Source organism: Arabidopsis lyrata (genome assembly GCF_000004255.2).
Source record: "Arabidopsis lyrata subsp. lyrata unplaced genomic scaffold ARALYscaffold_4, whole genome shotgun sequence".
Lineage (NCBI taxonomy): Eukaryota > Viridiplantae > Streptophyta > Magnoliopsida > Brassicales > Brassicaceae > Arabidopsis > Arabidopsis lyrata.
In genome coordinates, this window is record NW_003302552.1 from 11,149,957 (window position 1) to 11,220,205 (window position 70,249).

The 70,249-nt window shown below is 39.9% G+C and overlaps 7 protein-coding genes, 1 long non-coding RNA gene and 2 pseudogenes across 10 annotated transcripts; 8 read left to right on the forward strand and 2 right to left on the reverse strand.

The window, feature by feature from the left end:
- Positions 1 to 749: 749 nt before the first annotated feature.
- On the forward strand, positions 750 to 2,020 carry LOC110228881. The gene is made up of 3 exons (XR_002332347.1): positions 750 to 1,311; positions 1,462 to 1,540; positions 1,812 to 2,020. It is a non-coding gene; the product is annotated as an uncharacterized LOC110228881 (long non-coding RNA).
- A 5,012-nt stretch (positions 2,021 to 7,032) lies between these two features.
- On the forward strand, positions 7,033 to 10,101 carry LOC110229258. The gene is given in 7 exon segments (XM_021029011.1): positions 7,033 to 7,310; positions 7,404 to 7,642; positions 7,744 to 7,871; positions 7,951 to 8,100; positions 8,103 to 8,485; positions 9,533 to 9,644; positions 9,715 to 10,101. Coding segments are annotated over 7 exon segments (1,677 nt in total).
- Positions 10,102 to 10,163: 62 nt separating this feature from the next.
- LOC110229259 lies at positions 10,164 to 10,827 on the forward strand (annotated as a pseudogene).
- An 8,932-nt stretch (positions 10,828 to 19,759) lies between these two features.
- LOC110229158 lies at positions 19,760 to 22,052 on the forward strand. Of its 2 annotated transcripts, XM_021028463.1 has the most exons (3): positions 19,760 to 20,045; positions 20,130 to 20,231; positions 20,343 to 22,052. In XM_021028463.1, exon 3 carries the CDS (start codon positions 20,349 to 20,351, stop codon positions 21,258 to 21,260), a length of 912 nt encoding a protein of 303 aa, XP_020884122.1. In that variant the 5' UTR covers positions 19,760 to 20,045; positions 20,130 to 20,231; positions 20,343 to 20,348; the 3' UTR covers positions 21,261 to 22,052. The 2 variants fall into 2 exon arrangements, with proteins under 2 accessions (XP_020884122.1, XP_020884121.1); XM_021028462.1 differs by lacking the exon at positions 19,760 to 20,045 and having other exon boundaries at positions 20,068 to 20,231.
- A 24-nt stretch (positions 22,053 to 22,076) lies between these two features.
- Positions 22,077 to 23,735, forward strand: LOC110229159. Of its 2 annotated transcripts, none has more exons than XM_021028464.1 (2): positions 22,077 to 23,509; positions 23,586 to 23,735. In XM_021028464.1, exons 1-2 carry the CDS (start codon positions 22,931 to 22,933, stop codon positions 23,673 to 23,675), a joined length of 669 nt encoding a protein of 222 aa, XP_020884123.1. In that variant the 5' UTR covers positions 22,077 to 22,930; the 3' UTR covers positions 23,676 to 23,735. Both variants share the same exon structure in this region; 1 of them encodes a protein (XP_020884123.1).
- Positions 23,736 to 25,645: 1,910 nt separating this feature from the next.
- On the reverse strand, positions 25,646 to 26,653 carry LOC110229160. The gene is made up of 2 exons (XM_021028465.1): positions 26,421 to 26,653; positions 25,646 to 26,336 (listed from the first exon to the last, which is right to left on the reverse strand). Exons 1-2 carry the CDS (start codon positions 26,451 to 26,453, stop codon positions 25,692 to 25,694), a joined length of 678 nt encoding a protein of 225 aa, XP_020884124.1. The 5' UTR covers positions 26,454 to 26,653; the 3' UTR covers positions 25,646 to 25,691.
- A 1,463-nt stretch (positions 26,654 to 28,116) lies between these two features.
- On the forward strand, positions 28,117 to 35,272 carry LOC9316953 (uncharacterized Rho GTPase-activating protein At5g61530). The gene is made up of 7 exons (XM_021029012.1): positions 28,117 to 28,242; positions 33,972 to 34,127; positions 34,220 to 34,282; positions 34,361 to 34,379; positions 34,585 to 34,683; positions 34,774 to 34,851; positions 34,935 to 35,272. Exons 1-7 carry the CDS (start codon positions 28,117 to 28,119, stop codon positions 35,033 to 35,035), a joined length of 642 nt encoding a protein of 213 aa, XP_020884671.1. The 3' UTR covers positions 35,036 to 35,272.
- Positions 35,273 to 38,482: 3,210 nt separating this feature from the next.
- On the reverse strand, positions 38,483 to 41,568 carry LOC9315138 (fe(3+)-Zn(2+) purple acid phosphatase 12). The gene is made up of 7 exons (XM_002880840.2): positions 41,112 to 41,568; positions 39,971 to 40,082; positions 39,639 to 39,868; positions 39,423 to 39,561; positions 39,119 to 39,339; positions 38,912 to 39,033; positions 38,483 to 38,778 (listed from the first exon to the last, which is right to left on the reverse strand). Exons 1-7 carry the CDS (start codon positions 41,496 to 41,498, stop codon positions 38,580 to 38,582), a joined length of 1,410 nt encoding a protein of 469 aa, XP_002880886.1. The 5' UTR covers positions 41,499 to 41,568; the 3' UTR covers positions 38,483 to 38,579.
- A 127-nt stretch (positions 41,569 to 41,695) lies between these two features.
- Positions 41,696 to 43,068, forward strand: LOC110229260. Its single transcript, XM_021029013.1, has 2 exons — positions 41,696 to 42,428; positions 42,714 to 43,068. Exons 1-2 carry the CDS (start codon positions 42,136 to 42,138, stop codon positions 43,066 to 43,068), a joined length of 648 nt encoding a protein of 215 aa, XP_020884672.1. The 5' UTR covers positions 41,696 to 42,135.
- A 22,921-nt stretch (positions 43,069 to 65,989) lies between these two features.
- Positions 65,990 to 68,171, forward strand: LOC110229163 (annotated as a pseudogene).
- Positions 68,172 to 70,249: the final 2,078 nt, after the last annotated feature.

Consider the following 70,249-nt stretch of genomic DNA (forward strand, 5'->3'; position numbering starts at 1 on the left):
ATATATATAATTTATAATAGCGTAATATTTACTTTTTAGTTATTTTATTACTTTTTAAAAAAAAAATTGATGGAAAATACTTCGTGTAGTTGACAAAAAAAAGAAATACTTCGTCTAGTTAACAAGACATTTATATTATCTGAAAATGATGGTTATGGTGTTGCACACATAACCGATGATAGTTCGGGGATGTCCGTATATAATACCAGTACTTCGTGTAGTTAGCGAGACATTAAAATAGTCTGCATGTGCAGTGATAGATGTGTTGGCGTATAGTTCGTGTAGCTAGCAATGATTTTTCCTTTTATAATGTTTTAAGCATCTTTCCGCATTTTTTATAACTTCATGAACTAGCTCGTTACCGTAGGTTAGTTGAACGGTTGATATATCTCTCGCTTACTCGACCTGCTATTCATATCTTGACTCACTTCATGAAACAACCAAATATATTTCATTGGGAAGCTGCACTTCGGGTGGTCAGATTTCTTAAATAAAAGTCATCCCAGCCAAGGGATTTTGCTTCGGGCTGATTCTCCGTTAACGCTAACAGCATGGTGCTACTCTGACTGGTCTAGGTGTCTTCTCACACTACAAGAATATTGAGTTTTAATAGCATTATAAGATAGCGTTTATGTGTGTTTTGCTATTGTTGACTTATTCGTAATTTTTCTATAGCGTTTATAAATAGACAAACGCTATAATATATTGGGTTTGTGAAAATATTGTGCTTCCGCTTATTTTTTTTTAATTCTTTAGGTTTTTAACATCGTCTGTATTGTAATAGTATATACAATTTTTAAAACGTTATCATAGAGTTAACCCTAAAAATTATTTAGTACCCGCATCTATTTTTCATGGCCGCCAATTTTTTGTTGTAAAACTTTTTGACTTATTTTATCTGTGAACTAAAAAAATTTCGGTGGCTGCTCCTTAACTAGGTGAAAAAGAGAGAATCAACTGAGAGAGCGTATGAAAAATTGATTATCTTCTACTTGAGTGAAAATCAATTGAGTGAATCAATTTCTCGTTTGCCCATCCATTGAAAAAATCAGCTAATCAGTCGAGGGAAACTTCCGGTTCATCTACCACTTCCCCATCTTTTTCTTTCACCAAATCCTCAAACCCTAGTTCCAGATTTGCCTATTTAGGATCCACCATTTCAGATCCTGCATCGTCCGCAACTTCACTAGCCTCTAAACCTGCGCTTCAATCGACTGTTACAGCATCATCTCTGTTCGGAGCCTCTTCTTCCTCAAATCCACCTTCATCTCCCTTCGGAGCAGCGCCAACGAGTGCTTTCAAGTCTTCGATGTAAGTTTCTCCTTTCATTCCCTCTCGTCGTCTCTCTCTTTTCCTCTCCTCTTTCGATCTTCCTCTCACTCTCAGATCTGGTTGTTAATGAAGAAACAGTTCAGATGAGAGTTCTTAAGGTTGCTCCTTCTTCTCATATGGTTTATGCAGATTCAATTTTGGGCGCTATAGATGGCGGTGGTTGTTAGTCTCAGTTTTGGAGAATCATTTCAACTAGAGAATTGATTAGGTTTCTTCCTCATACTCAGTTCCTCAAGGTTTAATTTTTTCAGTTTTGTTATAAGCTATGTTGATTTATTGAATTGAGCTGATGTGATTTTTTCACTCAATAGATCCGTTCTACTCATGCCGACAAAGCTATGATTTTAAAGCAATTTGTGTTTGTGTTTTTGGATTTGAATATGGACTTTGTTTTCTCTATGAAATTGCCACTTCCTAGATTCTTTTCACACAAAGTTTGAGTTTTTACATTTCTTTATTGGTCTTGTTTTGTTGCTTAGCTCTTGGCAAAGGAGGAAGCTAATATTGTTGATGATTACGGAGAAGAAGTTTCAAAGATGGAGGTCCAAGAGGTCCAAGGTGTGAAGAATTCACAAGTTAAAAACAAGAGTTGTATGAAATTTATTTTTTATTTTGTCCTTTTACTTTGTAATATAGGTCTTTTGTATATGGTTTTCATATAAATGTAATAAAATATGACATTTTTCTTTTTTAATTTGTCAAATAATCCAAAAAATCAAAATAGAAAACCTAGAGAACATTTACAAAAATGGTTACATATATAAAGTGCTATGAATATAACAATTCGTAACAAAGTATAATTGCTTTTGTAAAATATACAATTACATAAAAGAAAACGTTATATTTGACTAAGATACGATAGCAGTGCTAAAAAACGTTATCGAAAGTGGCATACCTATTATGACGGGCGCAGATATAGCGCTTGTCAAAACGCTATAGAATAGTTAGATAGCGTTATTCGGATGCTACGAAAAGCCATTTTTCTTGTAGTGTCACACTGTACTGTTTTTAACTTTGAACTTCTTAAGAAATTTAAGTTTGATTGGTTCAATTTCACTGGTTCTTTCAGTGTATAGTAGAAATTCTAGGAGTTACAACCAAAAAACTAAGTAAAATTGTTTTAGACTTTGAACTTTTTAAGAAATTTAAAGTTTTACTTTTTGAAACAAAAACAATTTTTTGTTTTGTTTTGTTGTAGAATGTAAATTACAACAAAAAAAAGTATTTCAAATTTTCAATGATAGACATGGAAACGAGAAACACATTCTTGTTCAAAAGTGTGGTGAATCTCATCACCTCAAATAATTGAAGAAAACTTATAAAGACGAATGAGTTCGTCGAGTTCTTAAGATTGTTTCTCAACGGCACTAGCAATTCCATGATTTAATTTGTGTGTGATACCAGTAAAAAGTAAAAACATAACGTTTAGAGAGCCACACAACAGTTTCACTTTGATTTTCTACTCAGGCTTAACCGGTAAGGTTTTGGAGGATAAAGTTTTTCTCAAAATTTCTCAAGAATGATGCAACAGTTTACATTCATTAAAGAAAAGAAAAAAAAATCTTGTTATTTCGCTTTAGTTTAGAAACAACAAAAATTTGCCAATTCTACGGTATATCTTGAATATAATTTGAAAAAAAAAGATTCAGGTATATCTTGAATATAATCCCTTTAAGATAAATTTTACATTAATTAAGAAAAAAAAATTTCTACCGATTCATATAAAAACTAAATTAAAGCGAAATCACAAGATTTTGAATATATATATATATATATATATATATATATATATATATATATATATATATATATAATTATTCTTTTTTTTCTTAATGAATGTAAAATTTATCTTAAAGGGATTATATTCAAGATATACCTGAATCTTTAGGAAATATGAGTATAGTATTAAAGTTCAAAAGAGTCATTACTGAAGAATGTTGTTTACATATGTGATATGAAGCGGTTCTGTACTAATAATCTTTATCATAATAAATGTAGATTTATCTCTAATAATTTGCAAGACAAATCTTCTCCCGCTCTCTTGTAGATATATATATATATATATATATATATATATAACCTTCGGACTTACAACAAAGCTTTGGATGTAGAAGGGTCATTTTTTGGATCATGTAAAAGCTTGAGAGAACGTTTTCCTTCTTCGTATTCACTCAAGATCCAAAACTTCTCCGAACCCGAGAATTCGACTCGCATCTCTCATGGCAAATATCAGTCCCGAGTTTTCTCCTCCGGTGGGTACAACTGGTACGTAGGGCATGCATATTCACTAAGTAGTCCCCAATGATTATACATTTGCTTTTTGATAATTCATCATTCAATCTTTTCTCTTGTCTTTAAAATTGAAAAGCGACATTATCTTGACTTGGGGATACCCTCAATTTATGTCTATAGATGATCTTAGGAAGACTTACTTGGACATGGAAGATACTTTTAATGTAGATATCGAATTTGAGGTTGTTTCCACAACCAAATACTCTCTACTATGATTTAAGTTCTACTATTAATTACTATGCATTTACTTAGATTACTCTATGATATATTGGATATGTTTAAAAATCTTAATTATCTTCTCAAGTTTTTCGGGAAAATTCCCTAAAAAAGCCCCACTTATTTAATATTTGCCAGAAAACTACCTAAACTTTTTTCGTTGAACAATACACAAACTAATTTGGGTTGGAAATAAAAAACACTAACTAATTTTTTTTTCTGATTTCCTCCCTTCGCTGTAACGGCCGTTAACAGCGTTATCCAAATCGTCAAATGCTGTTAATTTTATTTACGGAAAAATTCCTAAAAAACTCCCCGACTTATTTAATATTTGCCAAAAAATACATGAACTTTGTTGTTGTCATAAAAATACCCAGACTAATTTAACTTGGAAATAAAAAACACGATCCGTTTTTTTTTTAAAGGATTTCTCCAACCAAATCGTCAAATGCTTTTAATTTTGTTTAAGGAAAATTCCTAAAAAAAACTTGACTTATTAAAGAAATCCTCTAAAACCTTCAGTTCTTCAGTAATATCAACTAAAATCATGTTATTAATGTGTAACTTTTTCTAAATTGCTAATGCTTTTTTCAACAATCTATCATATGTGAACAACAGTAAATTAAAGAAATTTTACCCACTTTGTTAGCCGAAGGTTCTTCTTAATTTCTTCAATTTATTGTTGTTCGCATCAGATATAGATAGATGTTGTATGTTAAAACTAGGATTTAATATAAGTATTATATCGATTTTGATTTTATAAGGGGATAACATCGGTTTTTTAGCCATTCTTATTTATCATGTGCAAAAAAAATGAGAAAAATAACGGTATTTACTATTTGGTTAACATGTTGATAACTGTTACAATAAAGTGGGTAAAATTGGAACAAAAAATAGGTCGTGCTTTTTATTTCAACTTTAAATTGATCTGTATATTTTTCTGGCAAAGAAAAAAAGTTAAGGTATTGTTTTGGCAAATATTAAATAAGTTGGGTTTTTTCTAGAATTTTTCGTAAATAAAACTAAAAACGTTTGATGATTTCGTTAACGTCATTGACGGCCGTTATGGCGAAGGGAGGTAATCGGAAAAAAAAATTAGATCGTGTTTTTTATTTCCAACCCAAATTAGTTTGTGTATTTTTCTGGCAACGAAAAAAGTTTAGGTAGTTTTCTGGCAAATATTAAATAAGTGGGGCTTTTTTAGGGAATTTTCCCCAAGTTTTTCTTTTTTTTTTCTTTCTAATTTCTATCGACTTCATTCTCTCCTCATACGTAAACACAAACTTGAAAAGTTTGGGAACAAAATTACAATCGCCTTGTTATGCACCTTAACTCTCCCACGACATAGTCTTTTTTTGTTCCGATACGTATTCCAAGCCTCTCTGTATCACATTTGGCAAGAGAGAAATGTGAGACGCCATGGAGACCTTCAGTCACCGCAAACCTTCAGACGCCATGGAGACCTTCAGTCACGCCATTGATAAAAACGTGATGTGGAAGTCGGATTCACACACTCAAATATTTATTTATTTAGTGAGAATGAATACTCTTGAGTATAGAAATTGTTACACAAAGGCTATGAATTAAGAAAAAGCTATAGTATAATTGTTAGAAAGAATTGCGTGTGTGTTACATGACTTTTGGCCCTTATATTTATACTAACAAACGACATTTAATTCCTAATTGAATACAATTATTCTCTCTTAAATGTGTCCGTTTTAGTCTTCGAGTTTAATGCTCAAACGTTCGAATTTGAATTGATTCCGATCTTCATGGGCCTCGCCCTTCAGCCCAAATAATATCGAGCCGAACTACCCGCGACATCAACTCCGTTCTCATCCCGAGATGCAGCCACTTCGGTCTTCCTTCGTGGTGTAACCACCTCGACCACACCCTTGGCTTGTGGATCTAATGGGCCTTATCCCTCGTGGGCTTTTCTCCTGCCTATGTGGCAATCTTTGGTTGGTCCCGAACCATCCGTGCGGGATCCGACACCAACAATTAGCCCCCCAAGTCTTTCGAAGTGCCATTCCAATTCGGAAGACTTTTATGCTTTAATGACCAAAGATTGCGCTTGAGAATCCTCTAATTTTCCCGCCAAGATCTCATCAGTCCTTTAATCTCGGCGCTATCCATATTTACCTGCGTGACATCTGTCACCATTATGACCGTATCTTAATTATTTACTATTAAAGCGGGAAACACCTTTCCACTTCCCCCACGACTCCCAAGGCGGTTCCATCATTACCACTTAGCTTGCGTGAGGTAACCTTCTTTTCATTATTACTTTTATTCTTGTCCTTTGCGGTTAAAAATTCTCTCTGCTTTCTTCTTCAAGTTTTATCTTTCCCGAGACTTGAATTTTTCATTCCTCCCGATGACTTCTGATTTTGATAGACCCGAGTCTCCGTCCTTCGACGAGAGACGTTCTAGTAATGACGAGTGCACCCGCCCTAACGACATCGCTGGTCCGCACTACAGATCCACCTGTACTCTTCAATCCCTCGAGCGATTGAAGGAGCTTTGCCGGATTCCACCGGGAATTATGGCGGAGGCACAAATAGCCGATCCCACGGAGTCCCCAGAAAACACCCGCGATGGCTACTTCTGTGTATACGAGATCTATTTCAAGGGTTGCGGATTAATCTTTCCCTTTCCCGAAGCCCTAGTTCGATACCTAGCGGCTCTTGAAATCGCTCTTCCTCAATTAACCCCCAATCTTCTTCGAATCATCCTCGGAATTATAACAGTTGTGGCGGAGGCCGGATATATTATCGGAGTCGCCGAGCTGAACGAGCTTCTAAGCGTGAGGAGTTCATCGAAGAAAACGGGGTTTTTCTCAGCGTATCCAAACGCCAACAGAAACATCATCTCGCACCTTCCGAACAAGGATGAAAATTGGCACCATCCTTGATTTCTGATTAAGAAAACTCCCGCTTCGATCGGAAATCTTTCAGATTTACTCCCATCGAAGTGGTCTGCGAAGTCTGGTAGAAATTAGGTCGCATATATCTTTTCCGGTTGTTTTATTATTTTTATTGATTAAACTCGTTGTTTCACTTTGCAGCTTTCGTCGCTCCGACTCTCCTATCTGAAGAATTCATTGGATTCTTCAAAATAATTCTCGAAAGGGAAACCCTTTGGAATTCTTTCACTCTCGAGCGATTTATAGAAGCCAACCACAAACTCAGGATGAGTCCCCCAGGTCAACTCCACCATCTTCCGCCTCCCCCCTCAACTCAGGGATTGTCATCTCGAGCCCTTACAGCCAAGCGCAAAGCGCTCTCCAAACCGATAACTGAAGCTTGCAAGGAGAAAAAGGAGTTTCTTGCGGTTGCTATCGACAAGAAGGACTACAGTAGGACCTTAATGGTTGACGATAATAGCGCCGAAGGAACCAGATCCGTTGCTGCTTATAGGTTGACACCACATCGTGAACGTCGTGATGATCGTTCTCCTCGGAGGGCCCGATCTCTTCATCGTGACTCTCCTCGTCCTCCCCGAGGTGATTTTAGCAAGAAACCGCTTAAGAATTTGATCCGCAAGAAAAGAGATAGGTCAACTCGCAGTGGTTCCTCTCTGCAGAGGGAGAAGTCAAGGGCCCGGACTGACCGTTCTCCTCGATCGTCCCCTCCTACTGAACCAATAAGTCCTCCTCCTCCTATTGACATGTCCTCCTCTTCCCAACATAGTGGCAAGAAGACTGCTCGGAGCGCATCTCCTAAAAAGGGGAGTTCTGAGTCTCGAGATGCTCCCTCGAAGTCGAAGGCTGTTCTTGTCCCTCAGACCAAATCACTTTCAGGTCTGATGATGATAAGTATATATATATATATATATATATATGTTTCTTTTCGCCTTGTGTATATTCCAAATTTTAAGACTTTTCCTCTTCTGCCTTCACAGCCATGGAGAAAGAGGGTAGCGTCTTTCGATGCTTCAAAACTCGATCGGGTGCGATCCTGCCGGATTTTGATAAGTGGCGTCCTGCAATTCGTGAACGGTACTTGCTTCATGCGTACCATTCATCTCGCGTTAGTTTCACTTCATTTTTTCGGTTTTGTTATCATCCTTCGCACTAACTCACCACCCCGGGTTTATACATAATGCCAGGAAAACGGCGAACTCAATGATATAGTTGAACACTATGAGGGACTGTTGCTCAGTCGGGGACAGGAAATCGATACGTGGAAGAGTAAGTTTTCTGCTCTTGAGGCCGACCTCCACTCCTCTAAGCACGAATTGGAAGATCGAGTCGACAATCTAAGCACGAATTGGAAGATCGAATCGCGAAGGTGAAAGGTGAGCTGCAAGACCAGTACGACCGGAATAACCAACTTCAGGATGAGTTTTCCGGCGTTCAAGGTAGACTCTATGAATCCGAATCGACCGCCTATTCCTTGAATAACCAACTTGCCGAACTTGACGTGAAGTACAAGGCGATAGCCAAGCTGCGGGACTCCGAGTTGGCAAGGTCAGCATCGAAGGCCAGGAAAAAGGTCAAGGGACACGGGATGGAGTTGATTCAAGGGGCCATCCGTTTCATGCAAACCGAGAAAGCGCGATCGATTCTCGAATCGGATATCAAGGAGCACGAGAGCAATTTACTCCTACTAGACCAACTTCATGAAGAGGGTTTCTCTGAGGAGCAAGAATGGTCCGAGCTGACGGCTAATTTAGCCGAGAAACAAGGTCGCCTAGCAGCTATTCCCGCTTCCTCTTTCAACCCTCAGCAGTTCGAGGAGTTCTTCACCGAGTCACCTCCCTTGGGTGAATCGGGTTTAGACTGGGCTGGTGAGTTCATACTCCTTGACACTTGTCTTCTACTTTGCCTTTTATTTTTGACTGATTGGGATTGTCCCTCCTAGGTCCAAGTGAGACAGAATGTGTTGCTCCATTCGAGGTTCCTGCCACCCCGGTGGTCATCCCGGATGATGATTGTGCTGTTGGAAACGAGCAAGAAACATCCTCTGAACAAGTCCCAGCCAAGGAGATGGGTGAAACCTTGATAACCGAAATCGAATCCGAGGTGGCTGTTGACCCGTAGTGGCTGCGTCTACTTTAAATTGGAGCTTGTCCCATTCATGTGAGAACTTTAAAATTTATCCTTGGATATGTTTTTGCCTAAGGAGGCTTCATTACATTTTTTAAAATATTGGCCTGAGGAGGCTTTTAAACCTTTTTTAAGTTATAGCCCCTAGAGGGTTTGATTAAAATAATGTGCGGGTTTGCAAAGTCCGCTTTTAACACTTTTTGGCCTTGTGGCTATGTTTTTCGAGATTTTCTAGGCTGATCAGACCTTTCTCTTAGAATGCGAGAACTGAGCTCGGCTTAACAAGACTTACCCACTTCGGATTTAGTTAGCTCGGTAAATTTATTGGGCTTGGGCCTCGATTTTTTTACTTTGCTTTTAATGAGATTTGTCTTTAATGCGACCGCTGCTTTTCCAATTCTTTGAGAAATAGGTAAAACTACATGCCTTTAAGGCAATAATTATTTTTTCCGATTTCCAAAAATGGTTTAAACCATTCGGTCACGCCATCATTATTGAATTTTCGTTTCCAAGACAAACCCTAGCCCTATTATAAATAGGGACTTACTTGCCTCTGAACTTTCTTCAAAGGAATTTTAGAATTCTCTCGGTAAACACCACAATAATGGAAAACAAAAACGTAGCCCCCGTTGACACCGGCAGCCCACTCTTCCTATCCGGCGATGGTTTCGAGCCGGCCGGTGTTCTCTTTCCTCACGCCGTGTTTCACTTTCCTTCAAGGGAGAAGAAAGAGGCGTATGATTTCATGGACAAGGTGAGTATACGCTCTTTTTCATCAAAACTTTCCGCCTCATTTTTTTTTAATTTACCCATCTCCATGCCAGGTCGTCGACAAACATCGCCATTTGTGTGATGAACGGCAAAGGCTGGGTCTTAAAAGGCAAACACTCGAGGCTCGCATTGCTCGAGTGGAGAGGAAAGTAAGGGCTTTCGAGAGTGATCTTTTTCAATGGGAGTGGAGGAACTTTGATTCTATTGCAGAGATCCCGAGGATGCTCCGGATGTATCTTCGCGGTAGAGGTCAGGTTCCGGGCCCCGTGAATACTCCGGTCGAAGTCGCCCCGCTCGACAGTGAAGAGGAGGAAGAGAAGGAGGACGACAATCCTTGTAAGCGTGTCCGGAGCAGACCCGGAGAGGATGACAAGAGAGAGGCGTCCACTTCGAAGTCCAAACCGGCGATGAAGGAGCCTGTTCCTGAGCCTCTTCCATAAATGTCCCAAACTCCGCTTGCTTTATTTCACTTCGTTTTTATTTAAAAACTCTTGGACTCGTAATGGGCTTCAGCCCATTTTGTTTATGGAAAAAAATTTTACCTTCCTTTTTCGAAATATTTTCGGAGACATATCTTGAATGCAGGATTGGTTTAAGGCATAAATCTTTCCGAGAATCACTCTGTTCCAGGATGGAAACCGCGGCTTATTAGGGATATGGTGTCCTTATAAATTGTAACTTCATCTTCTCTTTATCCTTCATCATTCTCTTTTCTTTTTGCAGGTATGGAGTTCAACCTTCGATGCTCAGAGTCTATGCCAGACTTCTCCAGGGTCGGAATAATGGATGAAGATGTTCCAAACGTGCCGAGTAGACGGCCTTCTCCACCTCGCGGCTTCTTCAGATCCCAGATCCGAGCCCCGTGCGCCTTGATCAAGGACCTACCAGTCAGAGACCAAGAAACATCGATGGAATTCATAAGGGCGCTTGCGATTCAACACTGGAAGCTAACGCTGGAAAGGAGGAAACTCCGAAAAAGGATTAATCGAATGCATCGCAGGGTTACTGCGATATCGAAAGATCTTCATGTCCTCGGCTCTCACCCTGGAGAATGGATCGAGCTTGGAATCTCCGAATTTGCTCGTATTCCGGACTGTATGATGCCGATTCTCGATCACGCTGGTCATAGAGCTGAAGTGTTCTGCTCATCAAGAAGATTTCCCTAACTCGAAGTGTGTGAAGATCGACACTTCGTTTTTATTAGCTTAAATAAATGTTTTGTTTCCAGTTCCTGTATGTTCGCCCAGTCGAACTTTATTCATCTTGTCCGTTTGCATAGCCGAACTCTTTTCTAAAATAAAAACAAATTTTATTAGTAGCTGAACTCGTTTCCGAGCTGCCTACGTACCCATTTTGGGATCAAGCCACACAGTAGTTCATGTACATAATAAAAATGCGTGTCACTTAAACGTAAAACTTCTTTAGGTTGATTACATTACAACGTCGCTTGACTGGCCTGTCTTCTAAGTCTTTCAATCTATAAACGCCATTGCGAACCACTTCAGTAACATTGTAAGGTCCTTCCCAATTAATACCGAGTTTCCCTACGCCTTCCTCCTTTTTATGTCAAAGACTCGTCTTAGCACACAATCTCCTACAAAGAACGGCCTACTTTTGACTTTGGAGTTGTAGTATCGAGCTGCTGCCTGCTGGTAATTTTTAATCCGAATTAAAGCTTGATCTCGCCTTTCATTAATGGTATCTAGCGAGTCATCAAGCATTGCTGAATTCTCCTCTTCATTCAACGGTGCTTCCGTTCGGCGAAGTCCAGGTACGTTGAGTTCAGCCGGTACTACCGCTTCCATGCCATAAACTAAAGAGAACGGAGTTTCTCCAGTAGATCGCCTAGGGGTTGTGCGATAAGCCCACAGGACGGGTTGGAGCTCATCATACCATCCTCCTTTTAGGTGATTCAAGCGTTTTTTGAGGTTGCTCAAAATTGTCTTGTTCGTGGCCTCGGCTTGGCCATTTCCTTGTGGATACCGTGGGGTAGAGTAACTAACTTTGATTCCCCAATCCGAACAAAAAGCTTCAAACTCGTGCGAAATGAACTGCGGCCCATTATCAGTTACTATCTCGTATGGAACCCCATGTCGACATATGATATTTTTCCAAATGAAAGTATTTACCGCCGAATCTTTGATGCTACCGTATGCTTCAGCTTCAATCTACTTCGAAAAGTAATCTGTCAAAACCAAAAGGTACTATACTCCTCGAGTTGATCTATGTAATAGACCAATGATATCCATCGACCATCTCACACCTCTGGGCGAACTTGACGCAGTCCGTGATCATAGTGGGCCAGAAATACCCCATTCTTTTAATTTTGAAAGCCATAGCCCTTCCTGACGAATGACTCCCACACAGACCTTCGTGCACCTCGCTCATGACAATTTTGACTTCGGGTCCAAAAACGCACAGCGGGTAAGGGTCGCTGACTCCTCGTTTATACAACGCATCCTTTGATAGACAAAATTTTGCGCTAACGGTTCTCATTTTTCTGGCCTGCCATCTATCTTTTGGGAGCTCGCCGGTCTTAATGTAGTGCTTTATTGGCTCCCTCCAATCAGCCCCCCAGTCTTTAGCCGGAATTTGGTCGTCTTCATGGAATATATGTGGTTCTGGTTCGGGATGTTCGTTTGGTTCAAGAGTACCCTCTTCGATTAACGACCCGGTCTCTCTAACTGTTCCCGAAATTGCGCCTTCTGACAGGATAACAGGCTCCTCGCTACCGCTTTCCTTGGATATGTTAGGTTCAGATATGTTTGACCCTCTTGATTTTCTCCGTTTGACGGGTGGCAGCTCGATCTCAGGTTCACCACGATCACGCGTCGCTGCTCGAGATCTTGTAATGACGAGAGTTTCTTTGTCTTCTTTAATGCTTCGTTCTGAGATGCATTCTACCGGAATGATTCTTTTCAATGCAGGATCTGACGTTGATGCTAGTGTAGCAAGTGCATCCGCTGTTGTATTCTCTCCTCGAGATATACGAATTAGCTCGAATTTCTTGAAGTTTTTTCATAGATCCTTTACAACTTCAAGATATGCTTCCATTCTTGAATCTTTGGCCTCATAGTCTCTATTGAACTGATTAACTACTAATTGTGAATCACAATCAGCTCCAACTCCTTGAGCTAATCGAATTCCGGCAATTAGGGCTTCATACTCTGCCTCATTGTTGGAAGCATTAAACAATAATCAGTAAACAATAATCAGAACGATGTGGGGGACTCCAGCTTGATTCCCACTCCGGATCCTTATTTTGATGAAGATCCGTCCACGTGCAACTTCCAAGTTCGGTTCTCCGGTTGCTCTAGCACGCCAGGCATTGGTAATTCGGTCAGGAAATCTGCTAAAACTTGGGCCTTCATGCTGACTCGGCTTTTGTATTCTATATCGTACTCGCTCAGCTCTACCGCCCACTTTGCCAACCGTCCGGACTGACTTGGACTATGAAGTATTGTTCGAAGTGGCTTGTTTGTTAATACTTCGATTGGATGGGATTGAAAATATGGGCGCAGCATCCGGGCTGAAGTCACTACCGCAAGTGCGAGTTTTTCCATCATTGTATATCTGGTTTCTGGATCTGTCATTGACTTACTTATGTAGTAGATCAGCTTTTGCTCCCCGCGGTCCTCCTAGATTAAGACTCCACTAACCGCATGATCCAAAACTGATACGTACAAATAAAGCTTTTCATCCATCTCGGGTTTAGACAACCCAGGTGGAGTAGTTAAGTATGCCTTAAGTTGCCCAAAGGCTTCTTCACACTTTTCATCCCAAAGGAATCATTTGTTCTCTTTTAGAATTTGATAAAAAGGTAAAGATCTATCCGTTGATCTTGAAATAAAACGATTCAACGCCGCAATCCGCCCAGTCAACCGCTGTACTTCCTTGAAGTTTTTCGGAGATGGCATGTTTTGAAAGGCGTTGATTTGATTTGGATTGGCCTCAATTCCCCTTTTTGTCACAATATAGCCAAGAAACTCCCCGGACGGGACTCCGAATGTGCACTTCGCCGGGTTTAGCTTCATTTGATATTGTTTAAGAATTTCGAAACATTTTTCCAAATGCTTAACGTGGTCTTCTTTCTTTAACGACTTAACCAACATGTCATCTATGTAGACTTCCATTGTTTTCCCGAGATGATAGTGGAACATTTTATTGACCAACCGTTGATTAGTTGCTCCTGCATTTTTTAAACCAAAAGGCATTACTTTATAACAATAAATACCTTTATCAGTGATGAATGACGTTTTTTCCTAGTCCTTGGGATTCATCATTATTTGATTATAACCCGAGAAGGCATCCATGAAAGTTAATAGTTCATTCCCAGCAGTAGATTCTACGAGCCGGTCTATATGCGGGAGCGGGAAACTATCCTTTGGACACGCTTTATTGAGGTCCGTGAAGTCGATGCATACCCTGTCCTTTCCATTCTTCTTTTTGACCATGACGGTGTTTGCTACCCACTCCGGGTACTGCACTTCCCTTATGGATCCTATCTTTAAGAGTTTGTCCACTTCGTCATTTATTATTTTTGCTCGCTCTACTCCGAGTTTTCTTCTTTTTTGTTTTACAGGCTTGAAGCTTGGATCCACGTTAAATTCATGACAAATTATGCTTGGATCTATGCCAGGCATATCTGCCGCCGACCACGCAAATGATGTCTTGTTTTTCCTCAAAAGTTCGATTAAAGCCTCTTTTATTTTGCCGGTCAAAGTAACCCCAATTTGGACTTTCCGATCTGGTTTGTCTTCTTCTAATACTACTTCGGTTACTACGTCATCCTCTTTCTGCCCACTAGGAAATCTTGGAATTATTCCCTTTTTTGCGGGTTTCGTTAATTGCTATTGGATCTTCAAACGGTGGCTAGCTAGGTAACATGTTCGCAAAGCTTATTGATCTCCCCGAACTGTTTCTACTCCACTTGGTGTTGGAAATTTGATGCATTGGTGATATGTAGAGGGGACTGCCTTCATTTGATAAATCCACGGAGTCTCGAGGATGATATTGTAAGCTGCTGGTTTATCAAAAACAACGAAGTCCACGATTTTCGATACCTTTTTGGCGAGAACTGGTAGCTTGATCGTTCCGAGAGACATAGCTGACTCACTTGTGAACGCCACCACGGGAGATGGAGGTCCTACTATGTCTGCCCGACTAATTCCCATTCTTTCCAAAGTACTTAAAAAGATTAAGTCGACCGAACTGCCCGTATCGATGAGGATCCTCGATACTTCAAAGTTGGCAACGTCCAGGGTAATGACGAGGGCGTCATCATGAGGTCTTTCGAGGTGCCGCGTTTCTTCCTCATCAAATGATATTGATGCACCTTGAAAGTCAACTTCTTCGCCCAAGTTCGCTTTGAGTGCAACATTTCGCCTATGCTTCTTGATGGAACTAATCGAATCTCGGCAAAGTTTGGAACCTCCTAGAATTACATTGATCTTTCCTTTTGAACTCCTTGGTTCTTCTTAATTGGACAACCTTGGACTTTTGGAGTTCTGATCTTTGGCACTGTCTCTTGCTTCGTGGTACTCCTTCACGAAATTCTCTATGTTGAATTTGGAAATATCTCCACTAGCCCACAGCTCCGCAAGAAGCCTTTTAAGGACACTGCAATCTTTGGTTAAATGCCCTGTCACCTTATGGATGTCACAATATAAACTCTCGTCACAGACCCACGTGTTCGACTTTCCTTTTCCTTGGAATTGTTTTATGACGATATTGTTGAAGGGCTGCGACCCAAACTTTCTTGGTCCTTTATTTTCCCTGGGCTCAAACTTCTTGGTAGGGAAAGTAACCGCCGATTTTTCTTGTTTATTCCTTTTGGCGAAATTCTCTTTTTCATCTTCTACTTCCATCCAATTGTCTGCGCGGAAAAGTACATCTTGGATTGTGTCCGGTTTATGAAGTATTAGATCTTCTTTGAACCTTGAATCGTGCCGCAAACCTTTTCGTAGGGTAGACAAAGCTGACTGTTGTGAAATTCTTGGGAGCTTCGACAGTACCCCCTTGAACTTGGTGATGAAAACTCGAAGTGACTCATTCGACCCTTGTGATAGGTTCCAAAGGTCAGCGTCCGAAACGCTTTTATCCATAAGGATAGAATATTGTTTCAAGAAAACAGCTGACAGCTCGTCAAAATTGCTGATTGAATCTGGCTCTAACTGGGTAAACCACATTAGTGTTTGGCCGCAAAGATTTTCTGAAAAGAGTTTGTAGTACCCCGCATCTTCATCGGCTTCATCCAATTCGACTTGTCCAGCGGCAATCAAAAAGGCTGCGAGATAACTCTTTGGATCTTCCAGTCCGCTGTAGGGCTCCAGTTTGAGCTTCCGAGAATCTTTAATTCTCAAGCTTGCAATTCGCGGGATGAAAGGTGTTCGCCTAGATTCTTCAATGACTCAATTGATATCTGGTTCCGAACTAGTGGCCTGATGAAACTTTGATTTCATTTCCTTTAATTCTTGGCTAACCTTTTTCATAGTCTCGAACTGGTCAAGACTTTCTTGGTCGTATTGTTCTGCTAGTTGATCTTCGTCTTCGAGTTGCGTCTCTCCGTCCGCCGGCTGAACTACTGTATTAGTGGCATCAGGAGTTACTTGTCCGCTGGTTTCATTTCGCGCAAGGGAGCTTGGCGAATTGAACATTCTTCTTCAGACTCCAGGGTGGTTTCCTGCACTCAAAGAGCGAACACGAGATTGAATAGTACTGACGTTTTGACTAAGAGATACCTGAGTTGTTTGTAACGAGTCAACAGCCTTGTCCACATGCAAGAACTTCTGAGATATTTCCGACATGGTTTGCTGCATGGCTTTGAGAGTTTCGGCCAATGATGCATCAGGGATGTCTCCTCCGGACATTGCTGCTATCTCGGAAATGTAGTGAAGGAAATCTGACTGCTCAAGAGTCTTCAGTCCCCACAGGCGGCGCCAAAATGTGGAAGTCGGATTCACACACTCAAGTATTTATTTATTTAGTGAGAATGAATACTCTTGAGTATAGAAATTGTTACACAAAGGCTATGAATTAAGAAAAAGCTATAGTATAATTGCTAGAAAGAATTGCGTGTGCGTTACATGACCTTTGGCCCTTATATTTATACTAACAAACGATATTTAATTCCTAATTGAATACAATTATTCTCTCTTAAATGTGTCCGTTTCAGTCTTTGAGTTTAATGCTCAAACGTTCGAATTTGAATTGATTCCGATCTTCATGGGCCTCGCCCTTCAGCCCAAATAATATCGAGCCGAACTACCCGCGACTTCAACTCCGTTCTCATCCCGAGATGCAGCCACTTCGGTCTTCCTTCGTGGTGTAACCACCTCGACCACACCCTTGGCTTGTGGATCTAATGGGCCTTATCCCTCGTGGGCTTTCCTCCTGCCTATGTGGCAATCTTTGGTTGGTCCCGAACCATCCGTGCGAGATCCGACACCAACACATGCAAAACAGAATCAGCTCGATCAGAGACATGGGGGACTATCTCCACGACGAATGTCTACAACTATAGTTCCCCACTCGACCACACACAATTTAAGCTAATTTTCAAAGTTTCCTCTCTAATTGTTCTATATTTTTTCTATCTTTTCAAAAGTCTCAAAACAAACCGATGCATTCATTGTAACAAGGTGTTTTGGTTGAGTAAATTTTACATTCAATTAAAAAAAAACACAAACTTGACCTCTTTAAATGATTGAGCATATTCTGATGTCTTGTAAGATTGGTTTGAGATATGACCATTCTTCTCCCACATTTATCACAAACCGATACAAGCTGCAAATTCTAGAATCATATGTGGAAACAATAACAAGGCAATAGATCAGGGCCGGTCCTATGTTTTAGGTGGCCTAAAGCCTCTTTAAAACATGTATACATATTAACGATAAATTTTTATTATATTAAGATATTAGAAAAGTACTAAAAACATTAAATTATATAAATTAGGCTTTCAAATTTTTTAACTCACATGATCTTGACACGTCTCAAGTCTATTGATTAGATGTTGATGTGTCGGAAAATAAAAGAAGTGATTTTGGTTTGGATAGTCTTTTAGTAGTTGCATTTTGGTGCTCGGAGTTAAAATAGATTTGATATAAATTTGGAGTGATGTTTCCGAAATTTGGACCGAAATGAACATCAAAACTATTGAGAGTGAACTAATGTCTTTATAAATGTAAAAACCGTTGAAATATATCCACTTTCTCGAAAATGATAGAATCCCTCTATCCTTGTTCCCTATGAAATATTGAAACAACCGCACCCGTTTTTTTTTTTTTTAACTAATTAACTAATATCCTCATAAATATTAATTAATTTTCTCCAATTAAAAATCATGCCAAAACTAAATAAGCATTAACACACATAAACACACCGTTTCCGAGTTTATTAAATATAAATACTTCGACTCGACAATCTCATTAAAACAACAACAACGACGAGTCCTAATCATCCTCTTCCTCATCGACTCACGTAAGTATTTGTGATAATACTTCCCCATCTCTTTCTTTATGGTGCAGGGAAAGAAACAGCGCCATCGTGGAATCATAGGATTATTTCGACTCGTCGTTGTTGTTGTTTTAATCAGATTGTCGAGTCGAAGTATTTATATTTAATAAACTCGGAAACGGTGTGTTTATGTGTGTTAAATGCTTATTTGGTTTTGGCATGATTTTTAATTGGAGAAAATTAATTAATATTTATGGGGATATTAGTTAATTAATTAAAAAAAAACGGGTGCGGTTGTTTCAAATATAATGATATATAAATATGAAATAGAAGACTTATGAAACTTGTTTTGTGAATATAATCATCTCTCGAAAGTGTGTATCATTATACAATAAAAATGCTATAGTAGTTTGTCTTTAGAAAACCAGACACATACCGACTAGAAAATAAAAAGTCCCGACAGATAGTCTGAGATTATAGCTTGGAAAAAATCTTATCTTCCTCAATAACCATTAAAATCATCCATTCTGATCATCGAGATCTATTTGGTAAAATGCTGTTGGATTTCTTAAAATTAATTTACAATACATATCTGTTTTTTAATTCCATATTAGCGAGGTATAATTAGACTAAGCAACATGCACGCTTATCAAAGTTTTTGGAGGTATGGAATTATAAAATTTGCTCTTTTTTGATTATTTAATTATAAAATTTGCTCTTTTTTGATTATTTCGATAGGAATATATATTGTGATTCGCTAAATTAGTAGTACTAATTAAAAATTACAAAATGCTAACCAAAATGTTTTTAGAAAACAGAATTCATACAAAATGTTGAAAACAGAATTCATACAAAATGTTGATATATCACCAAAATATCTGCAAACTGAAATAAACAGTACTTGAAACACTTAAACCATAATGAAATAAGTTTTTAGAACATCAAACATAGGGAGGTCAGTGTTTAGAAAACTATATATCTTCGCACTTCTGATCCTCTTTCAAGGAGGAGCCTTACTATATCTTCAAATCCAGTTTCAGCCCCAACGTGCTGTAGAAAATAACTATAAAAATAATAATAAAATAAAAATAATTTTGATTTTGGAAAATATAATACAAATAATTAAAGATTTAAAGTGAGGGCACTACACCAAATGTGATATTTCGTAATCATCTGTACTGTTGACATTGATTCCTATGTTACGTTCAATAATTTGTTTAGGCTTAAACAATTTTCATAATAAGCTGCAGAATTGAACTTTGTTTCTTGCTCAGTTTTAGGCCCCGCAAGAGAAAGACCAAGATTCAACTCACCATATATAATGTATCAAAGATATTATGTGATTTTTAATCGATATTAAGTCAACGGAAAAAAGGAAATATGATTTCTAAATATTATTATCCTTTGCAAGTTTTCCTAGATAGTGTTTAATTCCAAAACATTTTGGCTGAGAATTTTCATCAAAGCTTGCTTGTTAAGTCGTAATATTCTACTTGACTCAATAAACTTGTATAGTAAAATAGTCAATCACATTGCCGAAGAAGGACTTACCTACCTCCAGCGCAACAACAGTCTCGAATTTGCTGTTCAGATACAATAATAAATTTACTCCTCATTTTATCCTACCATAATATTGGGAATTTGACTGAATCTACCACATTTCAGAATGTGGCATTCCAAAACTACCACATTTCAAAAAAGTTTGCCAAATCTACCACATTTGGATGCCACACGCAGAGATCCGGACCAAATTACCTCTGATTGAGACAGATGTGTGTGTCAGATCAATGGACATCTTCGAGCGTCGCGGGAGAAGAGGGAGCAGTGTGCATTTAATGCACAGATGTGTGTGTCAGGGTAAAAGGGACATCTTGGGGCGTCGCGGGAGAAGAGTGAGAAGGTGCATTTAATGCTGGGACGTTTACAAGTGCGTACGGAAAACTTTTTAATATTATGATAATAGAGTAGGGTTAGGCCATAATTGCTCTACTAATACATCATGTAAAAGAAGGTTGTGTGTAGATCTGGGTAAACTAGAATTCTGGGGAGAAAACCCTTATGCTGGACGAAATTGAAGTTGGGGTAGAAGGAAGGACAGTAAAAGCTTTTGAAGGTAAATTTATGAATTTAATTGTAGTCCTTCGAAAAACGGTTAGGATTGTTAGTTTGTGATAAATGCATCCAACTATCATACTAATTTGGTGTATTAAATGGAGGACGACAGGTTTCAATGGACGAAGGAGTAATGATATTGGTCGGATCATGGGAATGCAAAGAAAGTGGTGAGTGGCGATTCAAGATGTCAGCAAAGAAATATGCAAAGTGTGTAGATGTAGGAGAAGGAGACACAATTACTGATGTTGAACAGAAAATTGCTACAGCGTTTGGAGTAAACAGGAAAAGGACAAAATTGGAGCTGAGTTTTTGGTTCGAAGGAGGAGACACTGTCTTCACGCAACAAAAGATGCCTCCTGTCTCTGTTGATAGCGAGAGTTCATTGTCGAAGTTCAAAAAGTTAAGGGTAGATAAAGGAGGTATGAACATGTATCTAACTTTAGTAGAAGACGATGAAGAGTGTGCAAACACCAGGGGACAACACGCAATCAACGGACCAGATTCGAATGCTGTCGGGGACAACGCAGTGGAGAGTGCTGGTGACAGCACACAGTTTATCCCAGTTAGTTTTGAGGAAGAGGAATTTTTAGCTGAGATATATGAGTTTGAAGAGTCTTATAAGAGGAAGAAAGCTTTGCTTGACAAGGAAAATGCAAAGAAGCGACGAGAAGAGGAACTAGTTGGAGAATTGGATACGGGTAGCGATTGCGGGGGATGGGAATCCGACTCAGAAGATAATATGTTAAGTGAGGAAGAAGATTCCGGAGATTATGACTTTGATGCCATGAGTAAGTTGATAGAAACAGAGTACCCACCGGATTGGGATCCTTGGAAGATTTCAAAGGAGAAAACAATAACGACTGAAGACGAAATATTGCGGGGACAGGTGGATGACAATGTGGTGGGGGACCAGATCGACTATTTAATGAGGGGACAATCGGGGTTTCAGCTAGTTGAAGTTGAGGTTGCTGAGATGGGCAGAAGAGAAAGTAGTGCTGGAGAGGGAAGTGTAGAAATGTCAATCTAAATGGGGCAAATAAAAATGAGGCAAATAGGGGCAAATTCGCAGGGGACAGAAACGTCGGATAGTTTAATTCCTCCTTGGGACAGTAGTTGTGGAAGAAGGAATACAGGCAGTGGACGAAATCAGGCTGCGTTAGGGCTAGTGGACGTTCCGGTTACAGCATTGCCAAGAAGAGAAGATGCTTCACCTTTTGATGACGGAGAAGGACAAGGAAATAGAGAGGAGGGCTTGGGCGGTAGGGTTGGAGAGGATAGACGAATGAGAGAAAGAGGGACAAGTGCGCTAAGGAAATAAACGATTGATACTGACTATAGAGGGACCACATGGGACGCGACTGGACGAAATCATATGCTTCTGGAAGGAAGACCAGATGCTTCAGCTTTTGATGTCGGAGAACGACAAGAAAATTTACAAGAGGAGGTCATGGGTTGTAGTGGTGGAGAGGAAAGTGCAGAAATGTCATTCCAAATGGGGCAAACAAGTTCGCAACTTACATTGGGTGAAAACATGTTTACTGAATTAGTGGGGGACGATCTTGAGATGATTAGAGATACCGCACCATTTAAGGACAACGCAAAAGGAGTTGCTCAAGACACAACAAACATGAATCTTAGGAAGGCGGGTGATTCAATATATATTGGAAAGATATTCAAGAACAAAGCCGAGTTGCATAGGGCGTTGTGTGTGTACTCTATTAAAAGGCTATTCAATTTCCGAATTAAAGCTTCAGACAAAAGGCGGGTAATTGCGATATGCCATGATTCCAAATGTCACTGGAGGATATATGCAACGTTTCACGAGAACAAATTCGAACAGCAACTCTGAAACATAGTTGTGATGTGAAATCGCGGTCTAAGTACGGGATGAAAGCAACACAATCGATTCTAGGTGATTTGCTAAAAGCAAAATATGCGCATGGGAAGAAGGGACCGAGGGCTTGTGAACTACCAGAGATAGTATTGGAAGAGCTAAACGTAACGATATCATACATGAAAGCTTGGCACGCGAAAGAGATGGCAATGAAAAGAGCTCGTGGTAGTGAGGAAGACAGCTATAAGTTCTTGCAGACATACCTGCATCTATTGAGGACAACCAATCCAGGTACGTTGTCCACAGTTCATACGGATTACACTGAGGAGGGGATATTCGGTTCAAATATCTTTTTTTTTGCGTTTGGGGCTTCAATTGCTGGGTATAAGTATCTGAGGAAAGTAATAGTGATAGATGGAACACAAACGAAAGGAAAATACAAAAGCTGTTTGGTTGCTGCGAGTGGACAAGACGGAAACTACCAAATATTCCCACTAGCATTCGGTATCATTGACAGTGAGAACATCGCAGGGTGGACGTGGTTTTTCGAACAGCTTTTGCAGATTGTCCCTGATGAGGAAGATCTCGTCTTCGTCTCTGATAGACATGCAGCCATTTATGCTGGACTAAGGACGGTGTACCCTCTCGCAAAACATGCGTGCTGCACTGTTCATTTGTTTAGGAACGTTGTCCACCATTTTAAGTGTGAGGGACTTGCGAAAATGGTCTCCAATGCGGCTAGATCTTACACTGCATGAGATTTACGATATTGGTTTGAAGAAATTCAAAGAAGAAACATTAAGTGTGCCAATTATTTGGTAGAGATAGGGATTTCTCATTGGACACTTGCTTACTTCCCGGGCATGCGATACAATGTGATGAGCAGCAACATCTCGGAGTCCCTAAATGCTGCAATGCAAAAAGCCATAGATTTCCCCATAGTGACGATGGTGGAATTCATAAGGACAATGTTAATGCGTTGGTTTTGCGAAAGAAGAGAAGTTGCAACGAAAACTCGGACAAGATGTACGCCGGAAATCGAGGAAATGCTAATAGATCATCTTAAAGAAGCTACTGATTGTGCAGTCATAGCAGCAAGTGAATGGATTTATCAAGTGAACGACGGTTTTGGAATCGTTTTCACGGTGGATCTAGAGAAGAAGACATGTACTTGCAGGGTATTTGATGTGCTAATGGTGCCGTGTTGTCACGCTTTGGCTGCGGTGGGGATAAGGAACGTGGACATATACTCACTGGTCGGGAGCTATGCATTCGTGACGGAGTGGCGTAAGCTATGGCGTGAGCATATTCTACCTCCGCCAAAGGAAAAGGACACCGAGGTCCCGAACACTATTAGTGAGGTGGTTGTGATTCCACCAAAAACAAGAAGACCAGGCGGGCGACCTAGGACTGTACGTATACCATCGCGGGGAGAGAAACAAGTAAGTAGGGCATTTAATAATAATACATTCCGTCCCTTTCGATGAAATCTAACAAACTGTATCCATGGATGTCTAGGGCGCAAATTGGAAAAAGAAGAAACCAAACAAATGCACTACGTGTGGACAGGATGGCCACAATAGAGCAACTTGCAAAAATCCTCTCTAAGGTTGGGGATTAGAATCCATCCCCGGATTTTGTTGGTTTTGTAGTTTGGATAGTTAACGGAAATTAATTTTGGTTCATGTAGTAAGAAATGGGTTGAAAAAGTAACAAGTCCTTTCTATCAAATTTAGTCGGTCAAATTTTTTATTTTATCCATGTGGTTATCTTTTGGTAAATGGAAGTAGTATGACATGTAGTATGTGGAAAGTTGATGTAATATAAAGAAACTTGCAAGCACATCTCACAGCTTATTCGTACAAACAATATATATAATTTTAATATCATATGTCTCCGAAGACAAAGAGCGATGAGAGACAATATAAAGATACAAAAAACAAATCATAAGACCCACCAATTAACACAGAGAGGACAGGGGTTCCAAAAATTACATTTAGAACATTCTGAATATCGACGAGGGGGATGGATCAAGTAGCAGGTATAGCAGTCCAGTTGAATCTATTTTGGTTGGGGGCGATCTTCTTAATATCGGACATCACAAGCGTGGACACACGAGTAGCGTTGCGGGAAGAGACAACTTTGTGTTTGAATAGATTCATGGCGGTGATGGCATCGATAGGTAGATTAACAGAGACAAGATAGAGACTCTTTGTGAATAGAATTTTGGGGGATGGATCGGGTAAAAGAGCGAGAATGTCCATTGCTTCGTTTATTAACCCATCGACTGCAGCGAGCCTAATGCTCTCTAAGTAACAAGCAACGGGATTCCCAGCCTTTACACATCGTAAAACAAACAAGTAAAGGGGTGATCCGATGAAAACATATTGAGGATGCGCTTCAAGGAGAGCCAGAGAAGTCTCACGCAAAACATAAGGATCAAGAGCGAGACGACGGCCAGCGTTACCAGAGAGAATTAGCGGTCCTAAGTGCCGGTAACATGACTTACCAACAAGAAGGACAATCGTAAGCCTAAGATGTTTGGGAAGCTTTTGCCATAAAAACATGTTGGCAGTATGGAGACTGTTGGCTTCCATATAGCCACAATAACTATATATAGAAGTTAGTCACAGAAGATAATATTGGCGAAGACAATAGAGGGAGTGGTTAGGGACAATTGAATGTGGAAAAGTAACTAATAAATTAGAAGTGACAAAAACCTATACTTAAAATTAAAGGGCTGTTGTTAGAGTATTGGAATAGTAGTTGAGGACAATGAATGTAGTATAGTAAATACTAATAAAAGTGACAAGACCTCAATTCTTATTTTGTAAATAAATATTCTAAGGGATAGCTGCTATCTCCATGTATTGGGGGACATGGAGATAAATATTTACATTGGCATATAAATAAAAATTTCTGGGGCAATCATGATTCCAATAAATATCATCCTTACAATTATATTTTAATTCGGGTATCAAGAAGAAAGGGACAAACATATCACGCGAGTCCCACGATATAACAACTAGGGGACATAATAGCCGAAGGATGAAAAAAATAGCTTAAAACTCTGAACGCTACACATAAGTGCCAAGCATGAAGGCGGCTATAAGCGCGAGGACGAGAATGAGCCTTGGAGGACATAAACGAAGGACGTCGACAATGGAACGAGGGGAGCGTTGCAGAAGACCAACAGTATGCTGAAGCGATTTAATGTCTTCTTGGTAAAGGTCAAGTCGATCGCACATCAATGGAAGATCAATGTTGTCCCCGTTAGGGGCAATAAGTAAGGACGTAAGGCATTAGGGGAGACAACAGTTGAGAGTAGCTGGATTCTGACATTGTTATTGGGTGTTTAAATATCTAGTTTCCTTGTTTTAATAAGGTTGATAGCCAAAACATCGTCCATGGTTTTAACCGGGGGACGATGAGTATACCGTCCATGAATTCTATGATATATATAAGTAAAATCCAACATAAATATGATTTAAAACCAAATTCCCTTCCTAAAGCATCAAAGTAGTTTTAAAATATGAAGTTCCTAAGCATCCAAGAAGACAAAAGCATAGAGAAAATAATAATACAAAAGACATAAGTTCTTAGACGGAAAAATTGAAAGGGGCATCAAACACGAAGAGGCTCAACAAACTCCTCAAAGATGTCGACCGCAAATCTCATTCTGACATTCTCCACGAAATCATCTTCGGGTATGGTGTCGTGGTTAATGCCTTGGAAATGAAGTTCAATGAACTTCGCAACAAGAGGACCACTGTCGTCTTCATATTCGCATTGGAGGATTTCAGGAAGACAATCATAGACGAACTCACGGGGGACTTGATGATTTCCGAGATGAGCTTTGGGGACAAGTGCTTTGATGATAAAAGGAAACAAGACAAGCAGAGGTTTCATCAACAGGTCCATCTGTTTGGCGGTTTCGGCGCCCTCGTTAGGGTCAAGTACAGCGATGGTCCCTTCTTTCAAATCTATGACAAGCGCAACCCAGTGTCCGCCAGACATATGAAAAGGCGCGTATAGAGTGTCCACATCGGAGAACCAAGCCTGTCTCATGAATCGCCCGGGGACTATTCCTCTGACGTAGTCCCTTACCTTACTGTTCCACGCCCACTCAGATTTGGATTTAGACTTCTTGAAACGAGGATAGAGCTCGCAAAGGTTAAGGGCAAACCATGAATCAAGTATAGCAGCCCTACCCTGGACCAAAGCATCACCAAACCTCCGCGCCAAAAGACTTAGCATGGCATCGATGTGCTGAATTGTATAGGGACCATAAATATTTAGAGGTCATGTACTTAAATAAAATAGCTATGAATCATTAGAATAAATAAACCGTACCTCTTGGTGGACAGGTTGCTGCGGAGTGTGCATATCCTTAAAAAAGGACTTGGGAACAACGTGTCCATCAAGAACGAACTCCCTGAGTGCATTGATGGAAAATAAAAAAAATTCCAATAAAATTTGTGAAAAAAAGAGGAAAAATATATTAATGGGGAAACTAAATACAAAATACCTGGTTCGATAATTTTTGAGAGTGGACAAGAATTTTTTACGGACCTCATCATTAACTTTTTCAAGTGGGTGGAGGACCTCATCAGTTGTTTGCGAATCATTGTTGGTCCCTGTGACTCCTTGGACTGGGTCACGGAAACGTTGGGGTTTATTCCTTGCCCTTTTGGAAGGGAGCATCGGCTTAGAAGAATCTCCTTCAACAGCATCACCAACAGAAGAATGTTTTCTTTTTTTCGACTTTGCCAAACCACCACCAGTAGCATTAGGCTATCCAAAAAAAAATTGTTAGGAAACAAAAACAAATTGTTAGGAAAATTGTTAGGCAATTTTCTTCTTGAAAACAAAAAAGTGAACAAAATTAAGATAAACATACCTCTTGACTGTCAACCTGTTGTACATCAGCAGCTCTTGGAGATTTAAAAAGCTCTGGCGGCCATGATTTGTTTGCCTAATAAGATGGGGACGATATATTTCAGGGACAAAACATGATCAAATGAGGTTTGGTTTTCCAATGGGAAATAATTATACCTCCGCCTGTACTACAGCTTCCTCATCTTGCCCTTCCTCGGGATCAGATCCTCCATGACTCCCATCACTACTCTCGTCTCCCATAATTTGGTTTTCGTCCCCCGACTGAGACTTGGTCTCTACAACAACATCCTCGACAGCAGTCTCAGACGCACCAACAGACTTTTCAATTACATCTTCTTTTCTCTCCTCACAATCAACAATAACATCGACGTTTTCAGACCCACCACCAGATTTCTCAACATGGACCTGTTAAATAGGTTATTAGAAGAATGGATCATATCCATGGAAAGACAGAAATATATGTTTGCAGAGCAACAGACAAACCTGGTCTGTATCTTCGCCATCCTCAGATTCTTCAGTTTCCTCGTTCTCTATATCTTGATGAGGCGTTTGGAAGTCGTTGGGCTTGAACAAGTAAAGAAGAAAAGAAATTAAAAAAAAAAGAAAATAAATAAACAATTTCTCAAGACTTTATTTTAACTTACGTTGTGATCATCTACAACCATCTCGTTGTGGAAGTCGTCTGCGTTGTCCTCGTGTATAGTAGGCAATGGCGTTTGGAAGTCTTTGGGCTGAATAAGATGAAAGAAATGGGGTTATTAAGGAAGACATGAACGAAAATTCAAACAACCAAAATTCGAAGACATGAACTTACGTTGTGATCACCAGAGAACTTCGGTGTAGACACCCCAGCCGTAGAGGGACTAGAAGTAGAAGCACCAGCAGAAGCAGAAACAACAGTTCCCGAAGGACCAAGAGCAGAAGAACCAGTCCCAGAAGGAACATACGCAGAAGGACCAGACGCAGAAGGACGAGATGGAGATGCATAAGACTGGTTAATGTTTTGTAAAACATCAGACAATCCGCCGTATTCAGACCAGGCTTGTTTCTGAAATTCCTCCAAAATTTGAGTATTGCTTTTCCCCTTCGATTGATCAAAACCAAAAGACGGGGTTTGAGGACCAGATGGCGCAGGAGGATCTATCTGGACATGGGAGGAATCAGATGTCTGTACAAAGGTGCCCTTGCTTGTACCTGGTCTAATGGTGCCCTTGCAGCCGTATGTCCAATGGTGCCCTTGCAGCCGTATGTCCACCAGTGTCCTTGTCCTTATCTGGTGAGAAAGCTTTCTGGGGGGGGGGGACAATATCGTCACCACTAGACTTTTCACCCGACGGGGTTGGAAACTTACCCCCATGGCGCAGATTGCTAATGATCTCGTCTAACAGTTCGTCTTTCATCAAAGACTTCTCAACAACTACCATCCGACAAAGCTTAACAATCAATTCATCCTTCAATTCACGAAATTTCGCATTAACTTGTTCCATGATCAGAGCATGGAGAACATCTTGTCCCTCAGGTCCCATTGGAGGACAGGGATCTTTATCTTCAGTAACCTTCCCCTTACCCTTTGATGGACCACCCTGGGAAGTCTCAGGGATTACAAAGTTGATGTTTGGACGCCTAAAAGACACCTTCTCAGGCTTGCGAACATTGTCTTCTTTGAGGTTCTCATCAACGACTATCGGCGGCCAGGAACGCCACCCACCTCTCCAGTCCCCTCGTGTGAACTTGTATCCGCCACCGATAAGCCTTTCCATATAGTCAAGAGCCGGGTCAGAGACTTCATCACCCCAAATGTTGATCGATGGGTGAGGCGGATCGTCAGAAGGCAACAGGGGGGCAATAACCAACTGCATTGAACACAATCATTAATCAAATAACAAACAATAACGAAAAGATTGAAAAATTATAAAGTTTAGGAGACATTACCCCCGTAATTAGCTCTGTCTCCATTATGTTGGAGTTGTGAAAAGTCTTCAACGGAGGCAAATTGGTGATAGACCCATCACCCATGGTCTGCGTATCATCAGGATTAGGAAGATATTTTTCAAACTCGGGGATGGCCTTGAGCATAAGCAGTTGGAAGACAAGAGGGAACCCGTGGGTTGAAGAATGAGACTGGTTGAACTTCGCAATTAGGCCTGAGAGACTGCTAACCTTCGAACTGACCTTAACCATTCGCATTGTGAGAAGGAATGACTCACGTCCCCAGGGAAACGCTTCAAAACGCTCCAAATCGGAAACAATTTCAACAACTTGTACCGAAGCTTTGACAGGTTGGGAACTGCAGATCAGTATACCTTCGACGATGACGATAAGGGCGAGACGAAGCCTTCTCTAGTCTTCCATCTTATCTTTTTTGGGCTTCATCTTGTCTGCCCTCAACCATTCAACGATGTCCTTAATGAGGACAACCTTGTTTCCCTTACCAATGAGAACATTCCAATAAGGATTTTTTGGTTGAATGGGTTGCTGCGACTTCAATATATCAGATTTTTTTGAGTACGGCCGACAATCAAGCCCAGTCAGAATAGCAAACTCTCTTAAAGAAAATCGGAAGGGCTGACCGGCGAAAACAAACCAAAGCTCGTGTTTTTTCTTTGTGTAGAGGCCTCTACACAACATCTGATGCACTAATTTGCCGGAAAAAGAACATCTGCGGACAGGAAGCTGAAATAGAGGACCAAAGCATGAAGCGCGGAGATAATTTAACTCTTTAGTACCTTCTAAGATTTCGACAAGATCGAGAAGATACTCAGGCTTAGAGTAAGCATTGATACGACCGATAGGCGGGTAGCAATCAGTGGCGTAGAGTCTTTTGGGAAGCTTTTCCCTGTCGGGTTCAGGGACAACATGACGCCTTGGAGGATTAGAGTGGGACGGTGTTGATTTGGCGGAGATGAAAGGGTCGTCGTCGTCTTCAAACGAAACCGATGGCCTGGATCTACCAACCGGCGAATTTGGATTCAAATTACCAGCGGAGGACCTCATCTGCAACGCGGAAAAAATGAAGAAGAAATCGCTTTAGGGATGGAAAGGGACATAACCCTAATATAACAGGGACTAAAATTGATCCACCTCAGATGAGGACAAGTAAATAAACTTTCCGGATTTAACGAACTAAATCACTGATTAGAACCGGGGGACAAAATCAATTGAAGTTACATGCAGAGTATCTGACAACGAAAATTACATGTTCTATATTTGGAGCAGAAGGAGAAGGAAGATAAAGGGAAAGAGAGAGAGAGACGAGAGTGAATCGTTTCCTCTCAATGGAAAAATCGATGGATGATTAAAGCGCACGAGGACCGAGGAGGAGAGATTAATAGGTAAGCAAAACGTTGTCAAATCAGTGGCAGCTCTTCGGCGCGAAAACTGCCTTGCGTTGAGGGGTAAAATCGTAACTCCACCTTCCAAATGTGGTATGATTGGAAAGGAGTTTCCAAATGTGATACATTTGGAAAGATTTTGGAGAAATGTGGTACATTTCATAGTTTTTCCCATAATATTTGTCTATCAAATAATTATATTATACACATTAACACAGAGACTGTAGTTTTTTATAAATCGAATGCACTTTAAATGTACGTATAGTCTTATATCAATGTTGAAAATACTAATTACCAGTAGTCCATTATAGAAATTGTAGACTTGATTGACGATAGTTCCCCCTCTATGATCACTTCTCATAGGAGAAGAAATTCTACATAAACTTCACTTACCTATTCCAATTAAGTAAATTTCAAATTTGGAATATTGAAAACAAAATGGAAAATGTTATACCGTAAGTATGGTATGACTAAGTGGGTGAAGATCGTAACATAGACGATGATACTGCACAACTTCATACACGGATCACATCTAGAACATAATTGTATGTAACTACACAACTATAATGACACCAAACCATAATCTTAAAACTCTAGGCTTGAAAGTCCTTCCACTTCAATAAGCCATGTATTCATCTTGGAAAAATAATCTTATGTATGTCACTAACATGTTTAATAATTTTTTTATAATAAAAATATTGAATTATAGATAAACTCATGATGATGCTTGCATCATACCCATGTTCGAATTAGGGAATCACAAGTGTTTTTTGACATCTATTTTATTTGTATAAAATGTTGTTGGATTTTTTAAAATTAATTTGCAATTTATATTCTCTTTCTTAAATCCATATTTCCGACATACAATTGAATATAGATGATCTCATTCACGTTGAGATTTTCAAAAAAATACCAAGCAATAGACAAAGTTATTAAGGTATTGAACTCTGAAATTTTTCTTTTTCCGCTAACTTCTACAAGAACATATATTATGATTTGTTAGATATAGAAATAGGTTATGTGAGTTATTTTTTGAGTATGACTAATTAAAAATTACAAAATGCTAACCAATATGTGTTAAGAAATCAAAAATTGTACAAAATATTAACATTCACCAAAATATCCAAAAAGCGAAATAAAAAGTACTTAAAAGACTGGAACTAGAATGAACTAAGTTTTTTAAACATCAAACATAGAGAGGAAATATTTTAGAACATTATACCTACAAGAAAATCTGCATTTTGCAACTAAACTTTGCGACCGAATTATTAGTCGCAAATGTTTGCGACTATTTTGTGACTTCTTAACGACTATTTAGCGACCACAATATTTACAGATGGAATATAGTCGTTATTCTGCGACTAAAACAAATAGTCTTTACTTAGTCGTTAATTTGCGACGATTTTAAAACCGATTACATACTAATTTATTATAGTCGCAAATGGGTGGCTGATATGCGACTGATGTGCGACTCAACTTTTGGTCTCAAATAATCGTCGCAATTGAGTCTCAAAAGAGCGACTAGTTAACAACCACCTGTTATAGTTGCAAATTAGTTGGAAAGAGTTGGCTCAAAACACGTTGAAATGCAGAGAAAGCGACCGGTTTGCGACTAGCACCTGAAGATTTTGCGACTGACACCTGAGAAAGCGACCGGCTTGCGACTATTTACCAACTATCGATTTTTGGTTTTACAAATTTCACATTTTAAATTTGTTTACATATAAAGTTAAACAATTCTACACTAATTTGATGTTATTTAGTAATAAAAACAAAACGAAAGTCATATATATTGATGTTTACAAACAAAACATTCAAAACTACCAAATCTCTTTGTCTTGTTACATTACTCTTATGAGTAATGTTTAGAGATTTAGTAAAATATCTATATTACTTGGGTTTTGCAAAGTTTTTCAACCTTAAACTAATATATGTCCTCTATAACACTAATATGAGTGTTTGTGAGTGATATATATCACCCTTTTGGATCACAATGTGTAGATTTCTAAATTTTGTCTTGTGACTAATAGATAACAGTCACAAAACAGTCGCAAAAGTGCCACCATTTTGTAACTATTGTTCATTTAGCGACTATTTTGCGACAAATATTGTAACTATTTGCCGACCAATGTTGCGACTATTTTGATACTAATTGTAAAATTTCTAAGATTTTTGCTAAGTGTTTGGTCGAACTTAGTAATAAGAACTCAACCAAGATCATAAATTTTGATGTTTACTAACAAAACATTCAGAAGTACCAAATCTATTTATACTTTTACATTACTCATATGATTAATGTTTAGGGATTTAGTAAAATATCTATATTACTTGAGTTTAGCAAAGTTTTTCTACCTAAAACACTTTTATATCCTCTATACCACTAATATGAGTGTTTGTGGGTGATATATATCACCATTTTTGATCACAATGTGAAGATTTCTAAATTTTGTCTTGTGACTAATATAAAACAGTCACAAATGAGTCGCTAAATTGGGACTAGTTTGGGACCCCTGTCCATTTAGCGACTGTTTTGGGACGTATCTTCTGACTATTTACCGACCAATATAGCGACCATTTAGCTACGATTTGTGAAATTTCTATGATTTTGGCTAAGTGTTTGGGCGGTTTCGATTCCCCCCATTTTTTTTGGTTTGTCACTATTTTGCGACTAAAGAGTGACCAATACACTTAATTATTAGGTTAAAACAAAGTCGATCCTACCCTATACACACCAAATATTCTCAGTTAAATGAAAAGCCCACTCTCTATTACTCTTCATCCTCGACACTTAAGAAAAAAAAAACCCTATTCTCACCCTTCATCCTCGACATCTCCGACCAAACCACTCTCAAACCCTAGACTGCGATATCTTAAACTTCACCCTCCACATCTCCGACCATCACATGGCTTCCTCCGGCCAAGAGAATGACCGTCGCCAACGTCCATCCGACTCGGGTCCGGCATGTACTGTTTATGACTCTTCTCCTTCTCGTGATTTGTAAATGCTTGATTTTGTTTTATTTGCTCGATTTCATATTAGATCTGCTGTTATTTTTGATGTTTAGGGCTGTATAGTGTTCGATTACAACCAGTTTTTAACTCGATTTCTTTCTTGGCTCTGTTTATTCCATGTTAGCTTCATTTCTCTGTTTCTCTAGGTTTTTTGGTTTGATTTTAGGTTAGTATATTACTTCAGATGATGTTTATAATTGCTTTTTCGAATTTCAAAGTGAAAAAGGTTTGATTTGTCTTTAATTTGTTCTAATCTGATTGTTAAATAAAGATTCTAAGAAACGAGTGTGTTAGTATAGTGGCTGCTCATCTAATTTGCTTAAGTTTGTGTTTGTATATTGATTCTAAGAAACTACTGTGTTTGTTGTATCTCAGTTATTATTTGTTTAAGTATGTGCTTGTTCTTTACTTCTAATTTACCTTTCAATAACTAGTGTTTCCTTTCCCTAAGTTAACCTATGATAGCATATCAGCATATAATCTCAAGGATAGCATTCTCCTTGAGATGGTAAATGGTCTTCTAATTTTCCAATGTTATTAGTTTTTGCTTCTACATTTCGACTAATATTCCTCTTTATTTTTGTACATGGTTAAGGCTGGTTTGGATGGCATGGGCACGGTAATGAATGAGCTGTCTAAAAGCGTAGTTAAATGCTCTTAGTGCAGTTTCTGGTGGGCAATTCTTCAGCAGCCGGCAACTAGACATGCCGTGCAAGAACACCTCATAACAGCTGCTGCCACAACCGGGACCTTGGTCAGGAAGGGTATAACTGAGACAAAGGAAAAGGTTTCCGTTGGAAAGATCAAAATGGAAGAGGTATAGCTTCTTGAATTGACTTGACAAGAATGTTTGTCGCTTCATTTTATAACTTCTGACACCTAAATTCTTTGATCTTTGTTTTCTCTTAGGCAGCCAAAAAGACTGCACAAAAAAGCAAGACCATTTTGACGGACATCGAAAGGTGGCAGAAGGTACTTGAGTTTGAAATCTGATTGTATGCCGTTGATTTGAAGTTTGGTCTCTAATATCTATTGTTTGTAAATCTGCAGGGAGTTGCCAGCTCAGATGGTAAGTTAATCGCAATTTATGGAGAGAATACAGTTTATAAACATTTAGTTAATCGAAAGGTCAATTGATTCTTTGATGGAGGGTAGTGGGGATACTTAATCCTCTTATTAGTCCGTTCTTGAGATAACTATTAGTTATTAAGATTCTGCTCTGCTTGTTTGAAATGCTGTAACTTTCTCTATATGACGTTTTTTTTGGCACTCAGTGTTTGGTGTTCCGATTGAGATCATTGTCCAGCGGCAAGAGTCAAGCAGGCCTATACCACTGATACTGATTAAATGCGCAGATTATCTCATATTAACAGGTAATAATGTTTGGACCAATGGATCACAAACCTTTTATTGCTCTTACCTTCTCATATCGAGTTATCAATGTGATATTTTCCTCTTACCAGGGCTTAATTCACCGAACTTGTTCAAAGCCGAAGGAGATAAAAAGTTGATTCAACAATTGGTTTCTGCTTACAATCAAGGTAGCCGACATTCTAACAAGATTTGCCTCGACTCTTATAGCTTAGTGAGAAATTGTAATTTGATTGAATCACTTGTTTGGCAGATCCTAGTGCGTCAATACCTGAGGTTGTGAATCCAGTTGATGTCGATGCACTCATGAAATACTATCTTGCCACCCTTCCGACACCCTTCCAGGCACCATAGGAGATGCAGTCCAACCAGCAGGACACACCACTGGAACCACACCAACCTCTCCTCTATCTAACACCGCCTCAAATCATTCAACTTGATTTTAGTTTCCTTTTGTCTGTGTATGTGAACTTATTAGGATATGTTATGCTTTGATTAGGATAGTTTTTGAATGGTTTGGAATGGTACTTGATTGATATTTGAATGGTTTTTGAATGCATTTGCTTTTGAAATGGACAGGTTTCGGACTAATAAGATGTAACCATTCTGTGACCAAAAAGTTTCAGAAACTCTGACTAGTTTGTGATCAGAACAATTAACAAATGTGACCAAACTGTGACTAAACAAATTTACAAATAACTCCAAATCTCGTATCAAAATGGTTACTAATAAAGGACTAAATTGTCACCATAATAAATGAGTCCTAAAATAGTCGCACATTTGCAACGATATTCACCTGTCACAGATTAGTCGGTAATTTGCGACGATATATTTATAGTCGCACAATAGTCGCAAATTAGCGACTATAGTGATACACGGAAATTTTGCGACCGTTTTTTTGCGACTAATGGAAATAGTCGTTATTCAGTTGCAAAACCCTCTTTTGCGACCGTTTAGCGACTAATATCACAGTCGCAAATGAAGTGTACACTATATATCCTCACTTGTAGTCGTTCTTATATGTCTTCGGTAGTGGATATGAATATATGTCAAAATACTAAAAAAAAAAATTAGTAATTCATATGTATTTACCGTTATACTATGTACAAGTATAAATATAATTATCTTATATATATATATCAAGAACTATATATCTCACCAAAAAAAAAACTATATATATATTACTAATTGAGAAAGTGGTAGAGTTACGTTCATGGAAACCATAATTTTCAAACTCGACGCTTGAAAGTTCTTCCATTGTAGTAAGACATGTATTTACTCTAGTATAAAATTGTATGTATGTTAGTAAAATGCGTAATTTTGTTTTTTTTTTAATAATAACATTGAAAATGACTTTATAGCTAAATTGACATGCTAATTTATTAACATAGAAACATCTCAAAATACAAAAATTGTGCCTATCAGAAATACTTTGACATCAGTTGAATAATTCCTCGTCCAACTTACCATTCTAATCTTGTAAACCTCTAACAGATAATTTCAGTAAGTATTGTCTTTTTCTGTATTTTAGTGGTCTACACAATAAGACTAGTTATACTACACAACAACTATATTGAATAAACAATTCAACTGTTGAATAGATACAATGGTGAGTTGAATAAATGATTGAAAATGAGTTAAATTAAATCTTGTTGAAAAGATTTAACATGTTAAAATGAGTTGAGAAAAAACTTCATTTGTCATATGGTGTTTTTTAATTGACACAAAAATTGCATAGAAGATAAAATATAGATTCAACATATGGTATTTTATACTTGTTTCATTTGATTTGTACACACGCAAAAAAAAAAAAAAGAACCCGTTGTTTTACTAGAATTTTCTCCATTAGCCTCTAATAATTTCTTATTTATATCTTTACTCATCTTTTTAATAAAATGGATCCAACAGTAATCTTTTCAACACCCAAAATTTTACTATTAACTATTTTAACTACCCAAGCTCCAACAATTATCAATTTTAAAATTAAGCTTCTAATCAACCCCAAAATATGCAAAATTATTGTTTTCCACAAAAAATTTCATGTCGTCAGCTGTTCCAAACTATCGTCCATTTTATAGATCGATGATGCCATGTTATCTTAAGCACCCCATTAATCTTTTACTCCATGGGTAATAAATTATTTTGCATGATAAAAGAATTGAATATTTTGATTTTTTTACTCAAGTGGCTTTTGGTGGTATGATCTGTGATAATGAACCAATTCCAGATCCATAAGATTTCAACTCATGATCGCCGGAAAAACCTTCAATAGACCATAAGCAAAATTTGGTGCTACTAAGTTGTGAATTCAATATGAAACAAACAAAATTGTTGGCATAAACCAAAAAGGTGAGTAATAAACCCATTTTTTTAGTTGCCAAAAAACAATTAATTAAGAATATCAAATACTTAATAATTTTTCTAAAAAAAGTAAACTTCTTTTTTACTGAATTTAGTTTCATGCAGAATTACTAATGTGGAATCACAAAACAAAACAAAAAAAAAAGAAACAAAAAAAAAGAATAGGACATAAAAATAGTGAGATAAAGTGTTGAATTTTATTAAATAAAACCATTATAGAGTTTAACATTTAGTCCTTACCCTAACTTAATGACTTAATCCCTGTTTATAATGATAAATTGAACACTCGACTTAATCATTGCTTTCTCATACGATGTTCTCTCTGATCATTGTCTTTTGATATGACCAACCCAAATTATTATTCATATAACGTTTACAATAATAAGAAACATATATATTGATCAGAACAACTAATAAATTTATCATCTATATTTATAAGGAATATCATATTGAAGGTTAAAAAAGTACCAACAGGATAAGTCTTTGGAACATTTTGTCGAATGATGTCAAGGATGGAAGTGAAAACCAAAAAGTGATTCTGGTTTTGATGGTTTTTTAGTAGTTGCGTTTTGGTACTCTAGTTAAAGTCGATTTGATATAAATTTAGAGTGATATTTCCAAAAATTGGACTGAAATGAACATCAAAATCATTGAAAATAAACTAATATCTTTCTAATGTTTGGGAGTACATCAGCTCGTAGTTGCAAAAATGTTTTTTTTTTTCTGAAGACATGTGTTTTTTTTTTTTATGTTTTGTTGGTTACATTTCTTATGTCATGTTTGATGAACTGAACATTGGACTAAAAGGTGAGACAACTTTTATGAAGGTGATTATAACGTCTATAAAATTCATGAGAATTGATTTTGTAAAAGAAGTTGTATTTCTAGAGATGTAATTAACAATTCCTTCATAAATAATAAGTAACTTATAGCACTTGGGAGGGGATCATGTAAAATGCTCATGTCCCTGGTTCGAGGGGATGTACGAGGTTAGGCCCAAAACCTCTTAGTTATTAAAAAAAATGAGTAACTTATGGCACAATAGTTACTCATTTTTTTTAATAACTAAGTAGTAGATTTTATCAAATCATTCATTGTTGCTAAGACAATAGATGAATCAGAGCTTTAAGTCAATGCTAGTGCACACTTCGGAGACACAAATAAAAACCAAAGTTGTAGATGATGCCGACCGCGGGGTAAAGGATAGGTATGTGAAGAGTATGGATGACTTTGCGAGGAACGAAATAGTAAGAAAGGGCGAGTAGAAGCTGTTATATTCGTGTTGCAAGTTGGAACACTACTTGGTGGAGTCATCATACACACACACTGGTGAGACTCTTATGGAGAAATGGTTCACAGATACAGCAACCCACGTAAGAAGAGGAGAGTGGATGGTGAAATGGTTTTTTATTTTTTTTCTGTATGAGAGCGAGGAGGTTATAATCAAATCTCTCAATAACATACCCTCATAAAACAGTCACAAAGTGATTTATTTCTTTCGAATAGCAGCGAAAATACAACCTTGTTCAATTTGTGTTTAAAATGCATCAAGCCATGTCTTCTTTTGACCTCTCCAAAACCGATTGAACAACCACACAGAATCCGCTGCCACAGAGTTCCCATCTTGGTTCCTATTCCAGCTGAAGTAAGCATGAGTTCTGTTTTTAATCTCTAGCAACCCGTGCCCAAAGCTAGGTTCTCGAAAGGCGGAGTATTTTGGTTGTGGCTGCATCATGCTACAATATAGAAAAAGCCAGTCACATAAAAGTTCAAAGAAAGTGTAGAGTTGTATATCAATAACAGAGTTAGTTACAGAGTCGGTTACAAGTAAGTTACTCTGTTATAGATTGCAGAATATGTTAAACTTACTCAGTAACCAAGCCTTCCGAGTTTCCTCCATCCCCGATCGTTATGTATACAGGAGCTGACTCATCCGGTATTGGCTCACACAGTCCATTGACAATGTTGTAAGCAATGTTAGAAACACGTTCCTGCGTCATTACTTTAGGATCATTTGGGGACAAGGCAGGAGTAGACATAGATCAATTTTATTGGGGGACGAGTAAATTAACTTACCGATCTCTCATAGGCATGAACATGACCTGCAAACACAACATCAACCTTGTATTTAACAAACCATTGTTCGTACATGACTCTCAATGTTTCACCTTCCATGTAATGATGCACATAGCTACTGTATAACGGGCAATGTACTAAGACAATAAGCCATGGCGTCTCTGTTCGATTCACTCCTTGCAATTCCTTTTCGAGCCATTTGTATTGAGGTGTGTATTTCCCTAATCAAGAATATGCAAAATTAAGTAACAAGCTACTAAATAGTTCTTTATTTATAAAGCAGTTCTTCTCTTTAATTCCTTACCATAAGACGAGTAACACGACATAACAATAATATAAGCCGACGCCCTTTTGATGGAATACCACAATGGAGATATACTTCCCGATGCCTTATATGGCGTATGATACCGATTCATAAAAGGCTTGAATGGTTCTATTTCACCCTATAAAACAACCTCTTCAAGTTTTAAGCAAAAAGTAAGAAAAAGAAACAAGGAAAGGAATAATATTCAAGTCTTACAATGTCAGGAACGAAGTCGATTTCGTGGTTGCCAGCAGTCAATATCCAAGGTTGATAAGCAACACTTCTCTCAACGAACCTTCCCCAAGTATCCCATCTATTGTTGTCATGGTTAGGGTAACGATCCGCGTAAGACAAGTCTCCTACAAACAGAACAGCCTGTCCTTTCCCCGGATTCATCTCATAATGGCTTAACGTACTATTTGAGTCATAAGTTTGTCCTAGATCCCCTGGAAGGTAACAGAAAATCACACATTGGAAAGTTGTTTGAGACATTAATTAATCAAATGTCTAAGGTTTTGTATGAAATTTAAAGACAATATTTAATATACCAATTAATCCAAATGTGTAAGGTACGTCAGGGCCTGGTTTAGGCGGAGTGAAGAACCAGAACCGTCTGGACCACCTGCCACTCCCAATTTCGTAGTAGTATTTCGTATCAAACTGCACACGACCATGTAATGAATGAATAAGAATAAAAGAACCGTAACTAAATTACAAACACAAAAGTTGTTAAAAGTGTGTTTAATATAAAAATATCGGATCCGAACCGAAACAAACCGATCTAAAAACCGAATTATATTTTAATATGGTTTAAATGGATTTATTTTTCTTAAATCCAAGAAAAGAAACGGAATCTGAATCCAAACCCAACCGAAATACTTGATCGAAAACCAAACTATATTTTAGCATAATTTAAATGTAGGGGGTGATTGGAAGAGGCTTTAAGGGCTTTATATATTTTTTTAAGTCTTAAAAGCCAAATATTTATCAATCACAATTTTAGGACTTTAGTTTTTTTTTTAAGTTCTTAAAGTCTAACTGCCCACTTTTTTCTTTTTTAAGTTGAATTTTCTAAACTTTCAAACAAATAATAAAACTTTAAAATAAATAATAATTCAAAACTTTTTTTTTTCTTCTCCTCGTAATAATTAGAATCTTTCTACATGTTTACATATATTGTTTCACAAATATTTTTTGATAAATTAATTATTATCATTTTTCAATCTTTCTTTTAAGATCCATTTCAATAATAATCATTTTATTTTCATAATTACCATTAATATTGGTATAAAAGAGTTTATAGAATAGTATTTTTAATAAAACATATACTTACCATTTCAAATTTTATTTTCATAATTACCATTTCAATCTTTCTTTCTACAGTCAAAGTCTCTATAGTCAAAATTTCTACAGCCAAAATTCTTAAAGCCAAAGTCTATAGAGCCAAAACTAACATCCTCTTCCAATCACCCCGTATTCATTTTTCTATATCCATGAAACTGAATTTGAATCCTATCTAAATCCGAAGTTTCATTTTCTAAATTAAGGATATATTCGACTATAAATAGAAACCATAACCATATCAACCATCAATAAAAGATTAAAATTAACCAGAAAATCCAAAGGAAAAAAAACGCTAAACCAAACCGAAATCCGGATCAAAAACCGCTTTAAACTTATAAGACTTACTTTTAAATCATTGATGAGGCAATGATGGATGTAACCAGAAGTGTAATTAAAGAATCGGTAAGTATTAACGGTTCCTTCTGCTTGTTTCTTCGATTTCTCATTCTCAGACCAATAATGAACAGTATTTGAACCAGGCTTAACCGGAGTCACCCAAGAAATAATCACTCCATTACCTTCATGGTTCCCTTGCGTTAAATGAACTTGTTGAGGTGAATTAGGACCAGGAGGAAATGCAAAGACATCGCTGTCTAATGGCATGTCATCTGGTAAATCACTTGCTCTGACATATTCACTGGTGATTCCTCCATGGCATAACTCAACAAGAACACATAACAAGAAGATTATGAAAGAAACTCGTTTGATTTTGAGGTCAGATCTTGAACTCATCTTCAAGGTTAGATTTTCTGAATCCGAGACGAAGAACGTGCTTTAGATTTTTTTTTCTTTATCGGGAAATTAAATAGCCTGACATGGACATTGTTGACTTTTGAGTTTTCCAACAAGAATCGTGAGAGGATATTCCAAATTTTTATTTCATATTTTTAATTCCTTAGAAATTATAGGACAGAAAGATATTGTTGGGCAACAAAAAAAAAAAAAAGAACTTTCTAGTTCTACTAAATCTAGGGATCTCATATAATCATTACAAAAAGATTATATATTGGAAGGGTCAACCACTTTTTGCTTGACATATGTTTACGGTAACCCGGAGAGAAAGCCAAGACAACAACAATGGCTTATGATGGAAACTTTGGTCAAAGCTGGTCTCTACCACATCAAGCCAAGGATGGTCATAGGTGATTTCAATGAGATCCAAGATAACTCAGAAAAACTAGGAGGACCTGCAAAACCAGAATGGGAGTTTGCCAATTTCAGAAGGATGATGAGAGTTTCTGGTTTACATGAAGTTAAGACCTATGGTGGCCCTTATACCTAGATAGGTAACCGAAGCACTGGCACTGTTAAATCCAAGTTGGATAGAATCGTTGCAACTGCAGACTGGAAGGATAAATTTTCTAAGGCAATGGCTCAACTCTTGGATTGGATAGGTTCTGACCATCGGCCTCTATTACTTCAAACTGAGAATAACAAATGGAAAGGCATGAGGCAATTTAGGTATGATAACCGCTGGAGGTATAAGCAAGATGTTCATATGGCTCTGCAAAATACGTGGGATCAAGGTTGTAAACACTTGCCACCACAACAATTCTATGAAGCCTTGAAGCGTTGCAGGAACGATCTATCGCGCTGGAAATCAGAACAGAATCTTAATTCTCACAAATTGATTCAACAACTCCATCATGCCATTCAAAAAGCGTATGACTCTCCTTCCCCAGATTACAATTATATTATGGATCTTAAATGTAAATTACAGCATGAATATCGAATGGAAGAAGAGTATTGGCGCACTAAGAGCCGCATTCAGTGGATGCAAGCTGGAGACAAAAACACAAAATATTTTCATGCTAAAACGCAGCAAAGGAGGAGTCACAATCGCATTACATCAATTCAAGATGCACAGGGCTTTATTAAACAATCAGAGAAAGAGATCCAAGAGGTGGTGCATTCATATTTTACTGACATTTATTCTTCTTCTGGCAGTATTCATTTGGAACCAGTCCTGCAACATATACAGCCCAAGGTCACAGAAGAAATGAACCAACATCTAACCAAGCCAGTCTCTGAGGAGGAAATCTACAGGGCTTTATCCCATATGAATGTTGACAAGGCCCCAGGTCCTGACGGGTTAAATGCAGGATTCTACAAATATCATTGGAATACAGTCAAAGCAGGTGTGATTAATTTTATTAAATGTTTTTTCCAGTCTGGTTATCTGGATCCTGCTTTGAATCATACTTATATATGCCTAGTGCCTGTTGGTGTCGGATCCCGCACCAGAGGTCCGGGACCAACCAAAGATTGCCACATAGTCAGGATAACGGCCCATAAAGGATAAAGCCCATTAAACCCGCGAGTCAAAGGAACAGTCGAAGTGGTTATCACCACAAGGAGAATCCGAAGTGACGGCACCTCGACACGAGTCCAGAGACAAAGTCACGGTTAAGTCGGTCCAAGGACATTTGGGCCAAAAGGCGAGGCCCATGAAGATCAGAATCAACTCAAATTCGAACGTTAAGTATTAAAATCAAAGATCAAAACGGACATATTTAAGAGAGAATAATTGTACTTAATTAGCCATTTAAATGTCGTTTTTTCTATGTATAAATATAAGGGCCAATAGCCATGTAAAAAGGGATCTTTCTCTCGAGTAAGAAATACTATAGCAATTTTTGTAACAATTCATAAGCTCTTTACATATTCGTTTTTGTCCCTCAAGAGTAATCTTTTCTACTTAACAAAAATACTTGAGTGTGTGAATCCGACATCCACATTTTGGCGCCGTCTGTGGGGACAGAGGATTCTTGAGTGGTCAGATTTTTCTTTACTATATTTCCGAGATAAGCAGCAATGTCCGGAGGAGACGCCGTTGAGTTATCATTGGCCGAAACCCTCAAAGCCATGCAACAAACCATGTCGGAAATGTCGCAGAAGTTCTCGAATGTGGAAAAGACCGTCGACACGTTACAAACATCCCAGGTATCTCTTAGTCAAAACGTCAGTACCATACAAACTCGTGTTCGCTCTTTAAGTGCAGGAAACCTTGTGGGAATCCGAAGAAGGATATTCAACTCGCCAAGTTCCGTTGCGCGAAATGAAACCAGCGGACAAACGACTCCTGGTGCTACTAATACGGCGGTTCAGCCGTTGGAAGGAGAGACACAGCTCGAAGATGAAGATCAACTTGCAGATCAATACGAGCAGGAGAACCTCGACCAGTTCGAGACCATGAGGAAGGTTAGCCAGGAATTAAAAGAAATGAAATCAAAATTTCATCAAGCTACAAGTTCGGAGCCAGACATCAATCGAGTCATTGAAGAAGCTAGGCGAACACCTTTCATCTCGCGAATTGCAAGTTTGAGAATCAAAGACTCCCGGAAGCTCAAGTTGGATCCTTACAGCGGATTGGAGGATCCAAAGAGCTATCTCGCAGCTTTTTTGATCGCTGCTGGAAGAGTCGAATTGGATGAAGCTGATGAAGACGCAGGGTAATGCAAGCTCTTTTCGGAAAATCTATGCGGCCAAGCTCTAATGTGGTTCACCCAATTATAGCCGGGTTCGATCAGCAATTTCGACGAACTATCAGCTGTGTTCTTAAAGCAATATTCCATCCTTATGGATAAAAGCGTTTCGGATGCCGATCTTTGGAACCTATCACAAGGATCAAATGAGTCACTTCGAGTTTTCATCACCAAGTTCAAAGGAGTGCTGTCAAAGCTCCCAAGAATCTCACAACAATCAGCTTTATCTGCCCTACGAAAAGGATTGCGACATGATTCAAGGTTTAAAGAGGATTTAATACTTCATAAACCAGACACAATTCAGGATGCACTCTTCCGCGCAAACAACTGGATGGAAGTAGAGGAAAAAAAGAAAATTTTGCCAAAAGAAATAAACAAGAAAAGCCGGCAATCACCGTCCCTACCAAGAATGCACTCTTCCGCGCAACCCTTCAACCCTTCAACAACACTGTCGGAAAGCAATTCCAAGGGAAAGGAAGGTCAAATACTTGGGTCCGTGATGAAAGTTTATATTGCGACATTCATAAAGTAACCGGACATTTAACCAAGGATTGTAGTGTCCTTAAAAGGCACCTCGCGGAGCTTTGGGCCAGTGGAGATCTTTCCAAATTTGATATAAAAGATTTTGTGAAAGAATACCACGAAGCAAAGAAAAACTCCAAAGATCAAAATTTCAAAAGACCAAGGTTATCCAACGAGGAAGAACCAAGGAGTTCGAAGGGTAAGATCAATGTGAGTCTAGGAGGTTCCAAATTTTGTCGAGATTCGATAAGTTCCATCAAGAAACATAGACGAAATGTCTTACTCAAAGCAAGTTTGGGCGAAGAAGTCAATTTTCAAGGTGCATCAATATCATTTAACGAAGAAGAAACACGGCACCTCGAAAGACCTCATGATGATGCCCTGGTCATTACCCTTGACGTTGCCAACTTCGAAGTATTGAGGATCCTTATCGATACAGGCAGTTCGGTCGACTTGATCTTTTTAAGTACTTTAGAAAGAATGAGAATTAGTCGGGCGGACATAGTAGGACCTCCATCCCCATTAGTTGCGTTCACAAGTGAGTCAGCCATGTCTCTCGGAACAATCAAGCTACCGGTCCTTGCCAAAGAGGTGTCAAAGATCGTAGATTTTGTAGTCTTCGATAAGCCCGCGGCTTACAACATCATTCTCGGGACTCTCTAGATTTATCAAATGAAAGAAGTCCCCTCTACATATCATCAATGTATCAAATTTCCAACATCAAGTGGAGTGGAAACAATTCGGGGAGATCAAGAAGCTTCACGGACGTGTTATCTAGCTAGCCACCGTTTGAAGATCCAATAGCAATTAACAAAACCCGCAAAAGAGGGACTAAGACCAACATTTCCTAGCAGACAGGAAAAAGAGGATGTAGTAATCGAAGTGGTGTTGGAAGAAGATAAACCAGATCGGAAAGTCCGAATTGGAGCAACTTTGACTGGCCAAATAAAAGAAGCTTTGATTGAGCTTTTAAGGAAAAACAAAGCATCATTTGCATGGTCAGCGGCGGATATGCCTGGCATAGATCCAAGCATAATTTGTCATGAACTAAACGTGGATCCAAGCTTCAAGCCGGTAAAACAAAAAAGAAGAAAGCTCGGAGCGGAGCGAGCAAGGATAGTAAATGACGAAGTGGACAAACTTTTAAAGATAGGGTCCATAAGGGAAGTACAATACCCGGAATGGGTAGCAAACACTGTCATGGTCAAAAAGAAGAATGTAAAATATAGGGTTTGCATCGACTTCACAGACCTCAATAAAGCATGTCCCAAAGACAGTTTCCCACTCCCGCATATAGATCAACTTGTAGAATCCACCGCTGGGAATGAACTGTTAACCTTCATGGATGCCTTCTCGGGTTATAACCAAATAATGATGAACCCCAAAGACCAAGAGAAAACGTCATTTGTCACGGATAGAGGTATCTACTGTTACAAGGTAATGCTTTTTGGATTGAAAAACGCAGGAGCAACTTATAAACGGTTGGTTAACAAAATGTTCCACAATCATCTCGGGAAGACAATGGAAGTCTACATAGATGATATGTTGGTTAAATCGTTAAAGAAGGAGGATCATGTTAAGCATTTAGAGGAATGTTTCGATATTCTCAATAAATATCAAATGAAGCTAAACCCGGCGAAGTGTACATTCGGAGTCCCATCCGGAGAATTTCTCGGCTATATCGTGACCGAAAGAGGGATTGAGGCCAATCCAAATCAGATCAACGCCTTTTTAAACATGCAGTCCCCAAGGAACTTCAAGGAGGTACAACGGTTAACTGGGCGGATTGCGGCTTTGAATCGTTTTATCTCGAGATCAACAGATAAGTCGTTACCTTTTTACCAAATTTTAAAAGGAAACAAAGGATTCCTTTGGAATGAGAAGTGTGAAGAAGCTTTTGGGCAGCTTAAGGCATACTTGACTACTCCACCTATATTTTCCAAACCAGAAGTGGATGAGAAGCTTTATTTATATGTATCCGTTTCCAACCATGCGGTTAGCGGAGTCTTGGTCCGTGAAGACCGCGGGGAGCAGAAGCCAATCTACTACATAAGTAAGTTAATGACGGATCCGGAAACCAGATATACAATGATGGAAAAACTCGCACTCGCGGTGGTGACTTCGGCTCAGAAGCTGCGTCCATATTTTCAATCCCATCCGGTCAAAGTATTAACCAACCAGCCACTTCGAACAATTCTTCATAGTCCAAGTCAGTCCGGACGTTTGGCGAAATGGGCAGTGGAATTGAGCGAGTACGATATAGAATTCAAAAGCCGAATCAGTATGAAGGCTCAGGTTTTAGCAGATTTCCTGACCGAGCTACCAATACCTGGCACGCTAGAACAACCGGAGAACCAAACTTGGAAATTGCATGTAGATGGATCTTCATCAAAGCAGGGATCCGGAGTGGGAATCAAGTTGGAGTCTCCAACATCGGAAATTTTAGAACAATATAATCATTCCGATTGTTATTTAATGCTTCCAACAATGAGGCAGAATACGAAGCCCTAATTGCCGGACTTCGATTGGCACAAGGTGTTGGAGCTAAGGAAATAGTCGCTTACTGTGATTCGCAATTGGTAGTTAACCAGTTTAATGGAGACTATGAGGCCAAGGACTCAAGAATGGAAGCATACCTCGAAGTGGTAAAGGATCTATCTAAAAATTTCTCGAAATTTGAGTTAATTCGCATACCTCGGGGAGAGAATACAACCGCGGACGCACTTGCTGCGTTAGCATCAACATCAGATCCTGACTTGAAAAGAGTTATTCCAGTGGAATGCATCTCGGAGCGAAGCATTCAAGATAACAAAGAAACCCTCATCGTTACTAGATCTCGAGCAGCGGTACGTGACCGTGGCAAACCAGAGGTCGAACTGCCACCCATTAAACGAAGGAAATTAAGGGGATCGAACACATCTAACAAGGAACCCAATGTCTTAACAGAAGATGAGATTCCAGAAACAGTATTAGGGACCGAGCCATTAATCGAGGAGGATACTCTTGAACCAAACGAGCATCCCGAACCAGAGCCACAAGTATTTCACAAGGTCGACCAAATTCTGGCTAAAGACTGGGGGGCTGACTGGAGGGAGCCAATAAAGTACTACATCATGACAGGCGAGCTCCCAAAGAATAAGTGGCAGGCCAGGAAAATGAAAATCGTTAGCGCAAAATTTTGTCTATCAAAGGATGCATTGTATAAACGAGGTATCAGTGACCCTTACCTATTATGCATTTTTGGGCCCGAAGTCGAAATCGTCATGAGCGAAGTGCATGAAGGATTATGTGGGAGTCATTCATCAGGAAGGGCTATGGCTTTTAAAGTTAAAAGAATTGGATATTATTGGCCTACTATGATCACAGATTGTGTTAAGTTCGCCCAAAGATGTAAGCGCTGCCAACTCCATGCACCATTGATCCATCAACCTTCAGAGTTATTCTCCTCCATTTCCGCCCCATACCTGTTTATGAGGTGGTCAATGGACATCATTGGACCGTTGCACAGATCAACTCGAGGTGTACAATACCTTTTGGTCTTAACGGACTACTTTTTGAAGTGGATTGAAGCTGAGGCATATGTTGGCATCAAGGATTCGGCGGTGAAGACCTTCATTTGGAAAAATATTATATGTCGACATGGAGTTCCGTACAAAATAGTCACTGATAACGGGCCACAATTCATTTCACACGAGTTTGATGCCTTTTGTGCGGACTGGGGAATCAAAGTTAGTTACTCTACTCCACGATATCCGCAAGGAAACGGTCAAGCTGAAGCCGCGAACAAGACGATACTGAGCAGTCTCAAGAAACGCTTAAATCATCTAAAGGGAGGATGGTATGAAGAACTCCAACCCGTCCTATGGGCCTATCGTACAACCCCTAGGCGACCTACCGGAGAAACTCCATTTTCTTTGGTTTATGGCATGGAGGCAGTAGTACCAGCTGAACTCAACGTGCCCGGACTTCGCCGAACAGAAGTACCATTAAATGAGCAAGAAAATTCAGCAATGCTTAATGATTCACTAGATACCATAAATGAAATGCGTGATCAAGCTTTGATTCGGATTCAGAATTACCAACAGGCAGCAGCCCGATATTACAACTCTAAAGTCAAAAGTAGGCCGTTCTTCGTAGGAGATTATGTGTTAAGGCGCGTCTTTGACAATAAAAAAGAGGAAGACGCCGGTAAACTCGGTATTAATTGGGAAGGACCTTACATTGTTACCGAAGTGGTTCGGAACGGTGTTTATAGGCTAAAAGACCTAGAAGACAGGCCAATCAAGTGACCTTGGAACGTGATCAACCTGAAGAAGTTTTATGTTTAAAGCTACACACATTTTTTATGTACATGAACTACGGTGTGGCTTGATCCCGAAATGGGTACGTAGGCAGCTCGGAAACGAGTTCAGCTATTAATAAAAATTTGTTTTATTTCTTTATTAAAGGAAAAGGTTCGACTGTGCGAACAAGTGAAGCAAATAAAGGTTCGGCTATGCGAACGTACAGGAGATTGGAAATAGAGCGTTTATTCAAACAAATAAGACGGAATGTCCCTCATCGTACACTTTGGATTAGGGAAATCTTGTTGATGAGCAGAACACATCAACTCCTTGACCAGCAAGGTCGAGGATTGGCATCATGCAGTCCGGAATTCGATCGAAGTCAGAGATTCCAAGCTCGATCCATTCTCCGGGGTGAGAGCCAAGGATGTGAAGATCTCTTGATATCGTAGTAAGCCTGCGTTGCATTCGGTTAATCCTCTTCCGGAGTCTCCTCTTTTCCAACATAAGCTTCCGATGTTGAAGCGCAAGTGCCTCTATGAATGCCATCGCTGTTCCTTGGTCTCTGACTGGGAGATCCCTGATCAAAGCGCACGGAGCTCGGATCTGAGATCTGAAGAAGTCGCGAGGTGGAAGAGGCTGCCTGTTTGGCTCATTTGGAACATCTTCGTTTATCATTCCGATCCTGGAGAAGTCAGGCATAGATTCTGAACATCGAAGGTTGAACTCCATACCTGCTAAAATGAAAAAGAGTGGTGAGGAGTAAAGGGAAATTGAGACTATAATTTATAGGAACGTCATGTCCCTAGTAAGCTGCGGATTCTATCCTAGCAATGGAGTGATTCGCGGAGAGATTTATGCTCTTAAACCGATCCTGCATTAAAAGACGTATCTCCGAGAATATTTTGAAGAATAAGGAAAATTGCAAATGTTTCCATAAATAAAAAGAGGGGGCCGAAGCCCATTACGAGTTCAAAATAGGAGCAGAGTTAGGGAACATTTAAGGAAGAGGCTCAGGAACAGGCTCCTTCATCGCCGGTTTAATTTTCGAAGTGGACGCCTTGTTCTTGGCATCCACTTCGGGATGATCCCGGACGCGTTTTCGACAGGTGTTGGCCTCCTCCTCGTCTTCTTCTTCGCTATCAGATGGAACGGTATAAACCGGGGCATTCACGGGACCCGGAACTCCTTTAGCACGGAGATACATCCGGAGCATCTTCGGGATCTCAGCAACAGAATCAAAGTTCCGCCATTCCCATTGAAAGGGATCACTTTCCAGGGCCCTTATCTTCTTCTCCACTCGGGTGATGCGAGCCTCGAGTGTTTGCCTTTTGAGACCTAACCGCTGCCTCTCCTCACACAAGCGACGGTGTTTGTCGGCGACCTAGCACAAAAATGAATGATTAAAAGAAAACAAAAAGTTTTTAATCAAAGACGACAGATATTAACCTTGTCAATAAAGTCGCAAGCCTCTTTCTTCTCCTTTGAAGGAAAGTGAAAGACGGCGTGAGGGAAAAGAACGCCAGCCGGTTCAAATATTTATAATAGGGTTAGGGTTTGTCTTGGGAATGAAAATTCAATAATGGTGGCGTGCCCTAATGGTTTAAACCATTTTTGGAAATCGAGAAAAAGCAGTTATTGCCTTAAAGACGTACCGCTTTTCCTATTTTCAAGGGTTGAGAAAGGAAAGAGCAACCGCCGCATTTTTTTTTTTTTTAAATCATCATTAACTACAAAGAGTTTCTAAGGCCCAAGCCCAACAATTTACCGAGTTGACTAAACCCGAAGTGGGGAACTCGCGTTAAGCCGAGCTCAGTTCTCGCATTCTAAAGAGAAATGTCTGATCAGCCTAAAAATCTCGAAAGCATAACCACAAGGCCACAAAAGGTTAAAAGCGGACTTTGCAAACCCGCACATAGTTTTAACCAAACCCTCTTGGGATCATAACCTAGAAAGGTTTAAAAGCCTCCTTGTGGATGTCGGATTCACACACTCAAGTATTTTATTAAGTAGGAAAGATTATTCTTGAGGGACAAAAAATGAATACGTAAAAAGCTTATGAATTGCTGCGAAAATTGCTATAGTATTTCTTTCTTGAGAAGAAGATCCCCTTTACATGGCCATTGGCCTCTATATTTATACATAGAGAAACGTCATTAAAAAGAGTAATTAAGTACAATTATTCCTTCTTAAATGTGTCCGTTTTGATTTTTCGACTTTAATGCTCGACGTTTGAATTTGAGTTGACTCTGATCTTCATGGGCCTCGCCTTTTTGGCCCAAGTGTCCTCGAACCGACTTACCCATGTCTTCTACACCGAACCCGTGTCACAGTGCAGTCACTTCGGATTCTCGAAGTGGTGACCACCACTTCGACCGCTCCTTCGGCTCATGGGTCCAATGGGCTTCGTCCTTTATGGGCCATTATTTTGACTATGTGGCAATCTTTGGTTGGTCGCGGACTTCTAGTGCGGGATCCGACACCAACAATTAGCCCCCCAAGTTCTTCGAAGTGCTATTCCAATTCGGAGGACTTTAAATGCTCAAGTGGCCAAAGATTGCGCTCGAGAATCTTTCTGATTTCCCGCCGAAAATCTCATCACTCCTTTAATTTCGGCACTAGCCATTTTTAACCAAGTGACATCTGTCATCATTATGACCGTATATTGATTAATTACTATTAAAACGGGAAAAAACCTTCCCACTTCCCACACAACTTCCGAGGCGGTTTCATCATTAGCTTGAGGTAACTTCTTTTCACCATTACTCTCTTCTTTTACTTTTGTACTTTAATCAGAACCTCTCTCTTCACCAAAAACCCCTCTTCGCCGGATCTTGAATTTTTCTTTCTTACCAATGACTTCCGATTCCGATAGACCCGAGTCTCCGTCTTTCGATGAGAGGCGTTCTAGCAATGACGAGTGCACCCGCTCCGATGATATTGCCGGTCCGCACTATAGGTCCACTTGTACTCTTCGATCCCTCGAGCGGTTGAGAGAGCTTTGCCGGATTCCGCCGGAAATTATGGCGGAAGCACAAATAGCTTCCCCCAAAGAATTCCTAGAGAACCATCGCGATGGTTACTTCTGTGTGTACGAGATTTATTTTAAGGGTTGCGGGCTGACCTTTCCTCTTCCCGAAGCCCTAGTTCTATACCTAGCGGCTCTTGAAATCGCTCTTCCTCAATTAACCCCCAATCTTCTCCGTACTATTCTTGGAATTATAACAATCGCGGCGGAGGCCGGTTACGTTGTCGGAGTTACTGAACTAAATGAGCTTCTAAGCGTGAGAAGTTCATCGAAGAAAGTGGGGTATTTCTCAGCATATCCTAATGCCAACAGGAACATCATTTCACATCTTCCGAACAAGGATGAAAATTGGCATCATCCTTGGTTTCTGATTAAGAAAACTCCCGCTTCGATTGGAAATCTCGCAGATTTTCTCCCTTCGAAGTGGTCTGCGAAACCCGGTAGTGATTAGGTCGCCCGTATCTTTCCCGGTTGTTTCTTTATCTTTATTAACTAACACCGTTGTTTCATTTCGCAGCTTTCATCTCTTCCACTCTCCCATCTGAAGAGTTCATCGAATTCTTCAAAATAATTCTTGAAGGGGAAACCCTTTGGAATTCTTTCACTCTTGAACGATTCCTAGAAGCTAACCACAGACTCAGGATGAGTCCACCTGGTCATCTTCACCAAATTCCACCCCCTCCCTCAACTCAGGGAATGTCATCTCGGGCCCTTGTGGCCAAGCGTAAGTTGCTTTCCAAGCCGATGGCTGAGGCTTGCGAGGAGAAGAAAAAGTTTCTCGCGACTTCTATAGACAAGAAGGACTACAGTAGGACCTTGCTGGTTGATGATGGCAGCACCGAGGGAGCCCGATCTGTCGCTTCCTTCAGATTAACTCCTCGTCGCGATCGTCGCGACTCACGTTCTCCTCGGAGGGATCAATCTCCTCGCCGTGACTCACCTCGTCCTCCCCGAGATGATTTTAGTAACGAACCAATTAAGAACTTGGTTCGCCGGAAGAGAGACAAGTCCTCTCGCAGTGATTCTTCCCCACGGAGGGAAACGTCAAGGGCCCGGACTGACCGCTCACCTCGATCATCCCCTCCTCCTGAACCAATGGGTCCTCCACGACCGGTTGATATGTCTTCCTCTTCCCAGCCTGATAGTGGAAAGACTGCCCGGAGTGCGTCTCCGAAAAAGGGAGATTCTGAATCTCGAGATGCTTCCTCGAGGTTAAAACCTGCTCTTGTCCCTCAAGTCAAATCGCTTTCAGGTTCGGTGATTCATACAGTCTTCAACGTTTTTTATTTCCATTAAGATTCCGATTTTTACAACTCTTCCTTCTTCGCAGCTATGGAGAAAGAGGGCAGCGTCTTCTGATGCTTCAAGACTCGATCGGGTTCGATCTTGCCAGACTTCGACAAATGGCGCCCTGCGATTCGTGAACGCTATTTGCTTCACGCGCATCACTCATCTCGGGTTAGTTCTGTTTTTTTTTTTTTTTTTTTTTTTGTTGCATTGCCATTCTACGAACTGACTCGCCATCCCGGGTTCATGTATAATGCCAGGCTCATAGCGAATTTAACGACATGATCGAACATTACGAAGGGTTGGTCATTGGTCGGGAGAAGGAGATTGACATGTGGAAAAAGAAACTCTCTGCCCTTGAGGCTGAACTCAGTTCTTCTGCCGGCTCCAAGCACGATCTGGAGGACAAGGTCGACAGTTTAACATCCGAGCTTGCGCAGATAAAGGGGGAGCTGCAGGGTCCGTACGACCAGAACTTCAAGCTCCAGGAAGAGTTTTCTGGTGTTCAGGGTAGGCTTCAAGAGTCCGAATCAAACGCTGATTCCCTGAACAACCAACTCATCGAGCTTAACGCGAAGTACAAGGCGATTGCCAAATTGCGTGACTCTGAGTTGGCGAGGTCGGCATCAAAAGCCAGAAAAGAGGTTAAGGGACGCGGGATGGAGTTGATCCAAGGGGCCATCCGATTCATGCAGACTGAGAAGGCTAGGTCTGATTTGGAATCAGACATCAAAGAGCACGAGAGCAACCTGATCCTGGTGGATCAAATCCATGATACAGATTTCTCCGAGGAGCAAGAGAGAACCGAACTGTCGGCTAATCTTTCTGAAAAGCGGATTCGCTTGGCAGCTCTTCCTACTTCGACCTTCAACCCTCAGGACTTCGAGGAATTCTTCACTGAATCGCCTCCTATAAGTGAATCAGGTCTAGACTGGGCAGGTAATGCTTGGCTCCTGATATTTATTACCTTTTCTTACCTTGTACCTTTGATTGACTGGAATTATTATTCCTAGGCTCAAGTGAGACGGAAGACGTTGTCCCGCCCGTAGTTCCTATGGTATCGGAGGTCACTCCGGAGGTTGGTTGTACCGTGGAGAGCGGATCAGGAGTTTTATCTGACCAAGCGGCTGCCAAGAAGGCGAATGAAGCTTCGACTGTTGAGCCGGATTCCGAGGTGGCTGCTGCTCCGTAGTGGCTGTGTCCACTTTAAATTGGGAATTGTCCCTTTAATTTTAAGACTTAATTTCGAACTTGTCTTTGCCTAAGGAGGCTTTATTATTTTCTTTTGAACAAGATATTTGCCTGAGGAGGCTTTTAAACCTTTCTAAGTTGTGACCCAAGGGGGTTTGGTTAAAATTATATGCGGGTTTGCAAAGTCCGCTTTTAACCTTTTGTGGCCTTGTGGTTATGCTTTTGAGATTTTTAGGCTGATCAGACCTTTCTCTTTTAGAATGCGAGAACTGAGCTCGGCTTAAAACGAGTTCCCCACTTCGGGTTTAGTCAACTCGATAAACTTATTGGGCTTGGGCCTTAGAAACTTTTGTAGTTAATGCGACGGTTGCGCTTTCCCTTCTTATAAGTAAGGAAAACGGCTCGTCTTTAATGCAATAACTGTCTTTTCTCGATTTCCAAAAATGGTTTAAACCACTCGGACACACTACCATTATTGGGTTTATGGTTCCAAGACAAACCCTAAATCATTATAAATAAAGGCTTACCTACTTCTAAGCTTTATTTAAACACGATTTTAGAATCTTACTTGAGAAATATTTCGAGAATGGAAAACGAAGGAGTAGCCCCCATCGATCCCGGCAGCCCACTTTTCTTGTATGTTCGCTTAGCCGAACCTTCTATTTGCTTCACTTGTTCGCACAGTCGAACCTTTTTCCTTTAATAAAGAAATAAAACAAATTTTTATTAATAGCTGAACTCGTTTTCGAGCTGCCTACATACCCATCTCGGGATCAAGCCACACCGTAGTTCATGTAAATAAACAATGTATGTAGCTCTAAACATAAAACTTCTTTAGGTTGATCACATTCCAAGGTCGCTTGACTGGATTGCCTTCTAAGTCTTTCAACCTATAAACGCCGTTCCGAACCACTTCGGTAATAATGTAAGGTCCTTCCCAATTAATACCGAGTTTACCGGCACCTTCTTCTTTTTTGTTGTCAAAGACGCGCCTTAACACATAATCTCCCACGAAGAAAGGCCTACTTTTAACCTTAGAATTGTAATACCGGGCTGCTGCCTGCTGGTAGTTCTGGATCCGAATTAGAGCTTGATCACGCCTTTCATTTATGGTATCTAGTGAATCATTAAGCATTGCTGAATTTTCTTCCTCACTTAACGGTGCTTCTGTTCGACGAAGTCCGGGCACATTGAGTTCAGCTGGTACTACCGCCTCCATGCCGTAAACCAAAGAAAATGGAGTTTCTCCAGTAGGCCGCCGAGGGGTTGTACGATAGGCCCACAGGACGGGTTGGAGTTCTTCATACCATCCTCCCTTTAGATGACTTAAGCGTTTCTTGAGATTGCTTAATATTGTCTTGTTTGCGGCTTCAGCTTGACCGTTTCCTTGCGGATATCGTGGAGTAGAATAACTGATTTTGATTCCCCAGTCCGCACAAAAAGCATCAAACTCGTGTGAAATGAATTGTGGTCCATTATCAGTGACTATTTCGTATGGAACTCCATGTCGACATATAATGTTTTTCCAAATAAAGGTCTTCACCGCCGAATCCTTGATACTAACATACGCCTCAGCTTCAATCCATTTTGAAAAGTAGTCCGTAAGGACTAAGAGGTACTGTACACCTCGAGTTGATTTGTGTAATGGTCCAATGATGTCCATTGACCACCTCATAAACGGGTATGGGGCGGAAATGGAGGAGAATAATTCCGACGGTTGATGGATCAATGGTGCATGGAGTTGACAGCGCTTGCATCTTTGGGCGAACTTAACACAATCTGTGATCATAGTGGGCCAAAAATACCCCATTCTTTTAACTTTAAAAGCCATAGCTCTTCCTGATGAATGACTCCCACATAATCCTTCATGCACCTCGCTCATGACGATTTCGACTTCGGGCCCAAAAATGCATAATAGGTAAGGGTCACTGACACCTCGTCTATATAACGCATCCTTTGACAGACAAAATTTCGCGCTAACGACTTCCATTTTCCTGGCCTGCCATTTATTCTTTGGGAGCTCACCTGTCATGATGTAGTGCTTTAGTGGCTCCCTCCAGTCAGCCCCCCAGTCTTTAGCCGGAATTTGGTCAACCTTGTGAAATACTCGTGGCTCCAGCTCGGGATGTTCGTTTGGTTCGAGAGCATCCTCCTCGATTAACGGTTCGGTTTCTAAAACTGTTTCTGAACTCACATCTTCAGCTAAGACAACGGGTCCCTTGTTAGATGTATTTGATTCTCTTGACTTCCTCCGTTTGTTGGGTGGCGGTTCGATCTCTGGTTCGCCACGGTCGCGTGCCGCCGCTCGAGACCTTGTAATGACGAGGGTTTCTTTGTTGTCTTGAATGCTTCGCTCCGAAATGCATTCCACTGGAATAACTCTTTTCAACTCAGGATCTGATGTTGACGCCAATGCGGCAAGCGCGTCCGCAGTTGTATTCTCTCCTCGAGGTATGCGGATTAATTCAAATTTCGAGAAATTTTTAGATAAATCCTTTACCACTTCGAGGTACGCTTCCATTCTTGAATCTTTGGCTTCATAGTCTCCATTAAATTGGTTAACTACTAATTGCGAATCGCAATAAGCCAATATTTCCTTAGCTCCAACTCCTTGTGCTAATCGAAGTCCGGCAATCAAGGCTTCGTATTCTGCCTCGTTGTTGGAGGCATTGAATAACAAACGGAATGATTGTTCTAGAATTTCTGACGTCGGAGATTCCAACTTGATTCCCACTCTGGATCCTTGTTTTGTTGAAGACCCATCTACGTGTAATTTCCAAGTTTGGTTCTCCGGTTGTTCTATTGTTCCAGGTATTGGTAGTTCGGTCAGGAAATCTGCTAAGACCTGAGCCTTCATACTTATCCGGCTTTTGAACTCTATATCGTACTCGCTTAATTCTACCGCCCATTTCGCCAATCGTTCGGACTGGCTTGGACTATGAAGTATTGTTCGGAGTGGCTGGTTGGTTAATACCTCCACCGGATGGTATTGAAAGTACGGGCGTAGCTTTCGAGCCGATATCACCACTGCGAGTGTGAGTTTTTCCATCATTGTGTATCTGGTTTCTGGATCCGTCATTGACTTGCTTACATAGTAAATTGGTTTCTGCTCACCACGGTCTTCCCGAACCAAAACTCTACTAACTGCGTGGTTTGAAACCGACACGTACAAATAAAGTTTTTCATCCACTTCTGGTTTGGACAGTATAGGTGGAGTGGTTAAGTATGCCTTAAGCTGCCCAAAAGCCTCTTCACACTTCTCGTCCCAAAGGAATCCTTTGTTCCCTTTTAGAATTTGGTAGAAAGGCAACGACTTATCTGTTGATCTCGAGATAAAACGATTCAGAGCCGCGATCCGCCCAGTCAACCGTTGAACTTCTTTGAAGTTTCTTGGAGAGGGCATGTTCAGAAAGGCGTTGATTTGATTTGGATTGGCTTCGATTCCTCTTTCTGTCACGATATAACCAAGAAATTCTCCGGATGGGACTCCAAATGTGCACTTCGCCGGGTTCAGTTTCATTTGATATTTATTGAGAATATCAAAACATTCCTCTAAATGCTTAACGTGATCCTCTTTCTTTAACGACTTAACCAACATATCATCTATGTAGACTTCCATTGTTTTCCCGAGATGATTATGGAACATCTTGTTAACCAACCGTTGGTAAGTTGCTCCTGCATTTTTCAAACCAAAAGGCATTACCTTGTAACAATAGATACCTCTATCAGTAATGAATGACGTCTTTTCTTGATCTTCGGGGTTCATCATTATTTGATTATAACCCGAGAAGGCGTCCATGAATGTTAACAACTCGTTCCCAGCGGTGGACTCTACAAGTCGATCTATATGTGGGAGCGGGAAACTATCTTTGGGACATGCTTTATTTAGGTCTGTGAAATCGATGCAAACCCTATCTTTCCCGTTCTTCTTTTTGACGACGACAGTGTTTGCTATCTATTCCGGGTATTGCACTTCTCTTATGGATCCTATCTTCAAAAGTTTATCTACTTCGTCATTTACTATTTTGGCTCGCTCCACTCCGAGCTTTCTTCTTTTCTGTTTCACCGGTTTGAAGCTCGGATCTACGTTTAGCTCGTGACAAATTATACTTGGATCTATACCAGGCATGTCTGCTGCTGACCATGCAAACGATGTTTTGTTTCTCTTTAAAAGTTCGATCAAAGCTTCTTTTATTTGGCCAGTCAGAGTTGCTCCAATTCGAATTTTCCGGTCCGGCTTGTCTTCTTCCAACACCACTTCGATTACTACATCATCTTTCTTCTGCCCGCTAGGAAATTTTGTTCTTAGTCCCTCTTTTACGGGCTTCGTTAGTTGCTATTGAATCTTCATACGGTGGCTAGTTAGGTAACACGTCCGTGAAGCTTCTTGATCTCCCCGAATTGTTTCCACCCTATTTGATGTTGGAAATTTGATACATTGATGGTATGTAGAGGGGACTGCTTTCATTCGATAAATCCAGGGAGTCCCAAGGATGATGTTGTAAGCTGCGGGTTTGTCGAAGACAACGAAGTCCACGATCTTCGATACCTTCTTGGCAAGGACCGGTAGCTTGATTGTTCCGAGAGACATGGCTGACTCGCTTGTGAACGCAACTAACGGAGATGGGGGTCCTATTATGTCCCCTCGGCTGATTCCCATTCTTTCTAGAGTACTTAAAAAGATCAAATCGACCGAACTGCCTGTATCTATAAGGATCCTTGATACTTCGAAGTTAGCCACGTCAAGGGTAATGACTAGAGCATCATCATGCGGCCTTTCGAGGTACCGCGTTTCTTCTTCATTAAATGATATTGAAGTACCTTGAAAATCGACTTCCTCGCTTAAGCTTGCTTTGAGTAGGATATTCCGTCTATGTTTCTTGATGGAACTTATCGAATCTCCGCAAAACTTGGAACCTCCTAGAATCACATTGATCTTACCCTTCGAACTCCTTGGTTCTTCCTCGTTGGATAACCTTGGTCTTTTGGAATCTTGATCTTTGGAGTTTTCCTTCGCTTCGTGGTATTCCTTCACAAAATCTTTTATATTGAATTTGGAAAGATCTCCGCTGGCCCAAAGCTCTGCGAGGTGCTTCTTAAGAATGCTGCACTCCTTGGTTAAATGCCCGGTTACTTTATGAATATCGCAATATAGACTTTCATCACGGACCCAAGTGTTTGATCTTCCTTTCCCTTGGAATTGCTTTCCGACGGTACTGTTGAAGGGTTGCGACCCAAATTTCCTTGGTCCTTTGCTCTCCCTAGACTCGAACTTCTTGGTAGGGACGGTGATTGCCGGTTTTTCTTGTTTATTCCTTTTGGCAAAACTTTCTTTTTCGTCCTCTACTTCCATCCAGTTATTCGCGCGGAAGAGTGCATCCTGAATTGTGTCTGGTTTATGAAGTATTAAGTCGTCTTTAAACCTTGAATCATGTCGCAATCCTTTTCGTAGGGAAGATAAAGCTGATTGCTGCGAGATTCTTGGGAGCTTTGATAGCACTCCTTTGAATTTTGGTGATAAAAACTCGAAGCGACTCATTAGATCCTTGCGACAAGTTCCAAAGATCGACATCCGAAATGCTTTTATCCATAAGGATGGAGTATTGCTTTAAGAATACGGCTGATAGTTCGTCGAAATTGCTGATCGAACCCGGCTCTAATTGGGTAAACCACATTAGAGCTTGGCCGCATAGATTCTCCGAAAAAAGCTTGCAATAGCCTGCGTCCTCATCAGCTTCATCCAACTCGACTCTTCCAGCAGCGATCAGAAAAGCTGCGAGATAGCTTTTTGGATCCTCCAATCCGCTGTAAGGGTCCAACTTGAGTTTCCGGGAATCTTTGATCCTCAAACTTGCAATTCGCGAGATGAAAGGTGTTCGCCTAGCCTCTTCAATGACTCGATTGATGTCTGGCTCCGAACTTGTAGCTTGATGAAACTTTGATTTCATTTCTTTTAATTCTTGGCTAACCTTCCTCATGGTCTCAAACTGGTCGAGGTTCTCCTGCTCGTATTGAGCTGCAAGTTGTTCTTCATCTCCGAGCTGCGTCTCTTCTTCCAACGTCTGAGCCACGTTATTAGTAGCACCATGAGTTGTTTGTCCGCTGGTTTCATTTCGTGCAGCGGAACTTGGCGAGTTGAATATCCCTCTTCGGATTCCCACAAGGTTTCCTGCACTTAAAGAGCGAACACGAGTTTGTATAGTATTGACGTTTTGACTAAGAGATACCTGGGATGTTTGTAACGTATCGACGGCTTTTTCCACATCCGAGAACTTTTGTGATATGTCCGACATGGTTTGCTGCATAGCTTTGAGGGTTTCAGCCAATGAAGTCTCAACGGTGTCTCCTCCGGACATTGCTGCTTATCTCGGAAGTGTGATAAAGGAAAAATCTGACCACTCAAGAATCCTAATCTATCCCCACAGACGGCGCCAAAATGTGGATGTCGGATTCACACACTCAAGTATTTTATTAAGTAGGAAAGATTATTCTTGAGGGACAAAAAATGAATACGTAAAAAGCTTATGAATTGCTGCGAAAATTGCTATAGTATTTCTTTCTTGAGAAGAAGATTCCCTTTACATGGTCATTGGCCTCTATATTTATACATAGAGAAACGTCATTAAAAAGAGTAATTAAGTACAATTATTCCTTCTTAAATGTGTCCGTTTTGATTCTTCGACTTTAATGCTCGACGTTTGAATTTGAGTTGACTCTGATCTTCATGGGCCTCGCCTTTTTGGCCCAAGTGTCCTCGAACCGACTTACCCATGTCTTCTACACCGAACCCGTGTCACAGTGCAGTCACTTCGGATTCTCGAAGTGGTGACCACCACTTCGACCGCTCCTTCGGCTCATGGGTCCAATGGGCTTCGTCCTTTATGGGCCATTATTTTGACTATGTGGCAATCTTTGGTTGGTCGCGGACTTCTGGTGCGGGATCCGACACCAACACTCCTCAGGCAAATATCTTGTACAAAAGAAAGTAATGATAAAGCCTCCTTAGGCAAAAACAAGTTCAAATTTAAGTTTTAAACTAAATGGGACACTCCCCAGTTTAAAGTGGACACAGCCACTATGAATTGACAGCCACCTCGGACTCCGTCTCGGCTGTCGAAGTTTCATTCGCCTCCTTGGCTGGTGCTTGATCAGATGAAGCTCCTAGTCCGCTCTCCACGGTACAACCATCCTCTGGGTGACCTCCGGTGCAGTAGGAACTTCGGGTGGGGCGACATCTTCCGTCTCACTCGAGCCTAGGAAGGACAGTTCCAGTCAACCAAAAATATAAGGCAAGAAAAAGGTAGTAAGTGTCGAGAGCTAGAGGTTACCTGCCCAGTCTAGACCCGACTCACTTATGGGGGGCGATTCCATGAAAAATTCCTCGAAGTGCTGAGGGGTGAAGGTTGAAGCGGGGAGAGCTGCCAAGCGACTCTGTTTTTCAGACAAATTAGCTGTAAGTTCGGACCTTTCTTGCGCTTCGGAGAAATCTTTGTCATGAATCTGATCTAATAGGATCAGGTTGCTCTCGTGTTCGTTGATGTCAGATTCCAGATCTGACCTGGACTTCTCAGTTTGAATGAAGCGGATAGCCCCTTGGATCAACTCCATCCCGCGTCCCTTAACCTCTTTTCTGGCCTTCGATGCTAACCTTGCCAACTCGGAATCACGCAACTTGGTGATCGCCTTGTACTTCTCGTTAAGCTCAATGAGTTGGTTGTTCAGGGTGTCGGCGGTTGACTCAGATTCATGAAGTCTACCCTGAACACCAGAGAGTTCATCCTGGAGTTTGTAATTCCGGTCGTACTGGTCCTGCAGCTCCCCCTTTATCTTCGCAAGCTCGGATGTTAGATTGTCAACCTTGTCCTCCAGATCGTGCTTGGAGTCGGTAGAAGAACAGAGTTCAGCCTCAAGAGCAGAAAGTTTTTTCTTCCACGTGTCAATCTCCTTCTCCCATCCAATGACCAACCCTTCGTAATGTTCAATCATGTCATTAAGCTCGCCGCTAGCTTGACATTATGCATAAACCCGGGATGGCGAGTCAGTTCAAAGAATGGCAGCGCAATCAGAAAAATAAAGCGGAACTAACCCGAGATGAATGATGAGCGTGAAGCAAGTAGCGTTCACGAATCGAAGGGCGCTACTTGTCAAAATCTGGCAAGATCGCACCCGATCGGGTCTTGAAGCATCGGAAGACGCTGCCTTCTTTCTCCATAGCTGCGAAGGAAGAAGAGTTGTAAAATTTGAAATCTGAACAGAGATAAAAACTTTTAAGTGTGTGTAAATCATCAAACCTGAAAGTGATTTGACTTGGGGGACAAGAGCAGGCTTAAACTTCGAGGAGGCATTTCTAGACTCAGACGCTCCCTTTTTAGGAGATGCGCTCCGGACAGTCTTCTCGCTATGAAGCTGGGAAGAGGAAGACATATCAACAGGTCGAGGAGGACCCATTGGTTCAGTAGGAGGTGACGATCGAGGAGAACGGTCAGTCCGTGCCCTCGACTTCTCCCTTCGCGGAGAAGAATCACTACGAGATGACTTGTCTTTCTTCCTGCGAACCAAGTTCTTAAGTGGTTCATTGCTAAAATCATCTCAGAGAGGACGAGGAGAATCACGACGAGGAGATCGGTCCCTCCGAGGAGAACGTTCGTCACGACGTTCGCGACGAGGTGTTAATCTGAAAGCAGCAACGGATCTGGCTCCCTCGGTGCTGTTATCGTTAACCAGCAGGGTCCTGCTATAGTCTTTTTTGTCAATAACGGCCGCAAGGAACGCCTTGTTTTCATCGCAAGCCTCAGCTATCGGCTTGGAGAGCTTCTTACGAAGGGCAGTGAGGGCCCGAGCTGACATTCCCTGAGTTGAGGGAGGAGGCGGAAGACGATGAAGTTGATTGGGAGGACTCATCCTGAGTTTTCGATTGGCTTCAACGAACCGATCGAGGGTGAAAGAGTTCCAAAGGGTTTCCCCTTCAAGGATTGTTTTGAAGAACTTGACGAATTCTTCAGTCGGAAGAGTCAAAGCGATGAAAGCTGCGAAGTGAAACAACGAGTTTGGTCAGTAAAAATAAAACAACCAGGAAAGGAATATACGACCTAGTTTCTATCAGGCTTCGCAGACCACTTTGATGGGAGTACATCGGAAATATTTCCAATCGAAGTAGGAGTTTTCTTAATCAGGAACCAAGGATGGTGCCAGTTTTCATCCTTGTTCGGGAGGTGCGAGATGACGTTCCTGTTGGCATTTGGATATGCCGAGAAGTACCCCGTTTTCTTTGACGAACTTCTCACGCTTAGAAGTTTATTCAGCTCGGGGACCCCAATAATGTAGCAAGCTTCCGCCGAAACGGTTATGATCCCAAGGATGGTTCAGAGGAGATTGGGGGTTAGCTGAGGTAAAGCGATCTCAAGAGCCGCCAGGTATCGAACTAGGGCTTCGGGAAGGGGGAAGGTCAATCCGCAGCCCTTGAAGTAGATTTCATAAACACAAAAGTAGCCGTCGCGGTGGTTTTCCGGGGACTCTGAAGGGTCGGCTATCTGCGCTTCTGCTATGATTCCAGGGGGAATCTGGCAAAGCCCCTTTAATCGTTCTAGGGATTGAAGGGTACATGTGGATCTGTAGTGCGGACCAGCAATGTCATTAGGACGAGTGCATTCGTCATTACTAGAGCCTCCTTCAAAGGATGGAGATTCTGGTCTTTCGAAATCAGAAGTCATCGGAGAAGATGAGAAATTTAAAATCCGGCAAAGAGAAAATCGGCGAAGAAAGAGAAGAGAGAAATTTTGATTAAAGCGTAAGAGTAAAAAAAATGATGATGAAAGAAGTTACCTCACGAAAGCTAAGTGATAATGGTGAAACCGCCTTGGGAATCGTGGGGGAAGTGGAAAGGTTTCCCGCTTTAATAGTAAATAATTGAGATACGGTCATGATGGTGACAGATGTCACGCGACTAAACATGGATAGCGCCGAAATTAAAGGACTGACGGGATCTTGGCGGGAAAATCAGAAGATTCCTCGGAACGCAATCTTTGGTCATTAAAGCATTTAAAGTCCTCCGAATTGGAATAGCACTTCGAAGAACTTGGGGGGCTAATTGTTGGTGTCGGATCCCGCACCAGAGGTCCGAGACCAACCAAAGATTGCCACATAGTCAGGATAACGGCCCATAAAGGATAAAGCCAATTAAACCCGCAAGTCAAAGGAACAGTCGAAGTGGTTAGCACCACAAGGAGAATCCTAAGTGACGGCACCTCGACACGAGTCCGGAGACAAAGTAACGGTTAAGTCGGTCCAAGGACATTTGGGCCAAAAGGCGAGACCCATGAAGATCGGAATCAACTCAAATTCGAACGTTAAGCATTAAAATCAAAGATCAAAACGGACACATTTAAGAGAGAATAATTGTACTTAATTAGCCATTTAAATGTCGTTTTTTCTATGTATAAATATAAGGGCCAATGGCCATGTAAAAGGGGATCTTTCTCTCGAGTAAGAAATACTATAACAATTTTTGTAACAATTCATAAGCTCTTTACATATTCGTTTTTGTCCCTCAAGAGTAATCTTTCCTACTTAACAAAAATACTTGAGTGTGTGAATCCGACATCCACAGTGCCTAAGGTGGAATCTCCAACTCAAATGAAAGATTTTAGGCCGATTAGTTTGTGTAATATAGCATACAAACTAATCTCTAAAATTCTGGCGGATAGGTTAAAGCCTTGGTTGCATTGCTTAATTTCAGAATTTCAGTCTGCATTCATCCCTGGACGCCTTATCACTGATAATGTTATCATAACACACGAACTGTTGCATTCATTGCGCACGAAAAGAATTAAGTCACCTTACATGGCTTTGAAGCTTGACATAGCCAAAGCCTTTGATAAGATAGAATGGGGTTATTTACAATCTATACTAAGGCGTTTTGGTTTTACAGAACAATGGTGCCAATGGATCATGACATGTGTAACTACGGTGACTTACTTAGTGCTTCTTAATGGTTCGCCAACTAAAAAAATCACTCCTTCTAGAGGGCTTCGACAAGGTGATCCACTTTCACCTTATCTCTATTTATTGTGTACAGAAGGTCTGTCCTCATTGTTATCACATGCGGTAAAAACAGAAGCAATTCATGGATTCAAGGCCAGCCGTAATGGACCACCAATTTCTCATATGTTATTTGCTGACGATTCTCTACTCTTCTTTCAAGCTAATGAAGCAGAATGCCAGGAAGTTCTCCAGCTGTTGAGGCTCTATGCAAATGCTTCAGGCCAGCATGTGAACTTCCAAAAGTCAGCTATACTTTTTGGTAAGAGTGTTCACTCTGATACTCAACAACGCATTAAAGAGTTAATGGAAATTTCTAGAGCTGGTAGTTTTGGGAAATACTTGGGATTACCAGAAGCTGTAGGTAGAAACAAATACGATGTGTTTTCCTACATATCTCAAAGAGTACAACATAAGTTAGATAACTGGTACTCAAAGTTTTTATCTCAAGCTGGCAAAGAAGTGCTTATTAAGTCTGTTGCTACTGCCCTCCCTACCTACACTATGTCATGTTTTCTTTTACCTAAGCGTCTTATTGCCCAAATTACAGCTCAAATCAGAAAGTTTTGGTGGTCTAATAATAAGGAGAAGCAAAAAATACCTTGGGTAGCATGGACCAAGCTGACACAGTTGAAGCAACATGGTGGGCTGGGTTTCAGAGACTTGAACCATTTTAATATTGCACTTTTGGCAAAGCAGTGTTGGAGAATGTTGCAGAATCCTGAATCTCTGCTCACCCGAGTTCTGAAAGCAAAATATTTTTCCAAGTCTACTCTTATGGAAGCCACATTGGGACATCGCCCAAGTCATGCCTGGAGAAGTATAATTCAAGGTATACAACTTATTAAGCAGGGCATAAAATGGAGAATAGGTGATGGTAACACTGTCAGAGTATGGGATGATCCATGGTTAGACAATCCTCCACGGCCTGCTCATTGTTCACTTAATCAAATTTCTGACTATTTGAAAGTTTCAGAACTCATGAAACCGCATTCTACATCTTGGGATGACGAGAAGCTGCGTAAAATTCTATGCCCTGAGGACATTCAGCTCATCAAAAGAATCCGACGAAGGCTTTTCAAAACAAATGATGTTCCTATATGGATATTCACCAAAAATGGTCAGTATTCAGTAAAGTCTGGTTATCATCAAGTTACAAAGGATAATGCAGCGAGTTCTTCTGTTTCTACCCAAGTTAATGCATTGTGCAAATCTTTTTGGTCATTAAATACTTCCCCAAAGCTAAAGAACTTTTGGTGGCGTGTCTTACATGATGCCATTCCTGTTGCAGCAAATGTTGCTCGTAGAAACATCAAGATCTCAACAGATTGTACTTTCTGTGGAGAGGCCAAGGAAACTATCCTGCATTTGCTGTTTCATTACCGGATAGCTAGAGAGATTTGGGAGTTATCACCCCTTGGGATTCAATCAGGTCAGTATGATAATACTAATTCCCTATATGACATTTTACAAGACCTACTATCCTCTAAGGATCCGGAAAATCCCAAGGATTTCCTTTTCCTTAATATTGGCTGGCGTATATGGAAAGCCCGCAACGATTTACTATATAGTAATAAGCGATGGGCTATTCCTGATGTTATACATCAAGCTATATTGGATTTTCGCCTGTGGAAAGAAGCACAAAAAGTTCCTAAGGTTCATAAACCATCACAACTAAAAGCACATCAAACTGCAGTTTCTTCGCAACCACAGGTGTTGCCTTGTAACTCCCCTCTTTATTGCTGTGTAGATGGTTCTTGGACTGACCCTAACAGCAAAGCTGGAATAGGATGGGCTCTTTTTACTTCTCAAGGGTGATGTATCCTTCATGGATCCTCTTCAATTGATCCTACAAACTCAGCTCTTGAAACAGAGGCTGTCGCATTAAGAGAAGCCCTACTCCAGATAAAAAAGCTCAACTACCAACAAGTTACTTTTTGTGGTGACTCTCTTACTCTATATCGTTATCTCGAGCAGGCTGTGCAGCATCTTCATCCTGAACCAGGCAATCATGAGATACAAAGCTACTTGGAGGATATACTTGCTTTGGCTAAGGGTTATTATAATTTTAAGTTTGTAGGTCGTGAAGTCAATATAATGGCTGACAATCTTGCAAAACAGGCTCGTCAAAAGCTGTCTCCTTATGTTGTTTCTTGGACCTGTTGAAAGTATGTTGTAGTCTTTGTACTCTTTCATTATATAAATGAAATATTTGGCCGACAAAAAAAAAAAAAAAAAAAAAGATTTACCAAAACACTTTGAACTTTCTAGTTTTTATCTTGAGATGTTTGTTTTTACTTTTTATGCAGTTTATAAAGTAGACTATGAAAGAACGAAAAATAAACTAGTGATTGTTGTAAAAGTCAACAAAAAAAGGAGAACGTGAATGTCAATAATATATGCATATTTATGCGTTAAACGTTATGTTAATGTGGAGCTTACGTTACTATGCATGCACAGTAATTTATTTTTTTATTTCTATATAAACAATCGAATTCGATCGTTATAAATCACAATTCACATTGCTTCAATTACAAGAGAAGTAATAATCTCTCTTTCTCTCATCTCTTTATTTTCAGTATCCCGTTCCTTCTGCGGATATAAATTATTTTTCCATTATTTATATTTATATACACCATAAAATAAAATAATTATTTATAACACGTTATCAGCACGATCAATCTATGATTGCCGAAAAAAAAATACGGTATTATACCGGGCGGTATGTCGCTTCGTTAAAAGAAAAAAGAATAAAAAAATAAAATACGAGAAAGATAAAAAAAAGAAAAGAAAATTATATAAATAAATAAAAAATATATATGTATATATATTATTATTTTCTAGTGGCTGTTCAGACACCGTTATTTACACGTTACTATAGTGGGAGGAATGTCGCCCCTATAAGTAATCGTTGTAATGGATATTTTATACACGATAGCAATGGACGGCTAAGCCGCCTATATTGTGGATGACTCCGTCACCATCATTTATTTACTATTATAACGTGGATGACTTTGTCACCACAATATTACCGTTAAAATTGATTTCTGTTATACTTATATTTTGGTTAATATATAAGGAGGCTCAGCCACATGTATAAAAACTTATTATCTGAATTTGATAAATTTAACTGATTGGCTACTAAAATTTACACATTGATTTTCTGTTTAATTCTTTTCACCAACAGTCATGAAGAAAAAAATCAAAAATTTATCACTTTTCAAACGGCTATGAACAGTAATTTTCATTCTATAAATACACTCATTTTCAGTCATTTATTCACTCAAAAATCATATCTCTCCTCATATACTTTTCTAAAAAATTTGTTTAAGTTTTCATTTTGGAAAATGATTCGCTTGTTTTTAATTCTTTGCTTAATCGCAATTGTTTCATGTTCTTATGGTCTCTTCGTTGGAGAATTTACTCTCGAAGAATTTATCATAAATATCAGTTTACTTTTCTATGCAGTTATGTTCTTTATAATCGCTTGCATCATTAATATAAATGGTCCAATATGAAATAAATATATAATTTTACTAATAATATTTATTCGGTTTTTGTGTTTAGATAACTAATGGCAGGCATTGAGAAGCTTACGTTTCCGGTTCTAGACATCACTTTGTCCAATTATATATTTTGGATTGCCAACGTCGAACTACATTTACAATCTCTTGGCTTAATAAAAACCGTGAAAGAGAATAATACTTCGACATCTCAAGAAAGGGAAAAATTGGTGATCTTTATTTTAAAACACCTTGATGAAAGTATCATATGTGATTATACACACATAAAAGATCCCAAAGAGATCTGGGAATCCCTAAAAGCTCGATTTGATAATGGAAAAGCCATAAATCTCCCACTTGTTTGGGATGAATGGCAAAGTCTAAAGTTCAAAGACTTTGATAAAGTGATGGATTATAATTCCGCTATGATGCAAATTGTGGTTAAAATAAAATATTATGGTGATATTATCACCGATTCTCAGATGCTTGAGAAAACGTATACCACGTTTCATGAAAACCACATTACCCAGCAAAAACTGTATATGTCATTCGGTATACCAAATTTTTGGAATCATTTGTGGCACTCCTAATAGCGGAAAATATTAATGAGACCGCTCATGCGGATAACTAAAATGCTTGTAGTGAGACTGCTAGTCTCTAGTAATGCCATTATATAAGTTTTATGTATTTCCGTTGTTTCAAAATAAAGTTGTTTCTGAAAATGAACTAGTGTATAATTATTCTATATTTTCAATATCAATAATATTTGCTTATATTTATTAACGTCTATATTGATTACAAAGAAATGGATCAAGATTCAAACAAAACGATAGCAAGGAAAAATATCAAAGATAATTGTATACCAGATAGTGGAACAACGCACACTATTCTGAGACATCAGAGATTTTTCTCTGAATTAAAACTGACAAAAAATATTGTCAATATAATATCGGTTCCTACGGACTTGATTGAAGGAAGTGGCAAAGCTAATTTTAAATTGCCTAATGGAATACAGTTTTCCATAAATAATGCCTTATATTCTCCGAATTCTAAGAGGAATTTGTTGAGTTTCAAAGACATATACCTTCAAGGATATGAAACTCAGTATGCAACTGAGGATGGAAAGAAGTATATGTATATAACTTCT

What these genes read in the sequence shown, in the direction of transcription:
- LOC9316953 (XM_021029012.1), top strand. Translation starts at nt 28,117, where the DNA reads ATGGGAGGAATCAGATGTCTGTACAAAGGTGCCCTTGCTTGTACCTGG. An exon ending in GAAAGATCAAAATGGAAGAG is followed by an intron (nt 34,128 to 34,219) that starts GTATAGCTTCTT and finishes GTTTTCTCTTAG; the next exon opens with GCAGCCAAAAAGACTGCACA. An exon ending in AGATTATCTCATATTAACAG is followed by an intron (nt 34,684 to 34,773) that starts GTAATAATGTTT and finishes TCCTCTTACCAG; the next exon opens with GGCTTAATTCACCGAACTTG.
- LOC110229158 (XM_021028463.1), top strand. Translation starts at nt 20,349, where the DNA reads ATGGACGAAGGAGTAATGATATTGGTCGGATCATGGGAATGCAAAGAA.
- LOC110229260 (XM_021029013.1), top strand. Translation starts at nt 42,136, where the DNA reads ATGGCTCAACTCTTGGATTGGATAGGTTCTGACCATCGGCCTCTATTA. An exon ending in CATCATGCCATTCAAAAAGC is followed by an intron (nt 42,429 to 42,713) that starts GTATGACTCTCC and finishes TTCTTCTGGCAG; the next exon opens with TATTCATTTGGAACCAGTCC.
- LOC9315138 (XM_002880840.2), bottom strand. Translation starts at nt 41,498, where the DNA reads ATGAGTTCAAGATCTGACCTCAAAATCAAACGAGTTTCTTTCATAATC. An exon ending in GTCGTGTTACTCGTCTTATG is followed by an intron (nt 39,340 to 39,422) that starts GTAAGGAATTAA and finishes ATTCTTGATTAG; the next exon opens with GGAAATACACACCTCAATAC. An exon ending in TTCATGCCTATGAGAGATCG is followed by an intron (nt 39,034 to 39,118) that starts GTAAGTTAATTT and finishes GTAATGACGCAG; the next exon opens with GAACGTGTTTCTAACATTGC.
- LOC110229159 (XM_021028464.1), top strand. Translation starts at nt 22,931, where the DNA reads ATGCGATACAATGTGATGAGCAGCAACATCTCGGAGTCCCTAAATGCT. An exon ending in CATCGCGGGGAGAGAAACAA is followed by an intron (nt 23,510 to 23,585) that starts GTAAGTAGGGCA and finishes ATGGATGTCTAG; the next exon opens with GGCGCAAATTGGAAAAAGAA.
- LOC110229160 (XM_021028465.1), bottom strand. Translation starts at nt 26,453, where the DNA reads ATGCACACTCCGCAGCAACCTGTCCACCAAGAG. An exon ending in AGCAACCTGTCCACCAAGAG is followed by an intron (nt 26,337 to 26,420) that starts GTACGGTTTATT and finishes TATACAATTCAG; the next exon opens with CACATCGATGCCATGCTAAG.